The 72,089-nt window shown below is 33.4% G+C and overlaps 2 long non-coding RNA genes across 2 annotated transcripts; both read right to left on the bottom strand.

The window, feature by feature from the left end:
* Nucleotides 1–21,309: 21,309 nt before the first annotated feature.
* Nucleotides 21,310–35,118, bottom strand: LOC106661341. Its single transcript, XR_001339694.2, has 3 exons — nt 34,995–35,118; nt 34,749–34,884; nt 21,310–21,679 (listed from the first exon to the last, which is right to left on the bottom strand). It is a non-coding gene; the product is annotated as an uncharacterized LOC106661341 (long non-coding RNA).
* Nucleotides 35,119–44,431: 9,313 nt separating this feature from the next.
* Nucleotides 44,432–54,109, bottom strand: LOC112127097. The gene is made up of 2 exons (XR_002910399.1): nt 54,022–54,109; nt 44,432–44,660 (listed from the first exon to the last, which is right to left on the bottom strand). It is a non-coding gene; the product is annotated as an uncharacterized LOC112127097 (long non-coding RNA).
* Between the last annotated feature and the right edge of the window lie 17,980 nt (nt 54,110–72,089).

Below are 72,089 nucleotides of genomic sequence, written 5' to 3' on the forward strand. Positions count from 1 at the left end.
CATCGTTGCAAAGCTTCGTTTCTCTTCTTTCAAATGGTATGTTTGACTTGAAATTCATTTCAGCCGTTGCTAAATTATAGCCATTTCAATCAGATATTCCGCGAACGATTTCTTAAAAATTGGAAAATTTAGGGGTCAAAAAATGGATAAATTTAAATACAAACAAAAAAGTATATTTAGGGTCTTTAAAGGTGCTAAAACGAAATTTTATATTAATCTCACGAAAAAAATTGCCCTAGTTTACTTGAAAAGTATTGGGTTTTTAGAAATTTTTGATTATTGATACATTTTTATAGCCTTTACTATATTTTTACTGCCATCTACATAAAATGCTGTAAAATGATATATTCACATAATTGATTTGAGAAGGTAGAACGGCGAACTAAAAATATTAAAAAACGAAAAATATCAACGTTCCAATTTTTTTTCCGAAACGAGGGCCCATTTACAAGAAATGGCGGATACATGTCCGGTATTTTGGAGTGTAGAATCAGCAAAGTTTGGTCATATCCATATGGTGGTGATACACCAACCTTGTCGTCCCCTTCTGAGACAATTTTTCCTAGTGTCAATTGTCTGTTCGCATTTATTTTTCCACCAACGAACTTTTTTACGTTTTACTTTTGTAGGTTAAGGAGGTATGTAATAGCTGCTTTTTGGAAGATGTTCATTAAGGGTTGTAAGCAACCCATTTAAGTCGTTATCGGTAAGATTTAGCAGCCCGAGATTCACTTCTTTCTGGAACATTAGGGAAGCAGCCTTTTGGATTGTCCCCTTGCATGTTTACTGACTAGTGAGAAGTGCATCAAAATAGGAAAATAATCACTACGATGGAAATTATCTAGAGTGTGCCAGAGAAACTCATGGTGTAGGGAAGGGCTAATCTGTATTAGATCTATACTAGAAAGTTTTACGAATCTAGGGAAAACATAAGTGGCAGAACCATCGTTTAAAAAATTGTAATGATCTATAACAAATTCAATTATTTTCGACGAATTAAAATCGTCTAGCATTACAATGGGATGTGGTGATTGATCGTAGATAGAGATAAGATCATTCTCGGAGAAAAATGCGCCAGGAATCCAATACAAGAAGACGATCGTAAACTGTAAGGGGTTAATATATTTATTGCAAGTTACTATTTAAATTGATAACTTGGTAAGGAATATCATCCTTCATAAACGTGTATACACCACCACATGAAATTCGACCATGCAAAAATTCTTTTCGAATTTCGGAGAAATATCTATATTGTGATTGTCGTTTGGTATTAAATGTGTTTCCTGTAACCATAGACTATTTAATTTTAAGGTTGTAATTAAATAATTAATTTCGTCTCTGCAACAATTCATACCATTTAAGTTCCACTGTAGTATTTTTTTCACTATAATAAGTGTTAAAACATACAATATCTGACGGTAAACTACTGCAAGAATACCGAAAAAGTACAAGATTTCCTCTGACGACAATAAACGAAAAAAAAAATTACGGCCTTAACGTTATCGGCATAGAAAAATTATTTGATTACCTGAAGTCAATACAAGTCTATGGTTGAATATAGGAACCCCTTCATACGTGGATTTTATTAATCTGACTGTATTTATTGGCTAAAATGGTTGAGCGTGTGTGTGAGAGTTTGAGACGTTATATTCATAAATTTTTCCAACAAAATGTGAAATACCAAACTATAAATGTTGTTGGTGGGTTTTTGTTACAAGAAAATAATAACCACACAATAAAAACAGAACAAGTAACAGAATGCACTACAACAGAAAAAGAAAAGGAAGATCTTATTTTTGAAGTACCTCTCAGATACGCCAAAGTAGTCTAGATCCATATAAACTGCTCAAAAATGAACAGGGATATTGCCAATTTTGTAGTGTTTACTTACCCTATAAATTTATATTTTTATTATAAATTGCGTTAAAATTTATTAGAATTTTTTTCAGAATGAAAATTTATTTAAGGGATTTTGAAAAATAATAAAATAAAAGGTTTTAATTCTATAAATGAAAAGAATATTTTTTTAAACAGTTAATGCCGGATATAATGTCCTCTATTAGTTAAAATCTCTGTGCACCTGTTAGGCATACTTTTAATAAGTCTGTTTTATATCAACTTAAAACCTTAATTAATTGAATGATATTCTTTGGTCAAGCGGACCACGAAAAATAGTGAATAATGAATTAAAATGAAGTATACTTCACTAAAGCTCTCCGTGGTCATTTCACTTGTCGCCGAGAATCAAACAGATTACACGACATTTGAAAAATGGCAAAAAGGAGGGAAAATTCCAAAGGTGCGGTTGAGATGGGACGTTAGTGCCCGAGGGGATCGAAGTCACGATAGCTTATAGTAGAGTAGCGGCGTATGAAGCCGAATGTCGTGGGTTCGAATCCCGCTCGTGACACTGACTTTTTTATCTCAACGTAAAACCTTAATTAATTGAATGATATTCATTGGTCAAGCGGACCACGAAAAATAGTGGATTACTGTTAATAAGGTTGGCAGTAATTTCATAAAGAATTTCAATCCATAGATGTTGCAACGCTGCACTCAGTTGTTGCAGTTCAACTGACTGCGGATGGTGCTCGAAAACCTTCTCTGGAACGCATCCCCTCTTTGGGATTAAGATCTGAAGACAATAGGGGAAGGGGCAGATGGGACATTCCCTGGTTTTCTAAACATTGATGAACATCTCTGCCTCTTTGAGGTCTGTCATTTCCTCCAGAAAGCGAAAATCCCTGCCAATGAGATCCCTGGTTTGAGGGATGTATTCTTCGATAATATCTTGGATATAACGGGCCTGAGGTTGCCTTCAGCAATATTGAGCCCAGTTCGTCCCTGCAAAGACCATTACACCGCCTCTCCAAACGAAGACGATTACGAATCGTTTGCGTTGAGAAAGGCCTTGCCAAACAGCTTTACCTTGTTAGTATCTGGCACTATGGAAAGGGTTCCCTCTTGCATCAATAACAATATTTCTTTCCTCCCTTAGCGTCGTAATGAGCTGAGATCCTCTATCAGGCCTTCTGACACTTCTAGACTCTCGGAATCGGTCTGAAGTCCGGGAGACCACGCTCTGAAAATCGCCAACTGCCTCTGCGATATCCACTTGCCGGTGACCTTCATGGCTCATTCTTACAATAATATTACGAACTTCTGGTTCAAGATGAAGTTTTTCCGTGGTTAATGAGAATAAAACGGAGAAAAGACGAGAAAAGGTGTTGGTTTACAAAATTAATAGAATAAGAATAAATTACATATGTTGCTATTCGTTTTTGAGCAGTACATGTTTGTAGTATGATAGGAGCGGTAGGGCATTGGAGTAATACAAAACCCCGGTGACAACTCCATGTGTAAATGTACATATTTATAAGCCCAAATGTTTATGTGAGTGTTATGGACGGGCCTCTGTCGGAATAATAGACATGTCGATTTACATTGGCTATTTTTTTATGTAGGAATGAGTGAGATAGGTGGGTGAGTCACCGAGTAATAGTAAATCTATGCGACTACCAAACTTTTATTTGTACACAAGACTTGAAAGGTTCTACTCTGTACAAATGTGTTTATTAGCGTGAATGATGGGAAGACGTTGAGATTATGAACGAACACCTTTCCCAACTGTTGTTTTGTTATAAATGATATAGTGTGTAAACGTAGTAATGTATGTAACATCGAATTAGGAACATATGGATGGAGTGGAAGATTTGGCAGATTATAAATGACAGAACCGATAAGTAAAAAGTAATAATAAAGTAAGCAATAAGTAAAAAAAGCGACATAGAAAATGTTTGAGAAGCTGGCAATGACCTTTGCCGTTATCCAGCAAAAAAAATGTTTTTGGTTTTAAAACTGGGAGAATAAGTTGATAATGTAATTAATTATATTAACATTATATTATTATTATTTTTATTTTTCATACTAAATATGTACCTTTAATTATCATTTTATAAAGCATAACAAGAATATTTTGTTACTTATTTTTATATTTATTTTATTTTCTTTAGACTTGACTGGGGTTTTGTTGTTTTGGGTGGTTTCTTATAATTGATGATTATAATGCTTGACTACTCTGATTAGCCAAAGGATGCTTTTATTTGCCATAACATCGGTATTTCCTGTCAGTTTCTGGATAGTTTTAAGTGGACGAGACGGTGCAAATTTGAGGATACAGTTTTGGCGTTTATTCTTCTGAAAATATATTCTGTTTCTTATAGGAAATGCTTCTTATTTTTTCAATTTCCTTCTCTTTGATGTTAACCTAGCATTGTCGACTGAAAGAGGGTGTGCTTCACAACAGTTCACGCATTTCTGCAGCAGATCCAATTTCGTAACGTTTGCGTGTACCCATAACGATAACAAGCAAAACAGAGTATCGGATTAGGACTCTTATGTTCAACAAATCAAACGATAACCTTTTCAGGCAATTCGGGTGTTTCAAATGTGAGTATTAAGGTGGGAGTTGATGATGAGTTTTGGTCCGCGAGTCGATGAACTCATGTTGAACCGGCACAGGGACACTTACTGGGTCTGTCTCCACTCGTGTTTTATTTTATTTTTTTTTTAAATTATCCAAACGCGTTTCGGCATTGCGCCATCTTCAGCGACGAACTTTCTATCACTTTTTCTTAGTAGGATTTATATATCGTAGCATGGGGAAGATGGTGCAATGCCTAAACGCTTTTCATAACTCAAAAAAACCGCGAGTGGAGATAGACGCATTAAGTGACCCCGTGCTGGTTCAACATAATTAAGGTGGGATTTGGAGTTTTGAAACCGCTTACCATTTTGAAAATACATTCATCTCTATGAACTCCCTGCGGCTTAAGTTCATCTTCAATTTTACTATCGCTACACCGTAAAAGTTGTCCGACAGTTATTTCCCCCCTTTGAATAATTTAATGACTAATGCAGTTCATATTTAACAGTGATGTTTTCAAAAGTAAAAGCATACTTCAAATTTTGAAAACCTTTTTCATGTTTTACGTCCAATAAGACTGAACCATTTTTGAGAAATTTGAGAGAAATGTGAGGACAGTAACCTTTTACAAATTTGCGGACCGGAAAAGGTCAAAATCATTGAAAGTTTTTCCTGAATTAGAGATCAAAGATACCAATACATATTTCCTACACCATTTTTTGGGTCAGTGCAAAATTAATGCATGTTTTAAATATTTGTTTTATTTTCGCAGGTGCTTGTCATGTAATCAAAGCTAAATCCTCAAATCCATTTTATAGATTATTATAAATAATTTTAATTGTTATCTTCTATACAAAACGTTTTAGTTTATATTGAATTTTATAAGAGTGAGGACCAAACTTGATTTTCGACTAATTTATTTGTACGAATTTAAACTGGGCGAAGTGCTGCCCAAGCCACGCGAAACAACAATACAGTTTGAAGAGGAGGGAGGGAAGAACGGTGCGCGATAGGTTTTGAGATTTCGTCTTGGAGATTTCGATCTCGAAGACAGGGAAGGTCGCAGTAGGCTTTCCGTTGTGGACTACGATTAACTCAAAACGTTAATCGATGAAATTGCACGTAATACAACATGAGAATTGGCTAAAGAGCTTAATATTCACCACTCCCCCTGGTTCGCTACCTGGAGCAAATTAGTAAAGTAAAGAAGCTAGATAAATGAATGCGTTTTGAAATTTGCACGTCTCTTATGTTGCCCTACCATAATGATCCATTTCTCGATCAAATCATCACGTCCGATGAAAAATGGATTCTGCACGATGATAGGTGGCGTACAGGTCAGCGGTTGGACAAGGATGAAGCGCCAAAACACTTCCCGAAACCAAATCTGCACCCAAAAAGTTTATGGTGACTGTTTGGTGGTGTACTGCTGTGGTTGTTCACTATAATTACCTGAATTATAGTGAAACTATCACAACGGGGAAATATTGCCAAGAAATTGACAAAATGCACGGGAAACTGCAATGTCTTTGTACAGCATTTGTAAACCGTACGCGACCGATTCTTCTTCAAGATAACGCCAGGCCACATCGCAATGCCAACTCTGGAAAAACTTAAGGACCTATAGTAGGAATCCTTACCGCACCCACCATACTCACCGGACCGCTCGCCTACAGACTTCCTCTTTTTTAGTCATTTTGATCACTTCTTGAGGATACAATTTTTAGAGAACGCGGTGAAGCCGAAAACGCCTTCGAAGTCTGTTAGTCTAAATAAAGATTTTTGTCACTGGAATAAAAGCGCTTATTACACGTTGGCAAAGATGTGTAGATTGTGATAGTAAATATTTCGAATAAATTTTCTTTATTTTGTAAAAATTAAAAATAGTTTTGACTTCCATTTAAAAACCTCATTATTTTTGCAACAACCCAATATCATATCTGGCCGCAAAGCAGTCGCCTTTTTCAAGCGGCTCCAGTACAAGCGTCGATCTGTGAGTTTCATCAGATTTTGCAGGTTAAGGAGAAGAACAATGAAAAGAAATGATCAGTATAGTGAAATAAAATAAAATTACAAATATTATTTAAATAAGAATAGTAATGTTAAAAAAATGGTACTCCCTGAGAAAGATTGGAAAAATTCGATGTTTTCGCTGGATATAACAAAAGGTACGAGCGAACACTTCCAAGACTAACACAGACTGTGGCGCCGCCTCACCTGTTGTTTTCAGTAAGTAAAACCGCACTGCCGCCCCCGGCTGGTCGAACCATTGCCCCCCGCGACCTGCTTGCTATTTTCCGACTTTTCTTCTGTTTTCCTCACCCTTGTCTTTTCGCCGCGGATCTCAGGATACTCGTCCGTCGACGGTGCTTCTTGGGACCGCTGAAGGCATGATTGCAGATGTTCTAAAGTATCCTGTATTAGCCACGCTAGTACGCAAATTCTTAAATTAAAACGTTCTAAATTCCCACTCATTATTTCAGGAATTGGAGATAACCCGATTTCAGATGTCAAAAGGTTGTTTACTGCACAGCTGCACCACGCCACATATTTGGAAACCCAGTCATTCTCCAAGCGGTAGTTTTGCCTCGAATTCCCACTGATTTACTGACACCTAGACGTCACGAATTGCATACCAAATTTTCTTCGCTAGAATTAGCCTTTCGTTCTTTCTATATTAAAGGAGAATTGAATATTCTTCTCGGAGCGGATGTTTGTCTTCTCATAATTCCCGCTCAAAGCTTCTTCTTCAGATCTCATGGTTAGAGAACCAAGATTGGGCCAGCCCGCATTCTGAAGAGTACCGAATACCTTAGCTGCCGTTCTGACCAAAACAACAATCTTTATGAAACGTAAGAAGACCTCGTCCAGTGAAGTTCTCCGCTATTCAATTAGAAGGTTTTCATAGGAAGAATCCTATGAAAATGGATTTAAGGTTCTTTTATTGAAGGCAAATGCTAAGGTTGTTCCGCTTAAAACCCCGCCATACTATTCTCCTCACAGAGCTCTGCGCACGTATGCTTTTGGCCCGACTTCATGAATCTCTCAAGTCGCTGTGAATTCAGCTTGCAATATCCGATTCTCAATTTTATTCCGATCGCCTTGAGATGGATTCTTACAACCCCGCGTCGGATAAAAGCGTATGTTGCTAATCGAGTATCCACAATAATAGTGCTAACTTTTGGAAACCTGTCACCGGTTTAACCCCCGCCTTATTTATAACCATATTTAGCGTTCGTGAGACGAATTTTGTGGGAGCTTCCCGCCACCTGAGAGAAGTACGAACGTTTCTCAAAAATAATAAACAGGCTATCTCGGAATACTTGGCTAATAGAAAGATCGTTTGGCATTTCAACCCTCCAGCTGCTCCAAATTTCGGTGGCCTGTGGGAGGAGGATTAAAGTCGGTAAAGCGCCATCTATTCCGCGCCTTTGGCGATCGCCCTCCTACCCTTGATGAGCTTAGTACGGTCGTCACTCGCATTAACGACGTGTTAAACAACCGCTCGCTTTGGGCTGTGTCTAGCGACCTCCGTGATGATCCCGATATTATCTCAGCCCTGGACATTTCTTAGTCGGGGCTCCGTTATTAGCTCCTCCTGAGATTGAACTAACCAGCGAAGCGTTTAAACCGATGGCAATAGTTGCAGCACACTCTTCAGAGTTTCTCGAAGAGATGATGGTCCAACGAATATCTCCACACATAAAGAGCCCTAAATGGGCCTAAAGTTGTTCATTTCCAAAGGTGGGTGATGTCATGTTCATCTATAGAGAGAATACCTATCCTCTTCGCTGGCTAGTCGAAAGAGTCGAACGCCTTTTCCCCGAGGAGGACGGGGTTGTTGCAGCGTATCCAAACCCCATCTGGGGTTTTATAGCGAAGTATGAACAAATTAGTTCCTCTACAAAATTAAAATCATATGTATCCACACTTCAGTACCTTTCTTTAAAATTATTAATTCTCATCAAGTTTGATTTTTCTTTTCGTTGTAACATAATCATATTGTTAAACCATGTGGATCCCATTGTTCTTTTAACTTACCGTGATTCCACGGAGAACTTCGGATTCATTAATTTATTTTTATTCAAAATTCCCCTTCTCCTTCCCAAAAGAAAAGGGTTTACCAGCGCGCCCCCTGTTTTGAATTCAATTAAATCGAATTCGAAGCCGACCTCTCACCTGTGGTTTTCAGTGTAATTTTCTGACTTTTTCTTCTGTTTTACTCAGCTTTGTCTTTTCGCCTTTGCCTGTTTACTCGCTTCATAGGTATATGATATACGTAAGTATTTCAGTGTATATCAAGAACCTATATTTGATTATCCTTGCTGATAATTGGCAATTCTATTTTAATACTTATATATGTATATANTATATATATATACACTTAAATACTTAAATCGATGGCAATAACTAGTTGCTGAAGGTAAAATGCGAAAAATAACACATGAACATAAGAAAACTTCTCATAAACATCCTGGAATCAGTATGCTCTGAAGATTATGTTCAAGACAATTAAATAAAATTTATTTCCATGTTATCGTAAATAGCTCTAAATAAAAATGTGGTTAGTTCTACGTGGCCCGGACTGCCCAGATTAATTTCTACGCAATTTATTTGTGGAAGGAAGCATTGATGAACTAATCACTCATTAGTAATTTGGTCATCATATCGTTCTGCTTATCCTTGCTTTGTTGGTCTATCAGATGTGTTTCGGCATTTCGCCATTTTCAGAGTTGCGTCTGGATGATTTCCGTTAAGTCAAGTCTCTTTTACAAGGTTAAAGGATTGCAGATTTATCACTGCGCAGACACACAGAGAAATCTTAATCCTTTTTAAATTTTATCCATGGAAATCTTTTCTATTATTTTTATTTACTAGTTTCGTTCATTTTTTGGATTGTGTTTTATATTCAACATTTGGAATTGTTGAACTGGTGAAATAATTGTTAAAAATGTTTATTTGGAAACATCTTCGAAACCTTTGACTGTCTCTTCCTCAGCAAACATATGTATAAAGGAAGATTTCTGGATTTGTGTTAAACTTGTATTTATTTGTTGCCCTTTTGTTCGATGTGTGCTTCATATTCAACTTTTGCAAAGAAGCATTGATAAATCAATACATTTGTAAAAGTTGTTTATTTTGATAACTTTTTGTTACATTTACTATCTCGTTCTTATCAAACCTTTCTATAAAGTAAAATTTTATTTTTTTATTTAATTGTTTTGTCATTTTTTTTAGGTATCTGTGCTATGTTCACTTTTGGCAGGAGAGATTGATGAATTAACCAGTTGTTAAAATTGTTTATTTTGAAACGTTTTTGAGATCTTTGACTGTCTCCACATTCGCAAAGTTTCTATAAAGTGAAATTTATTTTATAGTTTTATTTACTTGTGTTATTTTTTGGTTGTATGTTTTGTATTTGTGTTGTAAGTATATTTTTGTTCTTGTGGTAGAAAGCTTTGATGAACTAATCAACCAGCTGTTAAAATTATTTATTTTGAAGTGTTTTCAAGAATATAGACTGTCTCATCCTTAGAACGTCTATTTGGCTATGAATTTGGTTCGATCATAAATTTGTTTTAAAATTTTTATTATTTTTCCCTTAGATGTACTGTCATTAATCCTGATAACGCCCAATAATTTGTTTTTATATGTCCATTATTTGTAATAGGTTATATAATATCTAAATATTATTTCATACGTTATTTGTAATATATAGTTAGGTTAAAGCTTACAGATCAATAAAATTGATATGAACTTATCTGAATATAGAACAATGTTATGGAATTTAAAAAAAATGACAGAAATTGTATGTAAAGAGCAACTACTAAATGGAACTCAATTTTGTTGAGCAGTTGCAACATAGTGGCATATTTTAATGGTTTCTCAAGCAGTTAAATATTATCACTGACCAAGTTTACACTCAGGTGATGGTGATGATGAGATTACTATGAAGCAGAAGGTTTCGTTTTCTTCAAAAATTGCAGCCATTTAGGTTTTTATACATTTCCTAGATTATATGTATATGTATATTTGTGCGGAGCTCGAAAAAGCATTTAACTCAAGAAAATAAGATGGCTGCTTTAATAAAAGAGAATAGGGGAAGATTATTTGTGAATTTGGAGTTATGGCAGTTCCTTTTTCTAGAAATGATAATATATATTCTTTTGCGAGATACGATTGGACCGATGGACGTATAGCCCAATCACTCGTGCGTTACTAGTCAGGGTGACCTGATCTACTATCACATTAGTGGAACACTAGGACGAACGAATCGCCTCGGCCATAAACCCTAATTGGTTAAAAGATTTGTAGTTTGGTCGTTCCGATCATTGTTTTTCCTACTCTTCTTGCTTTGGTCTATCATAGGTGTTTCGTTTCTCTCTCACTCTCTCTCTCTCTCTCTCTCTCTCTCTCTCTCTCTCTCTCTCTCTCTCTTTAATTTAAACAGGATTGAAAATGTAAAAACAAATCATTGATCGAGGAGCCGAAATGCGTATGACACGCAAAAACAGCTAGGAGAGAAAGTCCAACATAATCGGGAAATATCAAAAACCACGTCCCTTTCAGACTCCAAAAGAAATCTCACAATTCTCAAGACCTGTGTTTATTATAAAGTTAAAAAAGTAATATATGTAATAATAAACTTCTTTTGTTGTCCTTCCTTTATAGTTTTTATGGATTGTTTAGGTTTGGTAATGATAAATTGAAAAAGAATTTCTTTTGTTATTTCGGCTTATCTTTAATTAATCGAATAATATAGGTAATAATAAAAGTGTGTGGTGATTAGTGACCGTTAATCGATAATTATTCAGAAATCGTACGATGCGGTCTGTTGTGATGTAGGTTTCAGAAAAATTTTTCTTTATCGTGCCAACGTTACGATCTTTATTGAGATCATCTTCAGGGCTAACACTTTGAGCCCTGAAGATGATCTCAATAAAGAACGAAACGTTGGCACGATAAAGAAAATATTTTTCTGCAACCTACATCACACCAGACCGCATCGAACGATTTCTGAATAATAATTGGTAATAATATACTTTTGTCTTTGTTTTTGTTGTCGTCCTTTGTTTTCTGTTTTTATGGATTGTTAATTTTTGTTATTTGTAGGTTTTTTTAATGCCAAAACGTATCCGAACAATTTTTTAAAACGCCTTCAATAAAACGCCCTAAAAATAACAAAAATAAGGTTATAAAAATTGTATGTGGTATTTAGAGACGGTAAATAATCCATGATTATTTGGAGATCATGCGATACGGTCTGGTGTGACGTAGGTTTCAGAAAAACATTTACTTTATCGTGCCAACGTTTCGATCCTTATTGAGATCATCTTCAGGGCTCGAAGTGTTTGTTTTCTGTGTAGATGTGTCACTACTGTGTGTGTGCCACTCTCAACCCGACACACAATAATGACACATCTACACAAAAAACCAACACTTTGACCTCTGATGATGGTCTTAATAATGTTCGAAACGTTGCACGATAAAGAAATTTCACTATCTCCAAATAATCAAGTAATAAAAATTGAAACAGGATATCTTTGTTATTTATTTGTAAAGTGTGCTCGGTGTGTAAGTTTTTATTCTATCTATGTTTTTGTTGGTCCTCTAAACCTAAGTATTTTTATTTTTAAATAACTGATTAATTATTTTTATGCACTTTGGTTGAAATGAAAAATCGTGTCACGAGTTGTGTTTTTATAAACGTTACCGAAAATAAGTATGTGAACAATATATCTATTTTTTGGTCTGCCAGTCTGTGAATACTTGTTGAACGGGTCGAAACTTGCTCATTTTTTGGGTCGGTTTACTCTGAGTGAAACGAACACTGTGGGGAATAGACAGACCCTGTAAAGTGATTAAGCGTCTATCACTTCAAATTGAATTAATTTGCTCGTCAAATGAACTTTACTAAGCAGTATGCCCTGACAATTGGCTAATTTGTACCCCAACTGGATCATCTCGGCTCAAGCGAGTTCACTAAGTTAGCATTTGATTATTCAAGAGAATTATTAGGCGGGAGCCCGAAACGGTTTAAAAGAAGAACGGGAAGTAGAAAGGAGAAGAAAAAGAGGAGAGAGAGCAAATGGAAGAGAGGGTAGGGATGGAGGGTGCCCGTTTGGAGGGAGGTAAGATTGTAAAACAGAGAGAGAAGGACGCCCGTGTAACGGAGAGGGGATGATAAGGGCGGCCATTGCTATACCGTCCTGCACCGGTTTGTTCCCTGCCGTTGCCGGTACCCTGTATGCCGAGGATGGTGCGTCCGATCCCGCGTCACGTGTCACACTTTTATAAACAACGGATTATCATTCCGCAGCATCTTAAGGTAAGGGTATTTCTTAATTAACCCCCTGTCCGTCGTGGAATGTGTCAATTTAAAGCATTTTGCTCCATTTCGTGACACTAATCTTCTTGATACGATGTCAGATTTGCGACTGGACTTCTCATGAATTATTCATTTATGCGGGCAGGAAGCATGCCAAACTGTACCTCGAAGGGAGTCCTTATCCGCTTGTTTTCCACTTACTTTCTTTTGTCAACTATCACCTCCGTACATCGTTTCGATTGACATGGAAAAAACGTATAGCACAGTGATAACAATCCAATCACATGCAATCGTGATCTCGGAGATTATTAGATTATCTCGAACAAAATAGGGACGATAGTAAGCATCACTCATTTTAATTGAAGATCTCTGGAAAGCACTATTGCAAAATAATCCAACCTTGCAAAAATTAACCAGTGCTTTCAATCAATTTAAACAATAAATTCAGAGCTTATTACGTCACATTGTAATGTATAATTTTTGATTTCTTCAATCATTGCTATCAATATTTGATGGATTAACTTCAGGTTAATGTAACTATAAATTAAAAATACCTGTTAGCTTGAGAATTTAATCATATCATTAATAAGTAAATGTGGTTATACAATCGGAATTGAAAGATCCTAACTTATTAAGTACATGAACACCAAAATAAATATTTTATCACATAATTATGAAAAAATGAAATGAAGTTTTAAAGGCTCCTGCCCAAATGTTTACACACACACACACACTCTCATCTATCTATCTGTATCTATCTATCTATCTATTTATCTATCTGTCTCATGCACACACATAGGAAGAGGAGGGAGAGAAATGGTGAGCGAGAGAGAGAGAGAGAGAGAAAGAGAGGGAGAGAGAGAGAGATAGAGAGGGAGAGAGAGAGAGAGTGAGAGAGAAAGAGAGAAGAGGGAAAGAGTGTGTGTGAACTTCCTGTGTGTGTGTGTGTGTGAAACCACAGCTTCAATTTTAGCTATATTTATTCAGTAATTAAAAACAGTTAGAGAGAGAGAGAGAGAGAGAGAGAGAGAGAGAGAGAGAGAGAGAGAGAGAGAGAGAGAGAGAGAGAGAACATAATTTACAATATCTTATTAACTAGAGATATATTACATTTCAATATTTACTTATTTGTAAAAACTAGATAAAGTAGTTAGTCATNAGAGAGAGAGAGAGAGAGAGAGAGAGAGAGAGAGAGAGAGAGAGAGAGTGAGTGAGAGAGAGAGAGAGAACATAATTTACAATATCTTATTAACTAGAGATATATTACATTTCAATATTTACTTATTTGTAAAAACTAGATAAAGTAGTTTATCATTTTGCCAAATAAATACTCATGAATTAATTTTTAGCTTTAGAACATTTTTTCTATCATTCTATGATTTTTAAAGAGTTTTGTGTGGTTTTATCTAATTCAATAGAACATAATTATTCTTTGGAATAATAGTTGAATATATTTCGTTCAAATAAAAAAATATCATGTTACTGACGTCTGAAAGACATCCATAGTAGAAAAATTTCGTTTAATTGAGGAAATCCTAAGTATCAGCACGATAACATCTATCTTATTGTGGTTCGTTGATAAATCTGGTGGCCATTACCTTTCCGTCCCTACATTCCAGAATTCCGATAGTTCCCCTACATCCGTCGTGGGTTGTTTCTGTTGAGACATTCTTTTTTAAAAATAGTTTTCACCTCATGACCTCACGTTTTGGGTCCTTAGTTTAGTATTTAAAGAAAAAAAACACTACAGTTGAATTTTGCACGTCTTTGCAATAAATACCACATCTTGACATGCCTGACAAGACTGACAGTTTTCTTTCACCTTGCCACTTTTCCAATAACAAAATTACTACGATAACTAGTTTCTTTGATCTGACTGTTGAATTTTGGCCATCTTACGACGTGTTCATGTTCACCTTCTTTCCGAATGTCGTATTGTCCTTGAGGCTTGACCTCGTACACATATAGGTACCCAAATCCTTTTTATCGAACTTCAGTCCTGGTCTAAACTGAGTCCTCTCGATTAAACTAACTCTCCTTCTAGATTTAGGTTTCTTTCTTGTTGAATGAAATGTCTTCTTACATAGTCTTTACACTCTTTCCTTTCTTTATCAGTTTGCAGAACTTTTTATGGGATGGATCAGTTTTTCAGGCGAATGTGCTTTGTCATATCCGAATGCTAGAGTTCCTCGTTCTTTGTTTCTTTGATTGTTTTATCATCCTGACCCTGTTCGACGTTTTCTTCTTCTCCCTCTTTCTTCTCCTTCCTCTTTCTTCTCGTTCGTCCTGTTTAGTTTTATTTCAAAATCTGGGGAATTAACAATAGCTGGCTTTTAATTTTGAATGAGAGATCTGATTATTTTAATATTAATAGGTGCATCAAGATAAAGGTTTGGATTTGAATCATTAACCTTTTTTAACTTCACGTATCTTCTTCAGCCTCAACAAAAAAATGTACACTGATCCAGCTTGAACATCATAAGCCGGCAATAGTCTGGTCAGAAATGTTTAAGGAATTCACCAACTCCAGTGGATCTCATGGTATATAACTGCACGCAGATTTCTATCGAAATAATTAATTGGATCATAATTATTTACATTGATCTAATGAAATAGTTATTGTAAACCTTACACACATCAACAGCGAAAATATATTGTTAATGTTAAATTGTCCATTATTGGTCATTCATGGTCTGCGTTTTGCTTTGCATTATGTCACATATTTAATATGCTATTTTTTGATGTGCTGATTATAAGGTTATAAGTATTATTCACCCTGCAGATTCCTTGTCACAAAAACAGAAAAAGCTGGAACATATCTTTACAAATTCAAAATGACCAATTGTCGACTTGAAAAACTAACACTTTATCTCGAAATTTTTTATTTTAACGTTTATATGTACTTCAGTTGGCAATTAATCGGTTTGATATTTAATATTTTTTAATTATTCTATTGTATAGCTTAAAATTGGCTAGGCTGAAAAGTACGGTGAGAAGGCCGTTGTAATTTATGTTTTCTTGCTTTATTGTTTGGTTTAAATTGAAGATAGTTCTTTATAAAATGTTGTTCTAAAATTAGTTGAAATATTTAATAATAAATTGGTAAAATTTTCTTTAAAACAAATGACAGCACAATGTTAAATGAACGGTGCATAAATATTTTTTTTTTATGACGAGAACTTTTACAAATTGGGGAACTGTGGCGGTCGAGAAGTTAGGCGTCCGGTTCATATTGCCATACCGTTCTGGGTTCGAATCACAGCTAAGCCCATGAGATTTTTTTCATTGGTAATCATATGTCAAAAGGTATTGTAACGTGGTTTGACCCCTTGTCATCGACACTGTTGTAAGATCGGAATTACTTTACATTTCGTATAAAGGTTAGTAATACATTATTTGGAGATCGTGAGATACTGTTTTGTGTGACGTAGGTTTGGAAAAACATTTTCATTATCGTGACAACGTTTCGATCTTTATTGAGATCATCTTCAGGGCCTGAGATTTATAAACATTGTTTAAATTATATAAATACATGTAGGCTGTGACAAAATGAATTTATAGTTTCCTAGAAATTTTAGACTCAATCAAAGTACTTGTATTCACACTGTTTTACACAGAAAATAAACACTTTGAGTGAGTAAAAATACCTTGATTGAGTCTAAAATTTCTAGCACTGTATAAATTCATTTTTTCACATCCTACATGTATTTGTATAATTTAAACAATGTTTATAAATTCCAAGCCTTGAAGATGATCTGAATAAATATCGAAACTTTGGCAGGATAAAGAAAATGTTTTTCTAAACCTACGTCACACCAGACCGCATCTCACGATCTCCAAATAATCATTAATGAACATTAACAAAACACCAAACATAATTTTTACTTTGAATTTCGGCCCATGGTTCATACGAACTTTTTTGTTCCATTTGAGAGATGTAAGTGCATGAATCGCCCTATATATAATAATATTAAATAAAATCAAATTAATTATTCTTTTTATCGATCTCCAGATATTATTAATGCATTATTGTGAATTTATAATACTATTGTACAATTTTCTTTTATGTTAAACCGCTCTTAAATTTGAATTTATCATACGTGTTAACTATAAAATATTGCAAACTTTGTTATTGAAGTATGTAAACCAGGGAATAATTGAGATATGACGATCTGATATTTTTACTAGATTTTATTATTTTTTACAATTTCAAAATCCCAAATATTCTACGCAAACAAAAACTAAAATAAGATATGGTATGTGCATTATTTTAGTTGGTTTATTCAAGTGAATTAAGTGGGTGTATGTTCTAAGATTCCAATAAAAATCCCTTGCTTAATAATATGCCAAAGGCTGCGACAAATATAATAATAAATATGAATATACAACCAACATTGTTGAGATAATAAGGAAATATTCTGAATCGGCATGAGCTGTTTCTTATATGAGACGGGTATACAATAACCCCCTTCCTTACAGGAATTTATGTCTCCTTTGCCCCCCGTCGGACTCGCGCAGATGAAAAGAGTTCCATTTACCCGGATTAGTGTATTTTACGATCATCCGATTTATGGAATTTCCCAGAGGGGGCATTGATTCCAATTAGTCTTTCCATAGGAATACTTGTTTGAGGAAGGGGATCCTTGAAGGGTGGCTGAGCTTCTCGGTTTTGATATATTGAATACGTGACATAGCCCCGGATTATAAAGATATCAATATAGCCTTGGATTTACCCCAAGTGATTTTTATTGGCGACCTTTGGGATGCGAGAGACCACGTAGAATTTCAATATGCATTTTAAACGACTGGTATCGGCCTTGAGAAAAAAATTTAAATACATTTTCTTATTTATTGTCCCAGATGAACAAAATAGCTGCAACTGTGAGTCTGAAACTTTTTCATTTTCTTGTTTCATCATGACTACTATTTTTAGCTATAAAACAGAATTGTTTTGAACCAGATGTGATGCCTTAAATGATTAAAAAGGAGAAAAGGAAAATTTTCCTGGAAAACCATAATGAGAGATTGGCCACTATAAAGGAAAATTGGAGTTCAAAAAGGAAAAATACTCACGACTCCGATGAGAAAAAACGTGCTATGCATATTTATTTAACAAAATGATTTTATAGCAAAAAATACAAAATATGTGTTTTCTAGTGTTTTATTAAATCCATTAGAGTTCGTGGTCGGATTGACCAATTAACTTTTGTCAGTTAATTAATTAATCTTTATGAAAGGTTTTGGTTGAGATGAAAAAGTGAGTGTCACGAGCGGGATTCAAACCCACGACCTTCGGCTAAATACGCCGCTGCTCTACCACTGAGCTATCGTGACTTCGATCCACTCGGAAACCAACTTCCCATCCCAACCTTTTTCGAATTTTCCCTCCTTTTTGTCATTTTTTATCTCAACCAATACCTTTCATAAAGATTAATTAATTGAAAAATGTTTTAATTGTGTCTACTTGTAAGAAAGGAAATCAAGCAGAAAAAGGTTACCTTCTAAATAGTAACTGTCAATAATGAGCTCGTTTGTTCAATAAATTCTGATTTATCTCGAATTGATTACAATATAGAGAAATGTATTATTTACGAAATAAGTATTGACCTAAAATAAGGATAAATATTGAATACTCTGGGGTGAGTGTGTTATATGTCTGTACATGAAGGTGAGGTACCAAACAGAGATTTTTTAGGATATCAACTTAGCACAACAAAGCCAGACAGTAACAGATTGTGACGTTCAAATGGCTGCAGACTGAAATTTCGTGAAAGACTAGTAAAAGAAGTACAAACAAGCATAAAGCCGGCGAAGCCCTCAGCTGTTTGTCGGCCTCTTAACTTCTCACATACATAGACTAATAATAATTGCCCTTAAAAAGAAATAAGGTGAAATAACTTCTGTCTTATATGTGTGGTGATTAGTGACCGTTAGTCGATGATTATTTGGAAATCGTGAGATGCGGTCTGGTGTGATGTAGTTTTCAGAAAAACATTTTCTTTATCGTGCCAACGTTTCGATCTTTATTTCTTTCATCTTCAGAGCTCAAAGTGTTTGTTTTCTGCATAAGTGTCTTGCGTGTCGTGTTGAGAGTGCCTGAAGATGATCTCAATCAAGATCGAAACGTTGGCACGATAAAGAAAATGTTTTTCTGAAACCTACATCACACCAGGCTGCATCTCACGATATCTGAATAATTAAGGTTTACTCTACGCAGTAAAGCGTAAGGTGAAGTCCCGGGTTCGAATCCAGCGGCCCACCATTCTATGTAGAGAATTCATATAAAAGGTACAACTACAGCTGGCAGTATTTAGAATAGTACATTATTTAAAATTAATTCCTATTTTTGTTAAATACAAATAATACATTTTCAGATTAGAGTATTCACGAAAGTGCTGAGGTTACGAATGGATAGTAATCTTGACGACAAATGAATTATACTGGGGTTTTCCCATAAAACAATCTATTCTTAACGACAGAATCCTGGGTTGTAAATTTATGGGCAGGTCGGTTTTCATAGTTTTGACTTCAACGGTTTTATTATAAATTCTTTAGGTTTTTACGACAATATTTTTACTCGTGCTCCGTGGCAAGGTGTAGGGTTTTCATAAAGACCAAATTTTCTCGCAATAAAACGTAATAAATTTAAAGGAAAAAATAATTATTTATTTTAAAAGTATCAAGTAATTCCTGACGTACTTGTTGCTTAACGTCCAACTACTCGTTGCGTGTCACAAACAAGCAATGCCGAACTACTTTAAAATACCTTTTTAAATATTATTTTTAATTAAAAAGCTATGGGCAATGGCGGGATTGAACCCAGAACCACTAGCTTGGCAAATAATAGTCTAATTCGGCCACCACGATTCCTCTTTGTAAATTCAAAAACTATACAAAAATATAGCATATATATCCTTTTAATTCAAATTTATAATACACTAATGATTTGAGAGGGTAGAAAACAGTTTTCTTACTCTATCAGGAAATTGTAATATAATAAGACATTTAAAAAATTAAGGTGATCAGACGTTGATGAAAACTCTTTGGCCTAAAGGCGGTGACTTATTAATAAATTAATTATTAAAATAACTAAAATATTAAGCTAAAAAAGTTTCCTTAAAAATAAATAAAAATACTCTCCAAATACAATTAATAATATTATTCTTGCTAAATGTTTTTTATTCTTAATATATGTACTGTTGAAGTTGGAGTTACTCTTGACTAAATGTTATTTTTAAGTAAAAATTCAAAAATGTATGCAATAAAATATTTCAAAATAAAATAATAAATCTCTTCTCGCATCACTTTCAAGCACGCCAAGTTAAACCCATTGTTTAATTTATCTATTTTTATTTGCTTGATGTATAAAAATTACACAAAATCATTGGACTAGCCTAAAAAATAGTTATTGAAAGAGTACATCAATTTCAGATACTGATGGAGAGAGAGAGAGAGAGAGAGAGAGAGAGAGAGAGAGAGAGAGAGAGAGAGAGAGAGAGAGAGAGAGTGAGAGAGAGAGAGAGAGTGTGTGAGAGAGAGGGAGAAAGAAAGAGAGTGGGAGTGAGAAAGAGGGAGAGAGAGGACTGATACACTTTTTTATCTATCATACTTCTCGACAAAATGTACCGATGTACAATGTACCGATCCTACCAAGCATAGTTTTTTTCTAGGAAAGGTTTGTCACACCTAGTGAATTTCTGGTATTATTCAAAGATAAGTTTTTATAAAAGATGTATCTACATACATTATCAATTATTTCCACTGTTTCTCTCTTTAAAATTTTTTTCAATGTTGTTCATTTGATAGGTTTAGAATGAAAGGAAATTATTCAGAAAAAAATAAAAATTCACTAAATGATTCATTCTTTACACAATTCTACGTAGGTTTTTAAAAAGATCTCAATTTGATGACAAATGTATAGGTAACTGAGAAAATCTGTTTGCTTGTTTGTTTGCAAGTTTGTTTGTTTGTTTGTTTGTTTGTGTGTGTGTGTGTGTGTGTGTGTGTCATCGTTTGCATGGAATGAGTTAAAAAAACCGTTTTTGCGGCATTCTACTCCATTTATACTACAATATATCACCAAAAATTATTTTTTAAATATCATAGTGAGCACCCTGCAGAATAAAATCAGTTATAAGTCCATAATTTACCCAATGCCAAATCAATTTAAATATTAAATTGTTTGGAATCGTGGCGGTCTGACCCCCACTTCTGTCTTTAAGAAACATGGGTTTGACTTTCAATGTTGCCATGAATTTTTTACAACCTCATACTTGATATGTCAAAAGATTTCATTTTCTCTTTGAATGGGTGTAAATGTAAAAGTGATTGTAATATTCCAAGTTAACTATTATGAAAAATAGTGAACTTTTCTTGTTCCGACTGTTTACTTACACCCAAAAGTGTTTTGTATTTTAAAATTTACTTTAAAATTTCTTAATATATTTTAATATGTATGGTTAGAAGGAATAGTCAAAATTAGTAAAAGCGCATAATTTAATTATTGTTATTAATATATTTTTTATTTTTAAGTTACGAGGCTAAACCCGCATGACTTCCGGCACATGATGGTTCCACTGAAATTTATCTTTCGCTTTAAACGTACACAAATCGCCCGTGAATCCGTTTATTTACCCTACATGTTCGACGCAGATCCATTGAAATCAAGGCTCCAATTAGTATCAAGCAGAAATTTATTGTCGAGGGCAAGCTGTTGTGAGGGGCCAAATTACCAGCTGGAAAACACTCCCTCCATCGTTGTTAACAGGTTCGCCTCCCTTCCAGGGGGAAACGAAATCTACTGTTATCATGCTTACCCCAACAGCACGCTTTGTTCCACCCTCTTAACTAATCTTCTGATAAGTACTCACTACTTGCAATCACTTACAATAAAAATGAATCGCTGACAACCTCCTGAATGAATCCTGCAACAACATAAGCTGTATTTTTAGCCTCGCTCTCTGTAAACTTCTACAACATTGAAATATTTTACAGTAAAAATTACTGAAATGAAAATGCTAAATTATACAGCAATTCTTACACAAGTGTCATTTTTTGACTTAGGTTTTCTGAAAATTGTAACAAAGCAACTCGGTTCTCAACTAAACAATATTTTTCCTGTTTAGTTAAGTATTAATGTTAAGTACTAACTTTTTCATTTCAACAAAGACCTTACATAAAAAGAATAATTAATTGAAAGAAGAAATTTGGTCAATTAGACCAGTAAACATGATTTAATTACTTTTAAGACTGCTCTACGAGTGAATAACATGTTGAACTCATCGAAACGAACACAGTAAATTGATCACTGTCGATCAGATCAACATTAAGGTATTATTTGATAGTTACCTGTCGTCGTGGTGTGCCCATCCTTCCTGATTGATTTGAATTAACAAAAATCAATGAGGATAGGCAAATCAAGTTGATAGGTAACTATAAAACTATAGGTTTATTACCTTGCAGACCACAGGAGAAATTCTCACATTTTACAAGGTAATTTAGTTGTTTCGGATCTTTTTGTGTGCATATCCTTGCTATTTTGGTTTGTCTGATGTTTTCTTCACATGAAATATGGAAATGTACCCATAATATTGATTTTATCTTTCCCAAATTCATCAGTATTATTTTATAAAATAATTCATCATTTATAATAATTAATATTAAACGAAAATTTATGATAGATATTTTGTTTCTTGCTGAAATATGCAAATGTTCCCATATCCTCTTTATCTTTTGCAAATTCATCAATATCAATTCATGAGACGTATAAATACTGCGATTCGTATTCCACACCCATCAGAACAGTCTTTGGATAAATAAATTGTAGAATAAATTCTCCCTCCTAGTTTCTTGGAGGGCGGTAATCTCTTTACTTTATTACCACATCCCTTCTTTCGCATTGGGGGAGAGCCCTTCCACGTAGTTAATGGGTTGAAAGGGTCGGACTTCCATAAGCCCCACGTGCGGAGAAAATGAAATACGCCTAATGAACTATGTCAAAATGTTTTGCCCCGCCGAGAACAATAAGAACTCAGGCTTTATTTGACGTGGTTCTAATAGGAAATTTATTTATTTATCCATTTATCAAACGAGTACCGTTGTATTACATTTTTAATTACGTCACTGGCAACAATCCTTATCTGATGAGTGACGAATAAACCTTAAAATCACAATGACTACTACAATGTTAATGCTTTTTTTAATTATTTAAATTTAAACTTTTCATCTATGGACTAATGGATAATCAAACAAGATGTTCTCTTTTACCTTTAAAGAAGTTCTTTTTTTATAGATTCCGCTGTTTTTAAAATGTTATTAATTCATAAACGAAGTTTAGGTAAAATATAAATGAAGTTTGAGTTGGTGGAGTCCTCGATGGCCGAGTGGTATTTAGCTAGCTGTTTTGAGTTCAAATCTTGGCATATCTCTTAGAAATTCAGTTTATAATTTTTATAATGTGCATCAAAGATCATTGTCTAGTGGACTGTGTGTGTAATTTGTTCGGTTATTACTTCTTACGTAGTGGCGGTTTTTTTCTTTTTCTTTTTCATATTATCTTCCTTTGTATATAATCTTCCTATATTGAATTTGTTGAATTTGAATTACAAAACTTTAAATACATTTTTGAGGTAATAAAAATTTATGCATAAATTACTAACATTTGAATTACTTGTGCCTTTTTATAAAACACCCTAAGGTTTGGATTTCATTTTCTTGAAGTAAGGTTTCATTTACTTGAAAAAAGGTTTTATTTGCTTTGAAAAAGATGTCATTTGATTGAAAAAAAGTTTCATTTGCTTGGAAAAACATTTCATTTGCTTGAAAAAAAGGTTTCATTTGATTGAAAAAAAGTTTCATTTGATTGAAAAAAAGTTTCAAAGTTACTGAAAAATGCTATATTTGTTTTGCTGGTACATTGTTGACCTTTGAGTTGTACAAATTTATTTTTTGACTAGGAACCGTCAGTAATGTAACAATATTTAATTATTTTATATTAAAACTGGAGACATTTAATAACTAATAGACATACACAGGTTAAAATTGTATTTTTGTTTCTTTTTCATAGTGTCTTTCACCTTCCCAACAACTGTTTACAATACCATGCTATTCTCGCGTTAATACCCCATTATCTGGAAAATGTTTAAATTGATTTTTTAAAAAGAGTTTTGATACTTTCTGGCGCAAAGGGATAGTAATCAATTTCCGTAATATTTAACCAGAATTATAATTTATTATCTTAGCTGCAGATCATTTCATGTCTCTCTCAACCAAGCTACACCTTTTTTTCAAAATTGTTACAGCGGTACCTGGGAGGTGCATTCTAGGGCCAAATCTATTCTCAGAGTATTTCCCCTTTCTCAGCTAAATATTATAAACTGTAATTTTGCCTTTTAGGCGGAGATCGCAACAATATATCGTTCCTACTTGAGACTAAACGCTATTGCAACAATTGAATTGGTACAAAAAAATCATTCTAAGATATAAAATAAATAAATAAAATAAATTTAGCCGAAGTCGTGGGTTCGAATCCCGCTTGTGACACTGACTTTTTTATCTCAACCAAAACATTAATTAATTGAATAGAAAATACAACTTAATGCTAGATGAATATATACGATTTTCTATATCACCCGATGTCCCTCTCTTGACAAACAAATCACGTTTGCTGAGGTAAACATCCTATTGTTTCCATGTGTAAAATATATCCAAAAAAACCTGTACTTTAGTAAAGAGAGGCAAAACAGCCATAAACTCTCTTCTCCCCTACTAAATCAGGACTCATCTATGTGCAAAGTGAATAAAATAACAATTGACAAAGCAATAGTGAAGCCAATGCTGTACGCTTGCAGCTACACTAGTGACAAAAGTATTAAGAGCCTTCAAGTAACACAAATTAAATATCTGAGGCACGACACCTCATCCCCATGACTCAGGGGGAAGTTATAAAAAAGTACAGAATTTTTTTCGGAAAAATTCTACAGTGAGAATTAAATTGTGCTCTTTATGGTAACTACAACCCACTAAGATATTGGAAGCACAAATAAATTAAATTTATATTAATTACTTGAAAGCCCTCCTATTTCAATTTGTGCTTAACTTCTATTTTTGTTGTAGTCACTTATTTAACTACTTATTATTACCTGTTGAATTATTTATTTAGTCAAACATTAATTTATTCATTAAATTAATTATTATGGTTTAATTGTTTTACAATTAGGGCGATATATGTAATCTACTGATGTCATTCCTTGTTTATTAATTAATATATTTTAGTAGTTATTGATTAACTTATTGAGTTAGTTGTATAATCTTAAAATTTTTACTTATTTTTACTCTTTTATAATTATTGACATATTGATAGCTTTTATGCGTCTTTAATGCACATTAATCACGATTGCTAAAGAAGGTGTTACAGTGTTGAAACTTAATGCTTTAAAAATAGTGAATTTGTGATTAGATAGTGAAACAAAATCTACAGCCCGAACATTAAAGGGGGCAACACACTTACCCGATGCAACGCTATGCGACGCTACCCGACGCCTTGTCACGTTTTGGTAGGGTGTGCACAACTATGCGACGTCAAGAGGATGCCACGTACAGTCACACAACGTGATATCACAAATCAGTATCGCAATCGCAACACCTCTTTTGTTTTAAATGCATTATTTTGTGCAAAACCATCTTATAAATTGTTAATTAAATTTTATGAGCACAACCATGTAATAAATTGTTTGTTAAACTTAATTGTTTTAAATAAAGTTATTTCCGGTGTTTTTGATCAATTTTCTTCCTAACCATCATAATTAAATAATTTTTATAAAAACTTATGAATTTTTGATATCGTATAATTTGGTTTACATTAAAATAGGGATGTTGTAATTAATATAACGACAAAATTAGATATACTTAGTTTGAAATAAACTACAAAAAAATATGAATGTCCTGTTCTGACGCTACTCGACGAAAATGGTGTAATTTTATGAACAAAACCATGAAATAAATTGTTAGTTAAATTTTATGAGTAAAACCTTTAATAAATTGTTAGTTAAATTCATTATACTAAAAAATGGTATTCCGGTGTTTTGATCAATTTTCTACCAAACCATTAAAATTAATTTTGAAAAAATAAAAACTAATGAATTTTTGATCTGGGTTATATTAAATAAGTATGTTGTAAGTAATAACGACAATAATACATGTAGGTTGAATAAAAATATGAGTGACCTGTTCTTTTATCTTCGACTGTACTCGATGCTACCCGACGAAAATCTGGTCAGTGGGGATCGCAGAGCGTAGAGTGGGTTAGCGTTTCATAGCATCGGGCAGATGTGCACGGGGGTAATACATTCTTATGGAAAATTGGGCATTGGATTTGCGTCAGGTAGAATCGTGTCGCGTCGCATGGTGCTGCATCGGGTATGTCCCCGCTTATATATTGGAATTATTGGGTTGTCCGGAAAATAATGCAGGATTTTGGTATTAAACAAAAAAAAAGAAACTAGTTACTTTAAAGCAATGTTCTTTAATCAAAATAATTTCCCATACTCTCAATACATTTCTCCCAACGTGTTGGTAACTTATTAATTCCGTCTGAGTAGAATTCAGAATTTTTAGAATTGATAAAGTCAATAAATGCATTTTCCAGTTCCGTTTGATTTTTGAATATTATGTGTTGTAAGTAGTGGTCCAGGTGTCTAAAAAAATGGTAGTCAGTAGGCGAGAGGACCGGAGAATAGGGTGGGTGAGGCAAAGTTTCATAGCCAAGCTCCAATAATTTTTGTGACGTTACACGTGACACATGTGGTCGAGCGTTGTCATGCAACAAAATGGGCCCTTTCCGATTGACCAAAGAGGGCTTCATTACTGCCAATTTCTGATGCATGGTATTAATTTGGTTACAGTATGATTCAGCATTGATGGTTTCGCCAGGATTTAAGAAGCTGTAGTGTATTAAACCAAATGAAGCCCACCATACCGTAACCATTACCTTTTTTTGATGAGTTGGGGGCTTTGGAAAATGTATTGGAGCTTCTCCTTTGTCGAGCCACTGTCCAGAACGTCTAGTGTTATCGTAGAGAATCCACTTTTCGTCACATGTAACAATTCTGGCCAGAAATGGGTTATTTTTGTTTCGACAAAGAAGTGATGCACAAACATCAAAGCGCTGATTTTTTTGGCGATCGTTTAATGAGTGTGGAACCCAATTTTCGAGTTTTTTCACTTTTCCAATCGCCTTGAGGTGGTCAGCGACGGTCGTTTTACTGACTTTGAGTTGCTCTGCAAGTTCTCGAACAGTTGTTTTGGGGTTTTCTTCCACCACTGATCGCAGAACATCATCATTAAGAGAGGAAGGCCTTCCACGACCTTCTTCATCTTCAAGGCTGAAATCTCCCTCCCGAAATTTTTTAAACCACCTTTGCACAGTGCACTCATTAACACAACCCTCGCCCCAGACTTGGTTAATGTTTCTAGCCGTTTGGGCTCCGCTTCGGCCGAGTTTAAACTCGTAAAAGAAAATCGTACGAAATTCTCGCTTTGACATTATAAGGATGACTGAATTATTTCCAAGTAGCGGAATGCTACAGAGGTAAACAAACAATATCATTTGGAAGAGGATTAATAAGAGTAATCCTGTAAACGTAAACAGAATATTTTATATAGATTTTTTTTAATGAAAACTTAAAATCCTGCATTATTTTCCGGACAACCCGATATAACCTCCATATGGTCATTCTATTCCGTGACGCCAATATATTTGTACTCCTTTATCCTAAATTACACTAATAATAACGTCTGTAATAATGTTCATAAATATAATTTTTTCTTATACAAAAGTATAATATAAATATTTATATTAGCTACAAAAATATAATTAAACTGATGTATGACTAACAAATTTAAAGTTCTTCTAATAATTCCTAATTCGGATATTTGTAGATTAAAATTTCAGATTTTTTATACATTTTCTATAGTTACAAGATCTTTCATCTCTATGTATGTATATAATTTTTTAACAATCCTCCTGCCAACATATTATTATTTTGTAACAATCACAACTTGTGGGCCGTGTTGGTGGACCTTCGTCTGAATACTTTTTAAAAGGATAGTTCCTACTCACAGTAAGTTGTTTTTTGCAACGATCCGGATTTCAAGCCTTTTAGCTCATCATCAGGTTGAAGGACTTCTACAACCACGTCTCTCGACATGAATTGCCAAAGTGAACCTCTGATACCTCCGCCAACGCGACGTTCTAATTATCAGCTGATTTTTTTAATGACGCTCAATTTGAACGTGCGAAGCGCGGAAATTATAACACAAATAAATATTAGAATAATAAATACTTAATATTACTATAAATTACTATAAAAATAATATCAATTAAAATGGTTAGATTAATTATTTGGATGTTTGATATTATTTATGTACATATTTAAAATGGGAGGTAGCTCAAAATCTGTTATATTATTAATGCATTTATCACCATGTTCAATTTTACATTTTTTAATTTCAAATTTCTCAAACCAATCTAGTTCCTTCCCTTTGTTGAAACTATGTAACACTCTTGTATTTAAATTTGAATTGAAATTATGTTTTGTTTCTTTTAGATGGTCCTTAAATTCCGAAAATTTGCTCGATTTAGGCAAGTGTTCTTTTACTCTTGTTTTTATTTCCCTACCGCTTTGTCCTATATATTTAATATCACAATCATTGCAATTAAGTTGGTAAACCCCACTTTTTGCCAAGTTGTCTATTTTGTCTTTAGGTTTTGATAGGATGTTTTTAAGTGAACCTGTACTTCTAAAAGCTATTCTAAAACCTTCTTGTTTAAGAATTTTACTAACTTTTTGCGATAATTCACCAATGTATGGCAAACAACGGAAACCTACTGATTCATTTGTGGTGGGGTGACTGAGTCCTATTGCTGATTCGTTTAAAGTTAATTTTTTTATTCTTTTAACTAGCAACCTATCAATAAACACTTCTTGATACCCGTTGTTTTTTGCTAAGGTTTTAATAGTTTTTAATTCTTTTTTATAGTTATCAGGTGTTAGCGGAAGTTTTAACATCCGGTCTATGAGCCAAATGAAACCAGCAGCCTTTTGGGACCATGGGTGGGAAGAATCCGCTGGTATCATAGTGTCTGTAGTTGTGGGTTTTCTATATACATCTATTTCAACTAGGTTGTTTATTATGGACAGTTTTAGGTCTAAAAAGTTCAAACAACCATCTTTGCCAATTTCCAATGTAAAATTTATATTACGGTGTAGAGAATTAATTAGTTGTAGGAATTCTTTGAGAGCCTCTAATGTTCCCGACCATATGCATAAAATATCGTCTACATAGCGTTTCCAGAAATGAACATATTTAATTAATTTGTTCTTCGATTTGAAAAGATTGTTTTCAAAATTATCCATGAACATTTCAGCACAAAGTGGGGATAATGGAGACCCCATTGGTAACCCTTTCATTTCGTAAAATTTATTATTGAATTTGCAATAATTAGATAGTAGGCATATATTTAAGAGGTCTATTATATCATTTTTTACAAATTCGTTAATATAATTTTCGGTAAGTTTTTGCTTTATGAGTTTAGTGCATTCTTCAGCGGGGATATTTGTGAATAAATTAGTAACATCAAATGATACTAAAACACAGTTGTTGGGCATATTGTTGTTATTTAATTCTTTTATCAGTTCTAAAGAATTGTTGATACCGAATGTAGGTTTGAATTTGGTCTGGGTTTTAATGATTTTGTCAATTTTACTTGCAAGTTTATGGCATGGTGAATTATAAAAGGACACTACTGGTCTTATAGGTTTGTTTTCCTTATGAATTTTGACTGTACCGTATAACATTGGGGGTTTCGGGTTCATTGGTATTAGTTTTTTCACTGCATATTGGTCATCTGAGAATAAAAAATCACTATTTTTTATGGCTGTTTGAACTCGAGTTTTTAGTTTTAAGGTGGGATCTTTTTGTATTTCTTTACACTCATTATTATTTAGGAATTCTTCAACTTTAGAAACGTAATTCTGATTTTCAATGATAACTATACTATTTCCTTTATCGGCTTTTAAAACAACGTTGTTGTTACTTTTTAACTTTTTATCAATAGACCTAATTGTACGTGGGATATTTAATTTATTTACGTTTAAGTTTACCAAGTTTTGTTTAATTATTTCAGCACATTTATATTTTATATTTGTACTTATGTTACTACAATCCACTGATGAACCAAGAGATAGTAGTTTTTTTGTATCCAAATCGGTTTTAGGGACAAATTTTAAGCCTTTGTTTAATAAATTGGTTTCTTCTTTATTTAGTGCCATGTTCGTTAGGTTTATAACCCTTGGGTAAAATTTAACTGGAGTTTTTGGATCTTTATGGGTATTTTTATTTTTAAGTGAACCGTACTTTAAGCTTTTGATTTTTTTATCTAATATACTTTGTTTTTTATCAGTGATAAATTTAATTTTTGATCTCGTATCATAATCGAACTCATCCCATTCTACTTGAGACAATAATGACGCAAGCCTAGTGTGTACAATATATTGATAAAAACGTTTTGTATCTCTTAGACTGTACAATTTATGTAATTCATTATTTAAAATGGTTTTTTGGCATTTACTTTGTAAGAGAGTTGAGCAGTTCTTAACATTTAATTTAGCAAGAACGAATTTAGGGGTTAGGTTTAATTTCAAACATTGGGAATTGAACCAGATTGATTTGTTAATCTTTGAGCATGAAAGTCTCAATTTATAATAAAGATTTAAAAGTACTTGTTTATATACATTCTGTCGTCTGAATTTCTGGTGTCCGTTTTGTGGCCAGATATGCATTTCAGTTTATATACATTACTGTTATGATTTTAAGAACCTTTAGAATTTTGTTTTGAAAACCGAGGTTTGTATACACTACATCTTACTATTCACTTAAAAGCTACATTTATGACTACTTACTGTTGTCAACTTCGAAATAATACAGCTAATTTGTCTGAGATGAGGTACACAAATACATGACATATTTATTTATAATTTTACATCGAACAGTCGAAAATTACAAATTTAAAAAAGAAGAAAAATATTTTTAGAAATAATTCCACGATGTGTAGCGTGACGAGAAGTTGTAAATTAGCTTGAAAGCAAACAACGAGATTGGGAGAAGCTAAAGATCTTCAATGACTTCCAACAATACACGCACAACTCATACTTCACGAAAGGACTAACCAACAAAACGAATACGTACATTATTTTAATTTCCACTTGTAAAACTTTATAAGTTTGTAATATAGCAAAAATTGTATTAAAATAAGACAGAAGATCAATTTCATCTTGGAAAACCCCTGTTTAAAAGCTTGAATAATCACAAAAAAATTTAAAATTATATTAGAATAATTATTCAACTTGTCTTATTGTTAGCGTGTAACCAATAAAACAATGCGAAAGTCTACAAGACGAATCAGAATACAAAATATCAAACTAATCAAACTTGTTTTAATATATCGTAATATACCATAATAGAATGCATATGTGTGTTCGTTAAGTTGTGCTAATTTTGAATTTTATTCCGTGTTGCATATTCCGGTTTAATTGTTTAAACTTTACATTTTTAATGGAATCACATTTAATACAAGTTTCTTACATTACATCAATTATTCAATTAGGTTCAATTTTCTTACAAAGTTCGGTTTCTCATACAATCGACTTTTAATTAGCATGGTGGTTTAATTTTCAATTTTCACTATTTTTTTTATGTTCACAATGAAGTTCTTCAGTAAAGTATCCCGGCGTCAAGCCTCCCGGAGAAATATTGATGGACCAGTATCAAGAGTGCCCTGTCGGTGTGCTGGAGTACTATCGTATAGTTGCGTCGATGCTCAAGCGAGATCGTTAGCAGTATTCAAGTCCCCACCAACTTAAAACTAAGCCCACCGTCCCTATTTTTGGTGAGAAGTTGATCGAACCGGTTTCTTAAAGCGCATCGTCCAATGAAACGAACCGATCCTTTTGGGCTTTCAAAACCAAAAATGAACTCTAAATTTTAACAGTGAAAGTATTCTTCTCAACATATATCACATAACTTGGTACATGTCTCCCAAATATTAAAGTTATCTGATTTTGGTTTAAGACCATTGAATGTTGAAATACACGTAAAAAAACAGATAATTCGAAGATAAGCTTTACTATAATTACAATGGTATAAATTATACGTCCAATCATAAACTTCCATTATATTTTGAAAGTGAAGCTGGGAGTATTATTTTTATTATTTAAATATAATTTTTTAACTTTTGTACAAAATGTGTAGTTATTACTATGCTAAATTTAACATTTACTTGACCTGTAACTTGTGTTAGCAGATGCAATGACGCTCCTCATAAAAATGAAAACCAATTTTAATATTTAAACTACTTACTTGTCAAAAAGAGAAAAAATAGAAAGATATACCATCATACTTAACATTCAAATCATCACTTCACATTTTGACAAGTGCAGGTCTGTGTGCCTTTTTCTGTATAGTCTTCATATATGGGGTGGTGTTGGAACATTTTGTGCTGTGTTTTTAATGAGGTCGTTCGGGTTGTTAACCATGAAATTTAGAAGCCGAACTTAGCAGGTCTTAAGGAATGATAAAACGTCGGGCAAATCAAAGCCTGTGTGCGTTGAATTTCTTAGAAACCACTGTACTCCCGTCATAATTTGGGGGAATTTTTGTAAGGTTTCTATATTTTTATAAGGCAGTTAGCTGCATATCACCAAAAAACCGTCTCTTTAAGTGAAGTGAAAGAAGATGATTTTTCCAATAATGATTATTAGGTTATGCAACTATCAGCGTAATGCTGTTAGTACTTGTTTCCAGGTGAGCATGGTGTCAACTGATCTTAGGCAATGGACTGCTTCAGTTTTAGGGAACCTTCAAGAAAAACAGCATGTAATAGGTTATTTTTTTTAGTTGCAATACTGTGGTATTGCTTTTATTTCCTGACTTTCTCAGTAACGGTTTCCGCATATGAAGAAGTACTACCTGCCTACTGAGACCGCATCTCACGATTTCTAAATAAAAAACTACTAAGTAAGTGTTACTGTTACTGTAGTGGCATAAGGCAAAAGTGGCTTTATTTTATTGAAGGCCTTCTCCTTATCCAAGGATAAACCTAAGCGTAACTTCCTGTGTTGGAATGCTCGAGGATATGTGATGTTGTGTACAGTTCAATTCCTAGTACAGTTTGATCCCAGGTTAAAGACCTGATCGAATTTTCTGTATTCTGTAAGCCTCGTGTACAGTTAGTGCAGAATTCTTTGGGTGCTCCTAAAATGGAAAAATTCTTTCTTTTTTCAAATATACTTTCCTTTCAACAGTGCAGCTATTAAAAAAGGAGAGGATAGCATCCGGATCTTGCATTTTACAGAATTATTACATTTTGCTTTCGCAATTTTTTTTTAAATTTTTTTTTACGAGGGTTCGCAACAGCAGAGGTCATATAAACCCTCAGGGTGCCGGTGTTTTTGAAAAAAAGCCCATTTGTAAGTATGTCCAGCAGCCCTGCATTCGAACCCGGGACCTTCACCTTACAGTGATGAGCGCCGTGTCAACGCCTAAACCGTTGCGGCCACCGACGCCCCCATTTCGCAATTGTTTCGTTTTTGTATTTTATTAGTTTTAAACTATATTTTTTCAGGTTCTGGTGAATGTTTTTCAAGGAATTTCACCACATTTAAGGTGTGTTACATCGTACTGCGAACCTATGTTAGATGTTATACAATGCAAAAATTCTTGAGCTCATCTTTTCATCTGCTTCATTTTGTATAAAAACATACGTGTGGGGTATTTTTTGATAGCTGAAAGAATACTTGATGTATTCAAAGGAGATTAAAAATTGTTTGGCAAACACTAACCAATTTCAGTTTGAAATATCTGAGCGGAAGGATTGGATTCGCTGGATATTGGAAGATTTGGCGAAACCCTAGTTTATCTCAGTATGTCCATAGTGCAACAGTAATGTATTGAAAGATAGTTGAGTTTTGTCGGACAAAACAGCTTTGGTCTTGAACGTCCTTTTAGCTGTCCACTTCTTCCGTCCGATATGTTGTCTCTTGTCATGGGGGCCTGTAGTCTAGGTATGTGTACAGTCCTAAGCTTTTAGCTTCAGTAGAAGTTGGTAACTTCTTGTTATTGATATTCAGGGAGGGCAGGATTCCCGATTAGAAGAAAAATATTAGCGTATCACAGGCGTAGATGGTGTTCACGGTATTGCGTGTATTGGAAAGTCAGCAATATAAATAGTATCAACTACAGCCTACTGCATTGAAATGGATGAAATGCATCAAAACGAAATTTAAAAAAAACAACTACCTGCATTGGTAAATCGAAAGGGTCTTATACACTACACCACAACGTCGGATCTCATGTTTTAAGTGAGTCTGAATAAATTATTAATTATTTATAAAAAAGTACACAATTTTTTTCGCAAAAATTCTACAGTGAGAATTAAATTATGCTCCTTATGGTAACTACAACCCACTAAGATATTGGAAGCACAAATAAATTAAATTTATATTAATTACTTGAAAGCCCTCCTATATTAATTTGTGCTTAACTTCTATTTTTGTTCTACTCACTTATTTAACTACTTATTATTACCTGTTGAATTATTTATTTAAACATTAATTTATCCATTAAATGAATTATTATGGTTTAATTGTTTTACAATTAGGGCGATATATGTAATCTACTTATGTGATTCCATTTTTATTAATTAATATATTTTGTAATTATTCATTAACTTATTGAGTTTGTTGTATAATCTTAAAATTTTTACTCTTTTATAATTATTAACATATTGATAGTTTTTATGCGTCCTTAATGCACATTAATCGTGAATGCTAAAGAGGATGTTAGTGTTGAAACTTAATGCTTCAAAAATAGTGAATTTGTGATTAGATAGTGAAACAAAATCTACAGCCCGAACATTAAAGCGGGGAACACACTTACCCGGTGCAACGCTATTCGACGCTACCCGACGCCTTGTCACGTTTTGGTAGGGTGTGCACAACTATGCGACGTCAAGGGCCACGCCTCGTACAGTCACACAGCGTGATATCACAAATCAGTATCGCAATCGCAACACCTATTTTGTTTTAAATGCATTATTTTGAGCAAATCCATCTTATAAATTGTTAGTTAAAATGCATTAGTTAGTTGAAATGCATCAAAACGAAAAAAAAAAAAAAAAACTACCTGCATTGGTAAATCGGAAGTGTCTTATACACCTACACCACATCGCCGGATCTCATGTTTTAAGTGAGTCTGAATAAATTAAATGAACTGGACTACGAATTCTTCCACACCCACCGTATCATCTGGACTTGTACCCAACAGATTTTAATTTTTTAGGAATTGGAACAAGTGTTTTTTAACATTCATTATTACAAAACACTCAATTGTTCCGTTCTGGAATTTAAAAAAGAAATGTTGGGAAAAGTGTGGAGATAAAGAAAGTAAATTCACTGAATAAAATTATTTTGATTTTATAACATTTTCTTACTAAGCAACCATGATGGTCATTTTATATGAAACGACCCGATAGATTCAAATGAAACATGAAATGCTGGTTGGACCTTTACCTCGGAAAAAAGCGTCACAGTACAGACAATCATCAACACTATTTGTCAACGAAGTAAAAAACAAGGTTTGCATAGCTTCCATGGTTTTACAATACAAAAAGCTTCTATGCTGTGAGTCGCAACAATGTTAATCGTTAAATTGCCTGTAAAACGCTGTCGAAAACGTTTTATTATCAATGAAATCTGAATAAAATTACTGTACAGGTGGTTATTTATTTATTTTATTTTTTTTTTGGCGTTTAGGATCGACCGTCTGTAGCTTATCTTAATTCTAGTTTTGTTTTAGTATCGAATATATTTCTTGCGGTCTATATTGTAAGATTTCATAATCTTGGGCGAAGTTAACCTTTGCTAGCAAATTTTCAAATCCATAACCCGGGAATGTTTATGATGTAATCACTATATTGATGCCTCTGCAAAAATGTTAATGTCACTTTGAATTCGTCGTGAAATCACAATTTTAAAAAATTGTAATAACTGTGCAAGCAGTACATTCGTAGTTTTGTGAAATTTTTCTTGATTTGCCGACGATTTCTTTTGAAATTTTTGTGTTAAAATGTGGGATAGTGCTCCCATCGCTGAAGTATATGCACCTTGTCCGTCTCTGACCATCTTGTTTTGTTCCTGATTTTATTTTATTTACATTTCCATTAAGCCACCAGTTTTTTGTTAACAATTTTTTCTATTGAAATTAGTACAAAATATTTCAATCAATTTTGAACAGACAAACGTGAGGAAAGACATTCGGTTATACATTGCCTATGGAGTATGGACAACAAACGTGTCACGTAAAAAAAAAACCGACGAAAATTTGCAGGCCAGATCAACGCCTGGATAAATAGGTTTGTAATACTCAGATTATTTTGGCAGTTAACAGCGGATTTTGTTGAAGCAGTCGCTGATGGATTTTCTTGTCAATATTATTTATTATTTCTTCTAAAATTTAAAATTGCGAGGGTTCGAAGATGTTTGCCGTTGGGTCGGGAGGGGTTGCTGCGCAACACCCACCGTTGCGCCCCTCTCCAGTTTTATGCTATTCCTTCTGGAAACGAGTCGATACAATATTAAGGCCGTTGCCTTGGTGACAAACAAGTTTACGCCATTTCGTTGTGAAATGTGCACCTAATCTTCGGCTCATATTTTAATAAAGCCTCTTTGATTTCATTGAAGTCTGATTGACGGAAACCGAAATCCGCATAACCGCCGAAAATTCACTTTTTAGTTACAAGAATTGATTGAATCGGGCGGAAATTTGCCTGATGACGTCGTCTACCAAAGAATACACGACTGATTATTTTCAGCATTAGAAATTTGTTGTAGATACCATGATATTGCATATTGGTTGTGGAATCTCCGTACATGGGTACTGTAGAGATGTTTTTGCTTCAAACCGTGTTCTACACTTACAAATAAGCAGGAACATTTAAATTACTTACCTTAATAATTACATCACAAGAAAACTTCCTGAAGAAAGATCGTTCAGATTTATTTGAACCACTAAACAACACTTCTGCACACATTTAGCCGATGACATTTTTTTTTCGGGCGTAGGAATTCGATTGATTTATTACTTCGATATTTGTGCCTCGTTATCACAAAGGTACTGAAATTTTACGCAAAAACGTCGAATAACGCCAGACAAATTTCCATGTTCAAGGGTCAGCAAAACCCATCAGGCCAGAACCGAATAGGCATTAAACGCGCTTGTCGTGGTATATCTCGTCTTTCGTACGTGACATCAGCATTTTCACGTCGCAGTCCGATAAAAAGAAATTATGTGGAAATCTTTACTTAGGCTAGATTAATTAAAATTGGGTAAAAGGGTACCAACCCATTCGATCTTAAATAACTTCTACAATAAATGACGAATGATATTCTACAGCTTGCCTAACCCAACACAACACACACGATTTATTTTTATGATGCATGCGGTTCCCTGGTTATGACATTAAGTAGAATAGTTTAATTATTTTATTTTTCGCATATATTACCTCCAGAAACATTCAGTATATACCTACTTTAATGCAAGCTTTTTAATTAGAAGGTGTAAAAAAATTCGTTTGTCATACTTATGTCTTTTAAAAATGATAAAAAATCTGATGATGGGTGTAAATTCCCAAGCGTCCAAATAAATGTTCAAATAAGTAATGAATCTACTTTAAAAAAAAACCGCATGGAATTGTTTAAAAAAATTTAAAATAGTCAAATTCTTCTTAAAAATTTCCATGAAATTAAAAAACATTTATATTATTATACATTGCATTACACTTTCCAAGACAAAGCCGCTTGTAAAATACAAAAGTCAAGCTAATCCTGAAATATCCTTTGGTTGAATTTCTTGGCTGTTTGATTTAAAATTGAGAAAGGTATGTGGATTCGTTCTTAAATGACTTCTACAATAAATGACGAATGATATTCTACAGCTTGCCTAGCACAACACAACACACACGATTTATTTTTATGATCCATGCGGATCACTGGTTTTGACATTAAGTAGAATAGTTTAATTCTTTTATTTTTCGCATATATTTCTTCGTAACCTATATACCTACTTTAATGTAAGCTTTATAATTAGAGGATGTAAAATACTAATTCTTTTGTCATACTTACGTCTTTTAAAAATGATAAAAATCCTGATGATGGGTGTAAATTCCCGAGCGTCCAAATAAATGTTCAAATAAGTAATGAATTTACTTTTAAAAAAACCGCATTGAACTGTTTAAAAAAAATTTAAAATAGACAAATTCTTCTTTAAAATTTCCACAAAATTCTAAAACAGTTATATTATTATGTATTGCATTATGCTTCCCAAGACAAAGCCGCTTGTAAAATACAAAAAAACAAGTTAATCCTGAAATATCCTTTCTTTGAATTTCTTGGCTGGTTGATTTAAAATTGAGAAAGGTATGTGGATTCGATCTTAAATGACTTCTACAATAAATGACGAATGATATTCTACAGCTTGCCTAACACAACACAACAAAAACACGATTTATTTTTATTATGCATGCGGTTCACTGGTTTTGACATTAAGTAGAATAGTTTAATTCTTTTATTTTTCGCATATAAACGATAAAGAACCTCCATAGACATTCCAGTATCCATTTTCATCTATTCCATAAAATCCTTTTTGTCTATAATAAGTTCATTTTATAAATGAAATTTGAAAGAGGTCGTGATACATTTTCACATATATTTAAAAATAAAATAAAATAAAAACTCGTAAACAACTTCTTCTTTTTAAAATAAAGGTTAAATTTTCATTATTAAAACGTTGACTTTTTTTCTGAAACACTTTAATTTAAATTTCATTAAAGCGTCAATCATATGCAAATTCACGCTAGGTTTATTTTAACGCGTTAGGTATTATTACGCTTATTTAATGTCTGTTAGCACTGGAAGCAACGGAAATTATTGTCAAAGAGGAGTCATAAATGCTTTGTACATCTTTTTGAGATATTCCAATTAAAAAATTAATTTAAACATCTGATTGATACTGACGTGTCATACGATAACAATATTTTTTCTGCTAAATTTTTGTTAAAAACTCAAAATGTAAATTTATACTAAGAGGGAATGATGAAAAAAAATTGTACCTTTCAGATTTGTTAATATGTTCTTTTTGTAATAAAACTAATTTTTTTTGCCTTATGATCTTTGCATATTAGCCATGACGAATTCTTATAGATATGTTGTTCAAATTGGGGGTTATCGGGAAAAAAGGGCCAGAGGCGGCGACGGTGGGATCGAACCCACGACCGCGGCGGGAGAGTCTCTCATGCTAATCACTCGGCTACCGCGGTCCCTTAATAATAAAGCTAATTGATCACAACTTTGATTGTTATTAGGCTTTTTTGGGGGAGGGGGGGTACGGTATAAACACAAGCGTATAAAAAAATAACACACAAACCATCCTTTTCTTATTGTGAGATTGGATGATCAAGTTACTATGTTCTAAACTCATGAAGCATTTATAAAAAAAAAGAAGAATTTTCATTGGTCCAGCGTCATAATCCAGTTATTTCCCTAATACTTTTTATTTTTATTGCTGTCTTTATGTAAGACCTGGCCTTGTTCTTGTCGAAGAACTTGTTTTGCTCTTGGTATTTATTTGTTGGTGTTTTTTGTCCAGTGTTTAAAAATTTGCCCGCCGGCTTAGGACTGCTGACCATGGCTAACGTGTTATCCTGTAAGAGTAATTTCCAGTAAATTTTCCCCTTGATCCTCGGTTAATCTATAACGGTGACGAGGACCAGTTCCCACCCGGTTCGCGGACCACACACGTTCCCGCCGACATATTTGTGTCCCAGATTTTCCGATGAACCATGACTTTCTGGGGTCCTTACGTAACAAGTTCCCACGGGGCGGATAGATCAGTTAGAAACGGGTGTCTGTTTTTTTTGTATTTAATTTATTTTTCACTTTTTCTAGGGAGAGTTATTTAAATTATCATGGATATCGCCTTTCAGATACTTCTCCATCAAAGTCGGTTGTAATTCACTAGAATATACGGTGAAATTTCACGGTGTTTTTTTTATACAAGAAGTTCTTTTTTTAAGGTTATCACACATTTCCTCCTCAAGAAAGGTTTTTGTTTTCATAAGCAATACTTTCAAAATTGTAATTATAATTCATCATAGGTCACAAGAATAGATAATATGTTATTATTTTTATTTTTATTGACTACTTCAATAATTCAGTAATAATATTTGCTCTAAAAAGAAACGTGTAACCTTCCATAAAAAAGACTGGCATAATCGTCGAAAATCTGATTTTTTCGAAAATATTAAATGAAATTTGTCAATAAAAATATTCAGGGTTAAATACTTATTTACCTTTACATTATCGTTTTGTTAATTTTTTGCAGATACATTTTTTTAACATCTTACATATGGACATTTCAAGTATGTTCAATTTGATTCATTATATTATTAACTGTAAAGTGTATAACAGATGTAATAAAAATATACATATGAAAAATACACATCTTACATAACATTCATCTTACTTATGGAGTATCCATAATTGTTCTGGGTGATTACAACATTAATCTGAATTAGGACTTTCCAAACATAAATTAATTTATGTGTATTATTCATAAAATTAATTTAAACAATTTATAACAAACAGAATGCTAAATCACATCAGAACATTGATGGATACTACTCAAGTAAGAAAAAAAGCAGACAAATACATTGCATTTTAAACAAAACACCTCTCCCCCATTTGTTGATAATTGATATAGCTTCATATATTGATTGATTTTGTCTTTGTTAATCTGTTTATTAAGCATGTGTATATTTTTATTACATCTGTTATACACTTCACAGTTAATAAGATAATGTATCAAATTGAACATACTTGAAATTACTTGAATCGAAATAAATATTAATGGGATTTAGAAGATTGGACAAAAATTTTTAGACAGTACCTCAGAACTAACAATCAAATTAACCTGTCATTAAAAATAATAAATAATTAATAATCACTAAGAAATGTCAACTCTCAACAATTTTTCATAATTACATTTAACTAGCTTTTGAAAAATTTAGGTGTCCCCTGAGAGTCAAAATAATTCAAACTCGATTCAGAATAAGCCATACGCGATTGACACATGGACCCTTATTATCAGTATGCAGTATATATATAAAACCACAGTTCCTCAATGTGCTTCTTTTAATTGAAGGGTGTTATTTCTTGGCAAATCTATTTTTGAAACAGGGATATTTTTGTATATATTGGTTTTTTTAAATTGCAGTCGATCTTATTATTGTATTAAGTAAGTTTGGTTATAGATAACTTTTGTGTCAAGTGTTTCGTGAGAATGTATTATAAGCATGAGTGTGTGTGTAGTACAAGAGCGTCAATGGCGGAAAATTAAGTGCCCCATCGACCCTCAATGAAGTTATTTATGTATACGTAAACATGGAGGAATATCGGGTACTCCTTCACTTGAGTGAATGGCATATAAATAAGAAAGAATATATTGATGAGTGAACGACTGTATGTGTCATAGGTCCACATCTACGCATAAGTACGTACATTTACATAATTGAGCCTAAATAAATCAATCAATTACCCTCTTATAGCAAATCTTAATCGTCAACAAAGACGAAAATAGGTAAATCAATAAACTTTTCCAAGACATTACAACTTTTTGAAATACAATTCAAGGATTAAGTAAACATATGTCGTGAGAAGCAGTCAAGAATGAAGTAGTTTAGAAAAACACTTTTTTCATTTTTTTGCCGACGTGTCGACAATTATTCATGTCATCTTCAGGGCATAAATTGTGGTGCTGTTCTTGTGGTGTCATATTGATTGTGGGTGAAAGTGTTGTGAGACGTGACCGCTCCTCACGGCTTCAACAAATTATGAAACAACAGGTCACTATGAAACACTCATATACCAAGTAGAAAAGTTATTTTGTTTGTCGAAAAATACATTTGGCTAGCTACCACTTAAATATAGATAAAGTATAACTGTCAAATCAGGTTGACTTATAAATTAAATTGTAATGATTTTCGAACAACATGTTCATCGACATAGAAAAATTGTACTTTCTCCATTTGAAGTTTGCTGGGTTATAAACCGGTTCTTTGGTCGTTGCGATCATTTTGGTCTACATATCCTGAGTCTGGTTATAATGAGTTAATATCAGGTCATCTGTTCATACAGAAGCTTACAAAAAGAGATGTAAGATAAAATAACGCATCCCTCCAAAATACCAAGATAGGCAGATGAAAGTGATCACAAAAGTTAAAAAAATTATTTAAAAAAATAGTTAATTACTAGTGGAAATATCCCAATGTTAAGGTAAATAGTGCTTAACAAGATTTTTTAAACATTTTTGAATTTTTTTAAGCACAATTAAGAGTATTTTTATTTATTTTCCCATTAAACGACCACATCTAATATAAACAAATTTAACATATTTTGGAAATAATATATTGCTGACTATTTTCCTAACTAGAAAGGTAATCGTTAACAATTGAAATTAAAATTAAGCGCCATTTGATTTTAGATTGAAATGGGTTTACGTTGTTAATATATTATATTATTAGTTTTTTAAATAATTCATATAGTTTATAAAAAAAAGTAAATTCATTACCTGTTTCAACACTTATTTCAAGGTTTCGGGAATTGACACCCATCAACGGCTTCTACATTGCTAAAAGACAAATATAACAAAGGATATTATTATTATTTTTTTTTTCCCCAACGCAGAGGTTATACCCTCGGGGTGCCCGTGTTTTTGAAAAAAAGCCCATCTGTAAGTATGTCGGGTTCAAATGCAGGGCCGCCGGATTCGAACTCGGGACCTTTACCATACAGTGTCAACGCCAAAAACCGTTGCGGCCACCGACGCCCCCTTAAAGGATATTATTATTTTACAACATGTGATTATAAAGCTTACCATTAAAAAAAATCTTATTTGCCATGTGGCCTGTCGGCAAGTAAACTTTTCTTTTGTAAATATTACTTAACATATATATAAACATATAAAACCATACATCACCAATTGAAAAATTGAGCTATCTTTGGAAAATCAAGTTTAACTCCCTCAAGGACACAACATATCACCTTACACCCAGTTATGACTTGTCTTAGCATATATTTTACTATATACAATGAACCTGTCCCTCAAGTTAACTATTTGATAGAAGAATAACTTGCAATCCACACACGATTAAAAAAATAGACACTCAACAAACTTTGAGGTAATAAAATGCTTTATTACCTACGCAACAGACAATCAATATGACCATTAAAATCAAAACTTACGACATACACATACCTCCTCAAACCTATTTGGATATATGGGTGCCAAGCTTATGGAGCGGCCAAATATTCCAATATTCAAAGGTTACAAAGTTTTCAATCCAAAATTTTAAAACTAATTATTTCTGCCCCTTTTAACGTCAACAATAACACACTTCACAGAGATTTTCACATGCCAACAATTTTTTCATCCATCAAAGCATATTACAGACGTTTTCATAGTAAATTACAAAATCACACTAACATACGGTTACTTCATTCTCCACAACTACCACGTAAACCTCTGAAAAGAATATGGATAGAGTTTTATTAAATGATTAACATCATTTTATTATTCCAGAGCGTCTGCCAATGGTTAGCTTACCCTATAACTCCCGTAATGACACAAACATAAATTGAAATCCAATCTGCTGGTTGTACATAATACATGTACAATTGTATATAAAAATAAATTAAGTAAAAAAATATTACTTTAAAATAATATAAAATTTTATATAAATAAACTGAAGTTACAAATGCAAAATAATCATATATCTTTTAAAAGAAATTATATATAATGAAAAAAATTAAGCTTTATAATTAAACGATGTAAAATAATAATGCCTTTGTTATATTTATATTTTTAAAAATGATAAAAATGCTGATGATGGGTGTAAATTTTCGAACGTCCAAATAAATGTTTAAATAAGTAATGAATTTACTTGGAAAAAACCCGCATAGAGTTGTTTAAAAAAATTAAAATAGACAAATTCTTCTTAAAAATTTCCATGAAATTAAAAAACATTTATATTATTACACATTGCATTACACTTTCCAAGACAAAGCCGCTTGTAAAACACAAAAGTCAAGCTAATCCTGAAATATGCTTTGGTTGAATTTCTTGGCTGTATGTTTTAAAATTGAGAAAGGTATGTGGATTCGTTCTTAAATGACTTCTACAATAAATGACGAATGATATTCTACAGCTTGCCTAACACAACACAACACAACACACACGATTTATTTTTATGATGCATGCGGATCACTGGTTTTGACATTAAGTAGAATAGTTTAATTCTTTTATTTTTCGCACATATTTCTTCGTAACCTATATACCTACTTTAATGTAAGCTTTATAATTAGAGGATGTAAAATACTAATTCTTTTGTCATACTTACGTCTTTTAAAAATGATAAAAATCCTGATGATGGGTGTAAATTCCCGAGCGTACAAATAAATGTTCAAATAAGTAATGAATTTTCTTTAAAAAAAACCGCATGGAATTGTTGAAAAAAAAATTTATCCGTAAAATACAAAGTACAAGATAATCCTGAAATATCCTTTGGTTTAATTTCTTGGCTGGTTGATTTAAAATTGAGAAAGTTATGTGGATGAGTGTCGCCAAGTTTCGTCGAGTGGGTGAGCAGGTAGCGAGCGGGGGCCATTGGGCGGCTTCCATGCTTCTCTTCTCGGCCATCTTAGCTGAACATCTGCCTTCTCCAACGGCCGCGCCTCTATTCTGTGAAAAATAGTTTTTAAACTATAATTATCACTGGAATAATTAATTTTATTTTGCTGGCTGTATTTGCCACGTGTGGGCAATTAGACGGCATAACTCTAAGTTTAAATTATGAAAAAAAAACCATTCTAAACGCCAGAACTAGATATTTTTCATGTGTTTTTTGCCGTTTAAAACATCAAATAATCTGATTGGCAATACTACTCACATTTTTAATTGAATTGTTAAAAACTTGGAATTAATGCATAAATAAATAATAGGATTAGAAGATTTTGATCTCATAAAAACATACTTTATACGTAACGGCTGGAAAACCTGTAGAACATTTGCATTGGTTCAGAAAATTATTTAAAAGGAAAGGAACTTACTACAGCCAATATAATCATGAAACGTCTCAATTTGAGATATAATCGAAGAGGCCAAAACCGATAAAAGTCCATGAAAACCATGGATGGAAATCTGGCATTCACGTAAAATATAAAGTAAAGTTTTCAACATTATTCTCATTTAATATTTAGCCATTGTCTATGATTTTCACCTTAGACGTTCTACGAAATGTATATACAAAGCATACAGCTTATTCTTTTAAAAGACTTCTTTAAATGAAAATCTATGTAGTTGGATAAATACCAACTGTACAACAATAAATTCACTTAGGTTGTTGAATTTAAAAAAAAAATAATAACCAAAGAGTCTTTAAATAATTAATATTTTACTGGGAGATACAATGGGTATGGGTAATTTTCAAAATTATTGTATTAAAGACATCTCTTGAATTGACTGTCTTCAATTGGTGATCAAATAACGAACTTTAAGACAATATGATTTATAATAGGCGGAAATAATTTTTAGTCATAATACTTTTGTACCTACTACATGATAGAAAAAAAAAGTTTTAAACTGCGACAGGTTTGTAAAAAAATGTAATCTGGCTTAACCAGATTGTGAAGCGTTGACATTTCAGAAACCGGTCGTCCTGGTAAAAGAAAATTGCTGACGTTATTCCAAAACCCTGGATATTTGATCCGAAAAATAACCCTTTACACGCACAATTTGTTTATTCTCAATAATTTACTTATTATCGACAAGTGAATAGATAATAGATTAGTCAAACTGAGATGAACTAAATTGTTAAATATTAATATAGCTTGTGATAATTTAATTTACTTGGTTGATCAGTACATTGTCGAAAATATCAAGTTTAAACGATTTTTGAAGTAATATACACATAAGAAAATGGATAACTTCTATAAGATGTACATAAATAAAAGTTCGCAAGCTCTGAATTGCTTCATTAGTTGTGAGATGTATCATGTAATGTGCGTTAATTTTAAATGTTAATTTTTTTCTTTAAAAAATAATTGAAAGTTGTGCCAGAATTTAAAAATGGGGCAAGCCGTTTTTGCCCAGTAATTGGCCGAGTCATTAGAGAATTTATTGAGGTTGGAAACAGACCTTTGATCTTTCAGATCATCTATTCTTCTGACCCAGTGCAGGTAGACCACACTTAAATGGCTTCCGAAAATAATTAGTTCTTATAGTTTATTGTTACGTCACTCTGGTTCCGGAATGGTTTGTCTACACAAGGTTCAACATAAAACAAAAGAAGGTTAAGTATCGAAGTACCGGCGGCGATAAAGTCCTCGTGAAACGGAATCATATATTTCCATCGATTTGCACATGCCGATTTAGATTATTAACACTGTCGTTCGAAACGTTATTTCTAAATTATAAAATACGACAGTAAATTAATTGACTCTGAAATTGGTGAAAAGACGATGAGTGATCACACTGTACAAAAATGGCCAAAAACTAGAAAAAACAAAAAATTTGACTGTTTGTCACTACTTTACAAAACCACAAAAATAACCAATTTACAGGCGAGAAAATTCCTATCTATTGAAATACAATGCTTTCTTTAAAATCAAGGAACAAAGTTAATAATCTATTTTTTGTAGTACAAAAAACCCTGAATACAACTTATTCGGAAAATCAGTTTTTTTCTTAAATGTCCCGATGTTTTCCGAAAATCACAAAGATGTGATAATTTTGAAAAACTCCACTGGTTGAAAGAGGAAGTAAATAATAATAATACATACATAAATAATTAAAGGCATTATTGAGTATGGAAATTATGACTGTTTACAAGTGTTATTTATCATTCATAGTTGTTCTCTTTTGATGTTGAGACTTTTCTCTGAAGATTTAAACTGAAAAAAAAAAAAAAAATCAATAAGAGGATCATGCATCTAAGAACATTATCTGACAAACATTATCTTATTTAGCATAGTATTACTTGTCAATACTGCGATAATTTCCTTGAAATAATACCAGCAATAACGAGTCCAACTTTGCCCTGTTATAGTTCTAATTTAATTTGGAAAATGTTGATTTTATCGCGGAAAATTGCTTGCTACTTGCTTCCAAATTCCTTGTTGGAACTGAGACCTTTCTGGGACGAGTTAACAGAACGCTAAGGATATCAAAATTGTTAACTTTCTATAAAAGAATAAAAATTATAGTTCGCATCTCGTGCTTTAAAATATCTTTTCATTGTTTAGCTTAAATTGTTGTAAAAGGTAGTAGGGTTAATTGTCAATAATCATCGGGGTTTGCACTAATGACGAATTTGCCATAATTATAAAAGAATAAACTTTAGAATCTTTGAATTTTCAATAAATCACAATGATTTTCCAAGGTGTTATCTTTTCCAACTAAGGACGTTAGCCCCTGCGTATATACAATACCAGCTTTGCCCAAAATTCACACATATCCTTACCAAGTATGTTTTCCATTTTAATTTTCCCAGATAATTGGTCAACTGGCTGTTTTTTCACATGAAATAATCTCCTCTCGGGTTTTTTAAAAACCTTGTGAGCATCAGATCCTGGAGGGAGTATGGATTCCTATGAATATTAAAAAGTCGTCTTGAACACTCCAGCCTGACCCGACAGATTAGACGACAGCCTCCATATAAAAGGGGAATTTAGAAAACGATTTGGTTTTAACACCTCAGAACTTTCCCTCATTAGCCCCATTTTCAAAACTGAAAATCCACTTAAGCCGGCCAGCGGGATAATTTCGTTTGAATCAATCGTTACCTGGGAGAGAGTGAGAGGCCGACCGGCAAAAACGGCACCTTTACTCCCCCAGAAAGTCTTTTTCCTGGGAATATTTGAATACAAAGGAGGCCAACGTGATCACCATATGAAGTCGTGGTAAATAAATATAATTTCCAGTCATGACGTGTAGATTTACCAGACTGAATTAACCGGGTAGATCATTTGGCACTGCTGAAATATAAAACGTGTAGTTCAGACATCAAACTGGCAATTATCTCAAAATTAAAGAATGTATTAATAAACCAAAGCCCTATCAGATGGGGAATTCAAGTTTACACCATTGAACTTGAATTTCAGCGGTTGCGTAGTTTCATTTAAAATAGTAGACATTCTAAATTAATGCAGTGTTACTTTAATATGCTTTCCATTACATAGGCTGCGGTGTCTATTTTAAATTACTGTTTTAGAAAGAAGAGTTCTCTTTGACAGACCTTACAAATAAATGAAGTCCACCTCTAGTAATGGTGAACCTGAAGAAGCGGTAGTAAATCGCCTATAAATTATTCTTCCGTCCTCTTTGCTCGTCCAGTCGCCTCAATAAAAATCAAACTATCATTATGTTACCAACGGTATAAGTTATTTTTAAGGAACAACAATGTCTACAAATAGCTTAGTTTGTTCTTAAATCAACGAGTCTGTTCGTAAGTACAGCCCATATTTCATTATAACTGTGGGGCTTAACAACTTGAAAGCTTAAATTACAAACCTGGTCGGACTTTCCGAGAGGATTGACTTAAAAAACAAACTTCAAATTATGAAATTATTTTCTTGTTTAAATATGAAAATGCGGATGATATTGTTTACTATTAACCTTCAACGTTTCGTCTAGCAGTACAGGGGAAGTGAAAACAAACACTACAGCACTGAGAGGATTGGAATTTAATAAAAAAATATAAGAATGCAAGAAAGGATTGATTGTTACTGAAAATGAAGATAACCAAATAAATCATAATAGACAGATATAGAAGTATATGAGAAAGAAGGATAGATATGTATAGTGTGTATAGAACTAGAAAGATAGATAAAAATTGAAAAAAACTAAAAGTATAAATTGATAGGTTTGAATAGATAGAAATATATGATAGACACATAGTTACATAGACAGGCAGATAAATAGGGAGAGAGTGACAGCCACAGAAAGAGAGGTAGAGATAGATGGATAGATAGGGAATGTAAGTCCCATGTTAGAAAGAAAAGGAAAAACAAAGAAAGAGAGAGAGAGAGAGCGAGAGGGGGAAAGAGAGAAAGAGAGAGATAAACAGACGCATAGATAGGTAGTAATAGAGAAATACATAAATACACATAACTAGCCCATGTTAGAAAGAAAGGAATAAAAGAGAGAGAGAGAGAGAGAGTAAGAGAGAGAGTGTGAGTGAGAAAGAAAGTGAGATATAGAGAAAGAGACTGAAAAATAGAGGGTTAGGTAACAATTAATTACCTAATTACTACTCCTTTTGAGATAAAAGATGAAATGAAAAAAAAAAACAGTTTATTTTTGTTTAAACAATGCTTTGATAAAGTTACTGACAATAGTTTATTACTTTTTACTTAAGAGAGAGAGTGAGAGAGAGAGGGGGGAAAGAGAGAGAGTAAGAGGGGGGAGAGACAGAGATAGAGAGAGAGAGTAGCAGAGAGGGAGAGAGAGAGAATGAGATAGAGAGAGAGATAGATAGATAGATAGATAGAGAGATAGAGAGATAGAGAGAGAGAAGAGGGAGGGAGAGAGAGAGAGACAGACAGAGAGGGAGGGAGTGAGAGTGAAAAAGAGAGGGTTAGCTAACAATTAATCACCTAATACTAATCCTTTTCATAAAAGATGAAATAAGAGAGAAAAAAGTTTATTTTTGTTTAAACAATGCTTTGATAAAATAAATTGACAGCAAGTTTATTACTTTTTTACTTAATATGTGTGCTATTTTAAGTTTTGCTAATTTTGCACTTGTCGCTTGTTTATTTTTAACACATTCCAACGTTTTACAGAATATAGAAATATTTAAAAACTTTCTAGAAAATAATTTCCAGAGGTGCCTATCGCCATAAAGAGAGAAATCAACTAGACAGGAAAATAGCAAGTGCTAGACTTAGTAATTGGAAAATATGGCGGAAAGGACAAGGGCGGTTTATGACCAAGTAATCCATCTCCCAGCGGGTTGTTCCCTGGAGCGAGGAGGGTGGAAGGTTGTAGTCTTATTTTTATATACAGTCATGACTCGGTGTATAAAATCAGGCAGGTGGGATGGTTAGGTAGAGACAGGGGAAAAGTCGGTTTACAACCCCCTGTAAAGTCCGTGTGTTCGCAATTACCATAATACAAAAGCCTCCGTGTGTCTCCGTGTATGTCTGTATTAACACGACGTGACGAACGGTGTCTGTGCGGAGGAGGGCGGCAGGGTGTAAAATATCCCTCCGGAAGGGTATGGGGTATGCAGACGGACGTAGACCGAAATACAAAGAGAGAAAGAGACGGAGGAGAAACGGGAGCGATATGTTGTTTTGTGTTTTTATAGTTGTGGCTAAAGGGGGCGGGCTGACTTTCTGGCGAAGAAGCACAGCTCCTTGTCAACATTCGTCTCCCACCCTGCAAACACAGTCCTATCACATCTTTAAAGGTAAAAATTCTTCTTAATAATTCTTCTCATAAGTTATGTATTGGTAGATTTATTGACATATTTTAATGTTTTAACCAATACCCATGTGTCGATGTTTAATTTTCATTTTATGAACTAACACTTGTCCAATTAAGAAGGAAATTGGTGTCAGAAAACGTTTAGTAGAGAGAGTAACCCTCTTGAAACCTTCTTCATAGTAAACATGTGGCAATTTAACTAACACGACAATCTTACTTTAAGAGAGTTTTTAAATCCGTTATAGTTGGTTTAAAAAACAAACTTGTACAGCACATAATGTGAATATTACATTGAAGTTTTCATCGAATAATTTTTATTTATTTATTTGTATATATTACTAAAGAATAGATTTGACATTAGTAATTTAGATTTTTACAAGTTTTATTGTTTAGCGTATCCTAGCATAACCTTGTATTGAGGACAAGAGATGTTATATAAATAAAGAAAACCATTTTAATTTGAGACCCATTATTAACACAATGAGGTACAGTAACACAAGACTAAACATATGTTTTTTGATTATATCAGATTTTCTTTTGGTTACGTTTACATAATTATTTAGGTTACATTCTTGTTTAATAGAAGTGATAACAGTCTATTTAATATCTTTCTTTTTCATCTTTTAATATTTATAGCTCACATGTTATTTTAAGTAACATGAATTATGATCACTTATATCAAAGAAATATAGAGAATAGTGTTCGTTAACAATCATGCTAGGTTTCATAACATTTTTAAAATCATTAAAGCTGGACAGAAATTTATTACCGGCAATGCTATAATTTCAGTGTGTCATGTCTATAAATACGTATAATAATGAGGTATTTTAATATTAGTTTTCATAGACATGATATTATTATAATCATGGTCACAAAGTAATTTTCATTATTTATTTTTGTCATATGAATTCCCATGATCGAACAGTGAATACCAATATGAATTCTAACATAGCATGTAGTTCAGGAAACTGTAATTTGACAATTTATAATTAGATAATTATAATTAATAATTAGTTCGGTCATTTTGCTTTTAAAGAAATTATTTGAATCGTTGGTTTAAGAGTAAGGCCATTAGGTGATGTTTGTTCTAAACTCTTTATTGTTAAAACTTAACTATTTAAGTATTCAGAATGAAAAAAATGCCACCAACTACAGGTTGCATTAAGCCCAAACAAACTTTATATCAAAACGATTTTAACGCAATTATAGTCGTTTTGTTAAAACATTGTAATAATATTATGTTCTTCCGATTTTAGAGGTTGTTACGATTTGTTAAGTATAATTAAGTTGGCTCTGGCCATTAAGATGGCTTAGCACCAGCTGGGAATTCGGTAGATTTGCTTAGTGTGTTCCATAGAGTAAGGCTGGTGAAAGTCATTTTCTTTATATATATATATATATATTTTTTTTTTTGTGTATGAAAGTTTGGCAATGCCGATGTAGGGTTATTTCCAGTAAATATAATTGTTTGCTTGTCTTAATTATACTTGTTTGTATTTGTGCTTTTTTTTTTTTTTTAATGACGGATGTATTTTGAACCCCGTTCAATACGTTTCTATCTTACATTCATTAAGAACAAATCTATCCGTAATAAGGTTTAAAAACATTGTGCAGTAGAGATGAAAAGTATACATATATTAATATATGGAACTCAACATTATGACAATCTCTGGGTTCATTGAGTCATATTAAAAAAATTTCTAGATAAAAGAGCATTATTTTTTCTCGTGGATATTTGTACTAACATTTATCCTATCATCAACGAATTCAAGAATGTTATCTTCAATATTTCAAACAATTTAACATACGGAATAATAAAAATATTTAGAATCTCTAACAGAGGTTAAACGAGATTTTTCAGCTGTTTTTATTGGCCCAATTTTTTATAATCGTAATATACAATCAACCGGAATATGTTTTTACACACCAATGCAAAAATAATTGGTGGAAATATTAACAAAGTGTAATTTTAATTGGCAATACAGATATAATAATATAGTTTCTTCCTGTTATAATATAGCTCAATAGTTTAAAAAACAAAAATTTACTCAATTTTTAGGTAATTTAATTACTTAATTTATAAATAAGTTTAACTGATATTTGTTAAATTAGATAAGTAAAGCTTATTTGTACATTTTAATTTCTAATCAAACACTATAAAATTATTAACTTTGAAATCAAACACCTAAATTCAGAATGTCTTCATTCAAACAACAATGTATGACCTGTTTTAAGTCTATTTTATGCAGTCAAGATTTAAAAAAAATACAAGCATAAAAATTAACACAATTATGAAGTTAAGCAATAACTATAGATTTTGGAATAGTAGATTTTAAGAAAAATATGTCAGTTATGCCCAGCATTACTGAATTAAATTATTTCCATTTATATTCTATAAACGTTTCCATTGCCCCCTTCACATTGTAACAATGGCTTTTTTATTAAATGGGGAAGAAAAGGGGAATAGAGGAAAAGGGAAAGGGAAGTTCGTAAGGTAACACGTTCGAGAAGGTTACCGGCCTAATCCGAGTACAGTTTGTGATAAACAACTCGTCTGTAGATCAACCGTAAGTTTGAATTATCCACGTTATATTTAATACTTTGACCTGTATGATTTTTTCCCCTATTTTTTGTACAATTCTGTGTACGTTTTGGTCGACGCGGGAGGTTACTGAGGTTACCCTGTCGAACCAATCGATAACAAGATGCGCTACCGAAGCAGTAAATTCTGTGTTTATCGAAAGGATATAACGATTTCTCTAATCCAAATAAAAAATGCTGACGGTTTGTTTTCTAGAATGGAGGACACAACGTGTGGAACATATATTGTCCTTTTGCTTTTACACAAAATAAAGCGTATCATTCATTAAATCGCTTTATAGCACCTAGAAAATACTGTCTAATGGTTTGTTTGAATGTTTTTACTGTCTAATGGTTTGTTTGAATGTTTTTACTGTCTAATAGTTTGTTTGATTGTTTTCATGTTACCATCAATTGAAATAAATTCTCCATCAAAATTTGTTTTACCTGCTCAAACATTTGTGTGTTAAATGAAAAATAAGTTAAACTCCAACCAAAAAAAAGGTACAATCCTTTAGTTTTTAATAATAATAATGCCTTCTTTATTCACCCTCTCACTCTTTCTGTTTTTCTTTATATAACGTGGGACTAATTCTGCATATCTATGTACCTCTCTTTTTATTCTTCTTCTCTGTCTCACTATCTTCTCCTTCACACTTTCTCACCTTCCTTTTTTTCACACATTCTTCCTGCAAGAAACAAAGAGATAGAAAAAAAGATACATTACATATGTGATAATAAATAAAAGTGCAAAATGTAAATAACATTCGCGTTTTCATATATAATTCTCTCTCTCTCTCTCCCTCTCCCTCTTCCTCTCACCCTCTCTCTCTCTCTCTCTCTCTCCCTCCCTCTCTCTCCCCCTCTCTCCCCCTCTCTCTCCCTCTCCCTCCCTCTCCCTCTTCCTCTCCCTCTCTCTCCCTCTCTCCCACAGATTTTTTTAAATAACATGATAACCATTGATTTGTACTAGTGGTTGAGAGAATTAACTATCAAATGTGATTATGATTAACTAATTATAATACTACAATACCTCATTTATACGTAAACGTTCTGTAAATACATCTATATGTTCTTCTTTTTGGCCAGTATTGGACAGTATTGCCACATCAATTGTGCTCGTGTTCTTTTTTCTGAAAAATTAATGGTGTTACTTAAGTTAGTTCAGTGTAAGAATAATGTCTTTTAAATATTATATGTTTATTAAAATACCTTAAGTTCTAAGTTTTTTTTAAATACAAACGTCTGCCTAATTGAATAAATGTTATTATATACTGAAACAACTAAAAATTAAGAATAATTATCAGGTGGTATTAAGTACGAACACTGGACGGAATTGATTTTGTTAGGGTAAAAATTAATATGAATGTATTTTTACTTATTTATTACAGTCCAAATTAGTAATTATTAAGTATTAAGATATTAGGAAACGGAGTTTAGTATTCCCCAAGCACTGCATTCTTTTATCTAATTGTGCTTTTCCTTAGCTCCACTCAATTGATTCAATCTTTCTTTTACGGTGTAATTGGTTATTCATTGTAATCTCATTTTTGATACTAAATGGTACTATAGGTTATTCAGCGGTAGCTTCGCATTCTATATTCTATAATATAGGTTGCAGTTTCTTCCTCCTTAGTGCATAACCTACAATTAGGGTCATCGTTGAATATACCGATCTTGTGTAAATGTTTTCTTAGATGCCAGTGACCTGTTTATAGTCCTATGGCTCTAATGAGTTTTACTGTAGCAATAAGTTCGCCAATTTCGGTGAAGTTTAACCAAGAGTTTACTATCTATGCACCTTTAGCGCTACTTCTCTTTTTGTTTTATGTGGACCCATTCTGAGATGAAGGAGTCTATGTTTGATCTTGCAATTCTATTAGTTCTCTTGGAAAATTTCTATTAACCATAGGATCAAATTTAATCTTCTTCTGGTAAAATGTAGTGAAGTGTCAAGTAATATAACAATATGAAGTTACAGTTATCTTTATTTCAATGTAAAACACAGACGATTTCTGTGCTAGAATGCTAGAGTTGGTCGTTGATTCCCAGAGTTGGATTGGTTAGCAAATGAATATTTGTGTGTTAGTGAATTTTCTGCTATTGAACCCACAGGGATGTTTATAAATATATTGTTAAGAAACTGTAAAAAAAAGACGAGGGCGTGTCGTACATGCGTACATACAAGATAAGAAAATATTCGACAAGGGGGATCAAGGAATAAACGACACCATGTTATATGATTTTTTTAACGTACTTCTGCCTTGATCCAACTCCCATTTTTCTCGTCAAAATATCCTATTGCAAGTTGGATAAGATGGATATCAAAAACAGCACGTGGCTTGAGTTTAAAAACAAACCGGGTCAAGAGTAGCCACGTGTTGGATATATAAAAACCAATCATAGATTCGTTACGATTAAATTTTAGATAATAGTTGAAAAAGTGTCTTCAGTATCTTTTTTTTTAAATCGCCCTTGTCATAAATAATACAATTTGAGTCACATCGATGTTACGATCAATGTGACTTTGTAACGTTTCCATGAATAATTATAGTTTATTTTTTTCTGTATCTGCTTATTATTTGCAGGCATAGGTGCAACTCCTTAGAAATAGATAAATCCGGTTTTAGAAAAAACCAGAAGTAATTACTTACACATGTAAATTGAATTATATGGTCCTTGAACAACACTCTGATCTGGAATGTAAAAATGATTCAAATTCTATGAGATTTTTTTTTCATTGTTTCCTATCAGTTAATAATAACTCAGGATTTACTATGGTCCGATTTTGTTTGTGCTATTATTATCAATTATGTAATTATCCCTTGTATAACATGAAATTAAGTGCTTGGTCGTTTTTTGACGAAATTTATCTCAAACCGGTAATGTCTGGATTTTAAAGCTTTCAAAGCTTAATGAGGTCAAATCTACTCGACTCTAAGTAACTCACTATACGAGAATAGATCGTCCTATCCAACATTTCAAGTCTGGTATCTAATTTTACTTTGAAATTTCCCTCTTCAAAGAAGGGGTTTTTTATGAATACCCTCGTATTTTTCTTGTAGAATATATAAGAACCTTGGCAAATGAGGATCCACCAAGGTTTTAACTTCTTTTTCACGACTTTACCTTCACTACGGGAAGGTTTTCTGAAACTTATATTATACAAGTGCCCTCATTTCGCTAAATTACTTTATTTAGAAAAACATAAAAAGTTTAAAGTATTTTTGTTTATTATTACTGGGTTAGAAAGAGAAACAAATTTTGTTAAGAATATTTTGTTAATTCTATACTTGAAGATGTTTTCTCCTTATTCAATTGTTGTTAAGTTAAATATATTTAACATAATAAACTTATATTCTAGAACATCAAGGGACATATTTACCGTTTTTTCATACAATTACGATTACAACGTTTGAAAATTATTTTGATGTAAAGGATTTATCATGTCGAATATGCTGGAATGGGGAAGATATTACAAAAATCTTTTTATTTATTTATATATTATTTTTTTACAAAAACATAATACCAATATTTTCCTTTTCTGAGTGGCATGAACAAAAAAAAATTGTAGTGAATGTGTGGAATATAATAGGGTACGCTTGAGGGCGCCATGTTAAGTTCGGGCAAAAATTAAGCGCTCTTGGTGTATGGCGTTGAAAACGTCTGAAAGGCGAGAAGTGAAAAAAAATTTACCGCACAATGTCTCGACGGATTTAATGGCAGGTAGCACCAACGCGTGTTTTCCAGGCCACACCTGGAAATACCTCCGAATTGAACTGGCAATACAAATGGTAAAATTATGAGGAGTCAGATGCATCTCGAGCATTCACCACACGGTACTTCCTGGGGGCCGGCTTATGCCCGGATCAAATGGACGACCTTTTGAATCCCTAATTGAGGAACGAACGCTTCCTTTCCATGGTCTTAAACAAATAGTCATGGAGGCTATGCGATGGCAAGAACTTGGAAATGATATAGGTATCACAAGGAAATCCACAAATATAGCTTACTCGCGTTGTTGTACTAAAAAATCAAGATCAAGAAAACTTATCTCCCAACGCTAGAAAGAAAATTAATTTAAACTGTGGCGGGCTCTTGTTGTTCTGTCCAAAAACAAACAAGAGAATTATCTCCACGAAGATATGGTTTAACTGGACGAAGAATGAGTTGATTTTGTCAAATTTGAGCATTTCTTTTTTTTTGGGATGGTGTAAAATTTATTAAAAGCGTTGGGTGAAAATTAATCAACATAGACAATTACGAAAGCATAAAGGAGAAAACGAGAGTTGAAAAAAGGCAAAAGCCATATTTCGCATTTTAGTTTTTCGTTCAAAGACTTAAATCAGTATTTTTATAACAGGAACCTTGGTTAAATATCCATTCGTTCAAATATAATTTGTTTTCCTTGGATTTTCAGACATTTAGAATATGTACATTTAGGAATGACATCGGGCCAAAATTACGGATAAAGTCTGCGTGGCAGGTTTCCAAATGTGACGGATTTTTTTAAATGGTTGATTTTTACAACGAAGAAATTTTTTTCATGACGTGAAAATAGACATTTATTAAGTTGACGTTGGTTAGAAAATAAGCTTCTTGACAGTAATCATCTGTAATCACTTCCTGATTTATTGCCAAATGACAAGAAACCCTTTCTCGTTTGCTATTTTTAAAAGTGTTGCTAAAAGCAAGAATTCGAATTTCTAAAATTTTGGAACTAAAGATGGCGTCTCACGGACCAAAATAATAGGTAACGTGTGGTGATTAGTGACCGTTAGTCGATGATTATTCGGAAATGGTGATATGCGTCTGGTGTTATGTAGGTTTAGTTAGTGAGATATATTTGAAAGAATGGATATTTAACCAAGGTTCCTGTTATAAAAATACTGATTTAAGTCTTTGAACGAAAAACTAAAACGCGAAATATGGCTTTTGCCTTTTATCAATGTCACGCCAGACCGCATCTCACGATTTCCGAATAATAATAGGTAACGAATAAACAGGTTCATCACCCTGCAATCTGCAGGGGGAAATCACACGAAAACATTCTTAATAAATTACAATTAATCAAGGTTTTTAGTTGAGATGAAAAAAGTTAATGGCACGAGCGGGATTCGAACCCATGATCTTCGGCTAGATACGCCGCTGCTCTACCACTTGAGCTATCGTGACCTCGATCCACTCGGACATCAACTTCCTATCTCAACCCCACGTTATGAGTTTTCCCTCCTTTTTGATGTGCGAGTGGATCGAGGTCACGAGAGCTCAAGTGGTAGAGCAACGGCGTACCTAGTTGAAGATCGTGGGTTCGAATCCCGCTCGTGCCATTAACTTTTTTCATCTCAACTAAAAACCTTAATTAATTGTAATGTAATAATTGGTCAAGCGGACCACGAAACTAGTGAATTGAATAATTATTCAGAAATCGTGAGATGCGGTCTGGTGTGATGTACGTTTCAGAAAAACATTTTCTTTATCGTGCCAACGTTTCAATCTTTATTGAGATCATCTTCAGGGCTCAAAGTGTTTGTCTTCTGTGTAATTGTGCCATTCTTGCGTGTCGTGTTGAGTGCCCAATTGAATAATGTTATGATTAATCACTGCAACTAATACTACTGTATGGTAGCAAGTAATGATCCTTTGCCAAATTATCAACACCACAATAAGCAAAAATTACACTGAGTAGAGAAAACCACTGGTAGCGTTTCATAAGTTCTCAGACACTAATTGGACTCATAAAAGTTTTTCCACTAGCTCTCACTATCATTGACACTGTTTAAAATACATTTAGATCATCGTCTATTTCTGCTGTGGACGGGTTGAATGGAGCTTTCAATTTAAAAAAATCAAATGTTTTTAATGGGTTTGGAGTGACAGAAAGATTTCAAAGGAATTTATCGGTAACGTGACCAGGTTTTTCTTGGTCAAATATTTTTAAACTTGTGTGTGCAATTTCATTTCATACATAAACTGGAGTGAGGATAATTTCTCCAAGAATTTTGAACAGTTTAAATTTGGAGGATGTTTGAGCGGACCACGAAATTAGTGAATTTAATGAATTCTTAATAAATTTGTGTATTTACGTAACTTCATCAAATATATCTTGTTGTTTTATAAAAGTGTGTTGTTATAAAATAGCTTATTGAGAACTCGATTGACCGCCACTTCTAGCTGTTTGTCAATCTTAATTAATTTACACAGAATATATCAGCAAATTGTCCATCGGCAACAATATTCAATCTCCCCTATCCTAAGGATTTGACCTAAAATGGGAAAAAATATTTATAGATCACCCGTCGATTAGGTCTAATTAGGAAGAAACGTCGATTTGTCTCGGAAGAGCATCGAATGGTAGGGAGTGGCAAGGTGGTAGGGTTGACGGATGAGGGATGAAAAGGCCCCACTCCCGCAACCCCGCCCAGTTTAACCCCTGCATTTTTTCTTATTCCTTTTTTTTTAATAATTTGTTTTTCTTGTTCTAATAAAAAGGTAACATCTTGAGTCCTCGTGTACAAATTTCAATTAGGACGCTTGATCTTTTGATGGACACTTTTTGACATTCCCTCACTTTACAACGATTAAGGAACATTTCTTAATAAACTTGATTACCATTTGTGTCCTATTAATTAAAACTCCGAATTTTATTACTTTATCCAAGAGAAAAAGAACGGTTTTGTTCTATTATTGACAGTTAGTAACTTTGATTTTTAACCGCCTGATTCTCTTGCCATTTGCTGCCTTGTAGTTTTATTTATATTTAATGGATTTTCTCATTTAATCATGATTTTGAATAAGTTATTACCCATTAAATGCCAGCTATTTTTCAACAACACCAAATCAAATTAGACCCCTAAAATTGAAAAATTTAAGTTGTACTTTAAATTCTTTGGCAAATTCTGTATATAAAAATAGGGAATATATTAAGCTAATATTTCAATATAAATTCAGAAACCTCATACGCGTGAGTTTTAATTTGGTTTATACATAATTAATTATAATTATTATAATTTATATATACTAATTATAATACAGTTACATCATGGGAGTTTTTCAGCTTGCTTAACAAATTAACACAATTTAACTTTTCATACATTTAATTAATTTTAAATTATTTTCTAGTTCAAATTTTTAAATAGCTCTCCAGTTATATGTTATGCGAAATTGTAAGAGCTGTAATTAGAATTATGATTAAAAAACTAAGTTTTTTTTATATTTAGTAGTTGATTTCAGGACTTACAAAAAAGGTATACTTAGGTTACATTAATTGATGTTATCATTATATTTCTTTTTTTTTTAAGCTTAATTATACTCCAGACACTGTTAATAACCCGATTCAGGCCTAAGGATTCACTCGGAATTGTATTTTATTCATGGCCTTCTTCGTGCTGACCAAAAACTCAGCACCCGGTGGCAATCAGGGAAATGTTGCGTGCCCGGGGGGAGAGACAAATGGCCGGAGACGGACATGGCGAGCTGGCAGTAAACCCCGGAGGGAAAAATAAACTTTTCAGCAGACCCGACCAGACCCCGCTTTCTCCGGTTTAATCGGGGCGGTGGGATGGGAAAATCATTTCGGCAAGAGTTTCCCGTCTTGCTCCGTCTCGGATTTTCAAATTGAATAAAACCTTGGGGCGTCTTCCTTTACCGAATTGATGAAATCGAAGGAAAAGCCGGTTTCATCGCCCCCTTACCAGTAAGCCCTCATAATTTTTTCTACCCAAGCCACTTCTACTCCAAATTGCCTTCGGAAAAATTCCAATGTTTAATCGAGCGGGCGTTTCTTTGGACTAGGTGGGGATAAAAATCCCTCATCTCAAAATATGTTTCAGCTTGTCTCCATTTACGACCTCCTTTTGTACTTAAATTTATTGTTCAATTTACAATCGTATTTAGCCCTTCTAGCCTTTTATGGGTTAATTTTGCTCATGTTATTATTGTACACTTTTTAAAAAACTAGAATGAAATAGGCGAATAAGTGTACCAAAAGTACAGTTCTGTCGTGAAACTACACAAATTAGATCGATACTACTTTTTCCATACAAATTATTAAAAATAATAAGACAAAAGCACATAAGAATAGTAAAAATAGTATGCCTGTAATGAGACATCAAAAGGATCGGCTATTTTCAGATCAAGATGACTGGAAAAACATAAATTCCTGAATACACTTCCCCAGATAGGGATTTGCTACTCTTAACCGAAACATGTTTAAAAAATTTACAATCCGGAATTTTTTTAAAATATAACTATATATGAGGCGATGAGAGTAAACTTAGGGATAAAGATTAAGAAAAGTTGACCTTTTTTACGAGTTTTGACAGTTACATTTCTTGAAAATATTCAATCCCTCCAACATGGTCCATTGGTTGTAGGAAGAAAACTAATATAAATAGTGTTACGAGTCGGATTCATTTGTGAAATTAGTTTTTTTTACAACTGCAGCCATTTGATGCAAACAATAAAACCGATCATACACATAGTACAGCATATAAACTTGAGCCGCAACTAATAATAATATCGGTGAACTCAAATCTAGAAAATCGGAGTAAAGCAGTAAGATACTCATGAGCGTTTTGACTCTCCAGTCTTATGCGAGGATGAATAGATGAAAATAGTGGATGACTAGTGTTGGACAAAGGATTTCGGATGGAATAGTTCAGAATGGAACTTGTGTATAGGGATTAGGTCAAATGCGAGACCAGAAGGACATTTAAGTCGGTGTGGTTGTTGGGGGAGGAAATACAGAAAGGGGGTTACCATGTTTGGAGGAGTTCTGATTGAAGAGGTTTGGTTTAATTTGGTTAAGGTTAGTTCGCTTAGTAGTCCCGTAGACTTAAGTATGTTTGACTAACTTGAGGTCAGCCTAAGATGTAAGCTCATCTTTTCTTTGTTAATGTGAGTTTAGATCGACTATCAAGCAGTCGTTTTAACATTTAAATCGTATGTTTCAGTCTGTACATCTACGTTTCAAAGGGTTCGACGTCAGGCGCTGCGAAGTATCGCCATGGTTCGCAACAGGTATGGGAACATTGTTTATGATTATTGGCGGGAGCGTTTTTATTTCATTTGAGCGTTGATTTTGTTCGAACTTGTTTCTTCTGTGTCGAATCATAGGGCTTCGTGGATTGCGTGTGATTTTGAATATTACTAGAACATGCACTGTATCAGAGGAAAGAATTGCAGTATCATCGGCAAAGGTAAGGGTGGGTGATAGTGTTAGTTTGTGTAGGTAGGACAGACGTACAAAGTGAAAACAGCGGGGGAGCGAGGACGCTGCCTTGTGAGACACCGGCTAAAGTGGGATAGATAAAAAACATGGAAGTTTTGTTCCATATTTGAAAGGGACGGTCGGAAAAATAGAATAGTTTATATTTCTAATTGCTATACAGTCAAACAATAAGTGACATACTTACGTCATTCTATCATTACCGGTTCATGTTCGTGATCTGTAAGGATGAATTATACGTATTGTTTTAGAGATGGTTAAAGCCCTGACGCACTAGCTGACAACAGATGATTCAAGGACACATATTTCAAAAGTATGGCACTAATAAACTGCTTATGTCCGTATCATGCTGCCAGGCAAGGTAAGCTGAAATAGGTAGAAATAGAGGCAAACGATGGGTTACATTGGATTGATGTAAAAATCTACACATATATCGAGTTTCACTTGCGTGCTTTGGTATCCCTGGTCAAATGGGGTACGACAAGGGTGATTCTTAAGGTTGCTTTGCTCCGAAGTTATTTCAACCCCAATGCAAGTAGTTTTTAAACCTAGACACACTCATTCTTATAATACATTCTTTCCTATTACACATCGTCAACTAAGGTGGTGAAGTACTACATATTTCCTACATTCACACAAAAGGAAACACAAAATGAGATAACTACCTAGTATTTTATTCAGAAAAACAATCCGGTTTTCTCCAAAAATAAACAGAGGACCCAAAATTGGGTGGAATTCCTACCTTCTCCCTTTATGGAGCCAAGAAGCCCTCTTCAATTAAGTGGGATACATAGAGCAACCTTCATTTATATCCCGGGCACATACGCGAGCTTTGGCCCAAAAGTAAGTGTCCTCGTATCAGCCTAGTATAAACTTCCAATTAATTAAGGTTTTAAGTTGAGATAAAAAAGTCAGTGTCACGGCCAAAGGTCGTGGGTTCGAATCCCGCTCGTGACACTGACGTTTTATCTCAACTTAAAACCTTAATTAATTGAATGTTATCAATTGGTCAAGCGGAGCACGAAAAATAGTGAATCTAGTATAAACTATTCTTCGTCGAATCTACAACCACCCATTTGCCATGACTGGCTTACATTTGGAGTAGTAAAAATCATGTTTATAATTATTAACCTTAAATCAAGACATTAATATGGAGTAGTTTGTGTTCTGAAAGAATGAGTGTAGTAAGTAATTACAGCAACAATTACTAAGAATATTAATAAATTGACTTATTAATATATTCTTTACATAAATTAAAGTAACGATTTTTCAAATAAAATATTATATGATTTATTTGATTTGTAAATTGGACGTGGGAAAATGTTTATCAATTTTTTAAATTAAATTGGTAACAGAGAAAGACAGCCAGCCAATTCCCCAAAACAATATTTTAAGATTTAAGAAGGTGCCTTTTTTCATTGTTCAAAAATAAATCAACAATTTTTTTTTAAATACACTGACGATTGGGCGCGACTCGGGGGTTATTTGCCAATCTCAGAAAGAAAAGGTCGAAAATAGAACTCCAGCGATTAAATTATGTTTATTATATGCTTTCTTGTTTTCTGTTCCATCACGTCAATAAAAATACATTCCATCCAACGCTACAATTTCACCAAGTGGAGCGTGAGTTAGAGACCCCATCGCGGATATAAAGGAAAACAGCTCGACCCGGGAATATTGTTGTTCAGAAGAAACCAGGGACTCGTAAATAACGTAAATCCGTACGGCACTGGCCGAGCGAATATATTTACGTCACCTCTATTTATATTTAGAGCCAAAACCCAGATTTGATTCGCGGCTGAGTTTTCCAAAAAATAAAACAAAAGTTTTTTAGCGTAAGAGTTGTTTATTATAACGCGATCGGTTTCTTCGAAGTAGAAGAATATCTTATTTCAAAAATACGTAAAGTAAGAATGAAAGGAAAATAAATAACACAAACACCATTTTTCATCATTTTTAAACTAACACTTTTTAGCATGACGTTTATTCCATAAAACTTAACTTCATAAAAAATTACGTGTGCTTCAAATCTATAAATCATGTACCTTAATTGATCACCATTAGATAATGATTGGATGATACCACTATATCATTGTTTTATTTCTTTGAAAGTAGTTTCACTCTGCGTAGTTGAAAATCTAATCAGCCACCACTTGAAGAATCAGATCATAATGAATCCTAACTGCCGATTCTTTCCGTGAATAAAGGTTTTTTTTGGACATGGAACATTCCTGTGAATCAATGCACAACTAATTGCTTCGATGAAGTTTTTTTCCGAAAAAAACCTTTTACGAACGCTGAGCACCACCCAAGTGTGATAATGAGTCCCAAGACATGTAGATAACTTATTTTGTAGGATACAAGAATAAGGAAAAATGCCGTGAAATGTACTTTATTATTTATTTTGTTGCATTAATCTGTTGAACCATTTTATAAAAAGAAACAAGTTCATCTCATTGCGCTTAAATTTATGTTTCTCTGACTTGTAAGAAAGAACTGTATACATATTCTTTAGTATGTTGTATGGGATAGATATGTACGCTTTTTTATATTTTATTTTATTTAGTTACAATTATGAAAATAGAAAAATTGATGTCTTCAACGATAGATATTTAGCCAATTGCGCGAGCAGTTTGTAAATCCCATATTTCTGTTCTCTTATTCACTTTGCATGATACCTTTTTGAATGTATTTTTTTTAAGCTGCTGTTCCAGTTAAGGTAACAAGGATATGTAGGTTTATCGCCTTATTGTTTTCAATACCAAATTCAATTTGTTGGGAGTAGTTTCAAAATTAACCTGATTTACTGATTCCTTCATTCAAAAAGTGCTTATTGTTTCATAATTAATAGACCAGTCATATAAAATGGGATGAGAGTGAGGCGAAACCGTTTCGAATTGCGTGTTTAGACATTTATAATAGATATTTTACGAAGTGGAAGCGATTAAAAAAAAATTGATGAGATGATAAATAAATAAATTTAAAAAATATTTCATTAAAAAATGAATAAATAAAATAATTCCCTAATTTCGTGGTCCGCTTGACCAATTAATACTATACAATTAATTAAGGTTTTTAGTTGAGATGAAAAAAGTTAATGGCACGAGAGGGATTCGAACCCACGACCTTCGGCTTGATACGCCGCTGCTCTACCACCTGAGCTATCGTGACCTCGATCCACTCGGACATCAACTCCCCATCTCAACCCCACCTTATGAGTTTTCCCTCTTTTGCCATTTTTCAAATGTCGTGTAATCGGTTTGGATTCTCGACGACAATTGAAATGGCGACGGAGAGCTTTAGTGAAGTGTACTTCATTTTAATTAATTAAATTCACTAATTTCGTGGTCCGCTTGACCAATTAATTCTATACAATTAATTAAGGTTTTTAGTTGAGATGAAAAAAGTTAATGGCATGAGAGGGATTCGAACCCACGACCTTCGGCTTGATACTCCGCTGCTCTACCACCTGAGCTATCGTGACCTCGATCCACTCGGACATCAACTCCCCATCTCAACCCCACCTTATGAGTTTTGCCTCCTTTTGCCATTTTTCCAGTTGAAAATTTTTTTCATCTCAATTAAAATCCTTAATAAATAAAATAATTTGAAAAATATAAAAAATCAGATGGCAATATTTCCAAAAGAAAAAGAATAAACGCAAAAAATTAAAAAGTAGAGCAGGTCTCATCCAAATCATAGGATAGGACAGAATTTAGGCAATTATTTCAATTTTGTTTGTAATGCTGTACATAGTTAATATTGTTAATTTTCTTGTATCGAATGATATAAGTTTAATGATAAAGTTTTAGAGTAATAAGTCAATTTCATAATAATAATTTCTTCAGGGTCTTTAATGGTTCCAGTGGTGAGGACGTAAAAATTGCGGTTGGATGAGTCGCGAAGGGCATTTATAACGTTTATAGGTTCTGGAATATAAATATTAAAGAGAGAATTAAGGGCTGCCGACCTGATTAAGTCTCGTGTTTCAAATTATCTCACCTCCACGGATGAGCTAACAAGATGAGGTGCTTGGCCGGGAGAGGTGGTTAAAATGCAAAGAGGGGCGGCGGCGAAGGGGCATTAAAAATGTGATGTTCCACCCCGAGATCCTTCACTTACCTGGGGCCGGTATAATCCTGGCCCAGTTTATGTACCCCGGCTGGTTCCACTTCTCCGGGGAATGAGTAAACTCCGCTCGGGGGCGGCATAACTGCGGATGAGCCGGGGGCGGGGGCAGCAGTGAAAGAAGGCAAATTGCTGCCCCCGCGCCCGCCTCCAGCGCACAGGCCCAGGGAAATAACTCGGCTACGTGCTTCGAATTCCCAACCTCCGCCTTCCTCTGCACTACACCTGATAAAACTTTTAACCTACACCAATTATTCAACTTATCCTCCACTCTGTTCGCCTACTTTTTGTTACTACCCTCTCGTCCATCCCCCTTTTCTATTTCATCTCCTTAAGAAAGTGCACAACACTGTAAAAGTTTTATCACGGGAAAAAATTTGTACAACCACTCCGAGACCTCTTTTCCCTCCACCCGGTATATATTTAATATCGTAAAACTAGAAGCCCTGATAAACTTTATATTTGAATATTTACGACTGCTTGATACAAGGAGGTAAAATCGAATTTTCGTTTGATAAGCTCATATCGTTCACAGATATTAGATTACGCACTTTAGCACTTTCATAGCCAAGAAAAACGAAAACCCTGTTTTGATAAAAGTACATAATATATCACATATATGTATCTCTCTCTCTCTCTCTCTCTCTCTCTCTCTCTCACTCACACACACACACACACACACACAACAAATTGTTTTTGTTATTTTAGATTTATCCACGCTGATTCACATTGTACTGTAAAGCTTGGAAACCGAAAATACAATTTATTTCGTTTCCTACAGTTTTTCGTACAATTAAAGTATAAATTTGCATTACACTATTATCCTAAATTGTAATAAATTGTCTGCTAGATAAACGACAAGTAATTAATTAAATCTTGCTCTGTGGGGTACTCCCTTATCCTCACTTTTTTCAAAAACTATTTTATTTATACTATTTCTTTTGTTAATGGTTTTGTACCAATGAAACACTTGACATATATCAATTTAAATATGTAACAAAATGGTTTTACTTCCGATCTAACCCCCTAACCAAACTCGCCACTTACAAATAGAAAAGTTATTAAATTAGGAGAATATTTAAAAAATTGATATTGGTTATTTCCTCCCATGTCCTAAATAAATACGTCAGATTGACAGCCCATATTTTCAAATCTGTTCAAATCTTTCTTTGTGGGGTACGCCCTCATCCATTCTCAAACTTTTTTCAAAAACAAATTTATTTGCACTATTTCTTTTGCAAAGGTTTTGTACCAATCAAACCCTAGTTTCACTATGTAACAAAAATGGTTTTACTTCTGATCTTTCGAAGAGTCGTCTGTGAATGATCAAATTCGTAGGCTAGCGTACTAACCAAACTTCGCCGTTTAAAAATAGAAAAGTTATTAAATTGGGAGAATAGTTGAAAAATTGACATTGGTTAGAAAAGTGTGGTGATTAGTGACCGTTAGTCGATGATAATTCGGAAATCGTGAGATGCGATCTGGTGTGATGAAGGTTTCAGAAAAACATTTTCTCTATCGTGCCAACGTTTCGATCTTTATTGAGATCATCTTCAGGGCTCAAAGTGTTTGTTTTCTGCGTAATTGTGCCATTCTTGCGTGCCGTGTTGAGAGTGCCCACTATTACTTTTTAGTAATTGTAAGTGTGTATCAGTCAATATTGACAAATTTAAAAGACATATCTCTGTTTGTCAAAATTATAAGAATTTTGGGAAGTGGAGTCAAATATGCAAGGAAAAAGGAATTACTTTAAGTGCTACATTTTACTGTTATTGTTTTGTTGTAATCCACGAGGAGATATAGTACGGACATACAGATGTACTTTTCTACTCCGATCATTCTTTAACAAAACCAGTGAGAACAGAGAAATCAGGACGATGTAAGGTGATCAAACGGCATTGAAAATTCAATTTTCTGGTAGGTTGAGGATGATTCGCTTGCCGCTGGTATGTCTGCGCCTTTTGTGATACTTTTTTGACAAAATCAAAGTATTTACTTATTCCATGGAGAATCAGTTTCAAAGTACGGTGGGAAAGAAAGAAATTCGGGTACAAATCTAGTACCTATAAAATTAAACAGCCCGTGAATAAACAAAAAACAAGACCGAATTCTAAAAGAACAAGGGAATCAAACACGGAAACTGAATTACCAGAAATAGTAAAACGGTCGTCCCGGTCCTCAGTTAACATTTTACCGCTTTAAAAGGACCTTTGTTTAAAAGACAGATGATCCCCCGCGTACGGAAAACAGGGGGGAATCTGTAAGAAATCCTCCGAGGGCTATAAATTTAACGCCGGTCTCAACCTCCCCCTGCCCGATTCACGGAGGAACGCTAAATGTTGTCGAGAAGTGATTTACGGTTTATTTGCGGTACCAACGCCAAAAGTGGACCGCAAGGATTTGCCTAATACCGGGTGTGACATTTTCTTACAAATTTTGCTCGATCCCGATGGAATTTTAAACCCGAAAAAGGACAGTTGGCCAGGTTCAATTATTTATTACTTATTATTCGGAGATCGTAAGATGCGGTCTGGTGTGAAGTAGGATTTAGAAAAACATTTTCTTTTTCGTGCCAACCTTTCGAGTGCCCTCAACATTCTCAACACGACAGACAAGAATGACACATCTACACGGAAAACAAACACTTTCAGCCCTGAAAATGATCTCAATAAAGATCGAAAAATCAACACGACACACAAGGATGGCACAATTACACAGAAGACAAACACTTTGAGTGAGTAGAAATACTTTGTTTGAATATAAAATACATTTTGCATTGTATAAATTCACTTATCCACATCCTAAATGTATTTGTTAAATGTAAACATTGTTTGTAAATCCCAGGCCCTGAAGATGATCTCAATAAAAGATCGAAACGTTGGCACGATAAAGAAAATGTTTTTCTGAAACCTACATCACACCAGACCGCATCTCACGATCTCCGAATAATCATTCCGAATAATAACGGTCACTAAACACCACATTATTTATTACATTTCGTCAAAGTGCTGAAAATTCAAATTTTATTAAAATTGTCGATAGTTTATTAAATGGGCATTCCACTGATCCGCCTATCTCGCACTCTTGTTCGGAATGTCTTCCCAAATTTGACTCTTAAAAGTATGATGCGAGTTATGCAAAAAATGTCATTTGTCTTTCATCAGATTATCGTTGAAGTACGTACGCTGAATGAAATGCCCATAACTTCAGGAGCACCAGCGTATATTCGAAAAATTGAGTTGTTTAATTGAATACGCTAGAAAACCCTGAATTTTGGCTAACCTAGTACTTCTCAACAGGCAAACCGATCTACATGGTTTCCCATTACGTTTTGTCTTACTAAAATATTTAAATTTTAATAGTTGAGTATGACACTAAACCGATTAAACCTTAAAATATATTAAAATGACAAAAAATATATATCTGACTTTTAAATATTTAATAAATACACATGTCCCGAAAAAAATTGTTGACTTGCATGTGAACACCGTTGATTCAATATAAATCGTCAATAGTCTTTTATGAAATATTAACATATTAAAATTATCACATATTTTGTTGAGGATTATGAGGCGATAAATTGGAATATTTATTATTATTATTATTAACAAATGGTTTCATATTTTGTTGGCAATGCTCCAATTATAATATACATTGTAAGACCACTATTCCCAGTATGGAATTTATGATTTTTTAATTAAGATGTTTACAGGTAGTTCTGAAATGTCATTTATATTCAAATTAACCTTCAATGAGATAATTAATTATGCATGAATAATTAATAAAAAAGAAACATTTTCTCGGGGAGTCCTCTCTTAGATTGAAGGAAAAACAAGGGAATAAACCCACCAAATAAACTGTTAATGATAATTTATTCATGGGAAAGCAGAAGGAAATTGCTAGCCGGTTTCCCCTTCCAGCATTTCCTTCCATCACAATACAAACCGAGTTTCTGTTTAAAAGGAATTTACAATCTCCGCCCACGTCTTATTGGCTCCATTGAAATGGGTCCAGCCTTAAAAACAGATTCTTATTACTTTTCTAAAGTTAAACCGTCAAAATCTATTTTCTCCAAAAACCTAAAATATTCGTTAGGACCGGGAAGTGATTAAGGAAAGCTCATCAGGGGAAACTATAAATATTAATTGGCCGAATTGTTAATTTAGGATCGTGAAAGGGGGTTGTACCCTAACCGACCCAATCCGCCACATCTCCATTTTATTCTATTTTCAAGGACTTAAAAGGGAAGTAATTAATTGAAACAAAAGAAAACCTCTTTTAGAAACTTGAGTTCCCCTCTTAATCGAAAACTCCGGCAGCTCAGTTAATTGTGTCGCCTCTCGGGTTTTATTTTATACCCTTTAAATTAGCCCCTTGCCACCCCTATTATCTGTGAATTTTCTCTTCAAGTCTCAAATTGTTGAAAACACAGGCAGATGTGGTTGTTCAAATAATATTTCTAGAGTTTACAACTTTTTTTGCTTTATTTCAATTGTCCAAGTTAATTTAATTAGTTATGCTTAAATTTCAATAACACAGTAAGAAAAAAATATTAAAAAATTCTTTTTTTATTATTTACTTCTTACATTACTTAAGTAAATAGATATACTTACCTATTTACTTCGTTGGATTTTGGTTTTTAAGGATTAAATACGTTGGAGTAGGGTTGAACGCCAATATTTCGATGCCGTTGAAAGGGGTCTCAGGATCGAGATGTGAATAAGGCGTCTGTTTTACAGTCAGTTTTCATCGTTTTTCCAGTAGATTTGGTGATGAGGAATACCGAGTACTCTGGGTAGTGTGAACGAATTTGTGAATGTAATTAATGAAGCGTCTTATTCCTAAATATCTCAAGTAAAAATGAATACTCTCGGCCCTGGGGTAGTGTGAATAAAGTTTGAAGTGAGTGGCTCACCAATTATTGCATGAGCAATGTCGAGTTCTCTGAGGTAGTGTAAATGCTAATATGTGTAAATTCTAACATGTTTTTATTTATTATGTTTTTGTGTATGTGTTTGTTAGTTGTGTTATTTTGTCATCAAGACGTGGCCCTAAGGTAATAAGTGGCTAGCAATAGGATAAAGAAAGCAGGGTAGGTTACCGATCATATACCATTCTAAAATTGGCTGGAGAAACATTAAAATAAATTTTAAGAATTAGAACGCGGGAAAGACAGGAAAGTAATTAAGGGCGGGCGATGGCTATTGTAGTTTGCTATCCGTTAGCGTTGAAAAGGTTGATGAAAGACAATGAAGAAATGAAGAATTAATTATTAGCAAAAAATAATAAGAGAAGTCTACAGTCTACCAAATTAGGACAATCCAGTCACATTGGCTAACTGTTTGAGACCTGGTATAAGAGGATTTGGATAAACTAGAATGTTACAAAATTAAAACATTATATATGAAGGAAAAGTACCATTAATAAAAATATTATTTTTTCAATTCTTCCAGAATCTTGTTATACTTAGAGCAAAATGAACCATAAACGTTTGTTCTGATAAGAGTAATAGAGAATTTGGAATATCTGAATCATAGTATATCCTAGAAACGGTTTACAGTTTAAATTAAGATTTATTTCTAGTGATTAGGTAAGACTTGATAAAAGACAATGCTTAATTTTCGCAGTTTAACCCTAATACTAAGTGGTCTTTCTAAGTTAATTAATATCAAAAACTAATTAGGGACAGTCATGCCACATATCAATGTATGTTAGAAAGCTTGTATGAAGATGGCATAACTAGA

Source organism: Cimex lectularius, unplaced genomic scaffold, assembly GCF_000648675.2.
Source record: "Cimex lectularius strain Harlan isolate CLEC.00 unplaced genomic scaffold, Clec_2.1 scaffold18, whole genome shotgun sequence".
In the NCBI taxonomy this organism is placed as follows: Eukaryota; Metazoa; Arthropoda; class Insecta; order Hemiptera; family Cimicidae; genus Cimex; species Cimex lectularius.